At 47.6% G+C, this 72,089-nt stretch overlaps 1 pseudogene; it reads right to left on the bottom strand.

Annotated features, from left to right (window-relative positions):
- Window positions 1-16,005: 16,005 nt before the first annotated feature.
- On the bottom strand, window positions 16,006-65,864 carry LOC135532456 (semaphorin-5B-like; annotated as a pseudogene).
- Between the last annotated feature and the right edge of the window lie 6,225 nt (window positions 65,865-72,089).

Genomic DNA, 72,089 nt, shown 5'->3' with positions numbered 1-72,089 from the left:
GAGATGTGGAGAGTAGATACAGTATCCATTAATTAGTCTAATCTAATCAGACTGGCCGCTACTCTCTGGACATCTTGTGTTCCTGCTGATCATTCTACACTGTGTTGCGAACAGAGATACACTGGGGCTGTGTTCAGTAGGGAGGAAACGTTTTGAAATGGAGTAACACGCACAGGCTTCCTGAACTTGTCCAATAAGAAATGTTTCCTAAAGTGTGCCCTGCTGAACACGACTCAGGTCCCTGTCTGTCAGTGTCACTGGGCGATGGCGATGACAGGGGGTACTGACTGTGACGGCTGGACCCACAATGCCATCTGTGTCTGGCCTCCTAAGTGGTCTCTTTGTTATGGGCCTGGTGCTAGAAAAGACTCATCGCTAATTCTCCTCTTTCTGACAGAAATGGCCCGTGTGTCTGCTTGCCTATGTGTGTGTGTGTATGAGTGTGTATGCCCGTGTGTGTGTGTGTGTGTGTGTGTGCCCGTGTGTGTGTGTGTGTGTGTGTGTGTGTGTGCGCACGCACGCCCGTGTGTGTGTGTGTGTGTGTGTGTGTGTGTGTGTGTGTGTGTGCGCGCACGCCCGTGTGTGTATGTATGTACGTGTACGTGTGTGTGTGTCCAGAGCCCAATGACACAGTGAGTTCCACCCTGTCATGAAGCAGAATGTAGGACAACATAAGCAGCAGAAGGCAGTTTGTTCTGTATGATGACACGGGTTCTGTTCCCTGTAACCTGTCCCTCCCTCATCATTGTCTTTGGCCGAATGTCACCTGATTTAATCCTGTACTGCTTAGGTTAGTGCTGCAATCAAACTAGCTAGAGAGACTATAGAAACAGAAAGACTACAGCTTGGATCATCAATCTTCTGGTTTTCCATGGACCACAACATTAAAGGTTTTTGCTGTGGTCGACAAACTGAGAAACGCTGATGGACGTTTGTACTGTTCTGGGTAAGTGATTCAGAAAACGAAATGCCTCATATTTATTCATAAGAGATTGAGGGGGTTTGAAGTTATTGTTGTTAGATGAAATTAACAGACTGTAGCACTGTAGAGAATAAACAATATGAAGATGTGACTGACTGACTGACTGACTGTGTGTGTGTGTGTGTGTGTGTGTGTTTGTGTGTGTGTGTGTGTGTGTGTGTGTGTGTGTGTGTGTGTGTGTGTGTGTGTGTGTGTGTGCGTGCGTGCGTGCGTGCGTGCGTGCGTGCGTGCGGAGAGAGAGGGGGGGTTCAGGTGAGGTGAATTCCTGAGGCCTGTGTTGAGTGGCAGATTAACAGAGGTTTCAGCATGTCTTATCACGCTGTCACCACGCCAACCCCATTCCACCCTCCATCTCCCCTCTGCAATCTGTTCTATGCCTTCTACCATCTTATGAAAGGTTTTTTGTTCACCCCCCCCCAAATACACACACACACACAAACACACACGCACACGCATATGCACACACAAACAAGCATTCCCACCTATAGCAGACTACATTTAATAGATTCATGATATCTGTTGTCTGGGTGTCATGTGTAGCAGTTCTATTCCTACTGCTTCTACCCTTACCTCTCCCTCCCTCTCTCCCCCTCTCTCCCTCTCTCCTCTCTCCCTCTCTCCCTCTCTCCCTCCCTCCCCCTCCCTCCCTCCCTCTCCCTCTCCCTCCCCCTCCCTCCCTCCTCCCCTCCCTCCCTCCCCCTCCCTCCCCCTCTCTCCCTCTCTCCCTCCCTCCCTCCCTCCTTATGGTACTCCCATCAGCTCCTCTTTCTGGATGTGTTTTTAAATCTGAACTGGTGAAAATCACATCACTATTTGTTTTAATGTGAATGGAAATAAAGGGAGGATGGGTTGGATGATTTACCAAACACAACCTGTTGCTGATAGACACACACTCTGTATATGGCTATTTCAGCTCATCATTTCCCAGGTCTTTATATATGCTGCCCTATGCATCAGCCGGGATGAAGGGGATGACTGAGTTTATATTCTCAATCACATGCTGAAATGACTAGGTTTACGTCCCAAATGGCACCCTATTCCCTATTTAGTGCCCTACTTTTGATCAATATCCATAGGGCGCTGATCCAAAGTAGCACACTGTGAACGGAAAAGGGTGCCATTTGGGAAGCAGCCTAGCTGACTAGAACTAACGTTGTCTTTATCCGAGGAGCTAATGTTCTCTCCGAGTCTATGATTCATTTGGGGACACTGCACCTGTGGTGCATCCTCCATTGATCCATTTAGATAACAGCTTGATGTGCTGTGGAATGGTACTAACAGCATTACCTTGGTATTAACATTCATCTTCACATTATTATTAGCATGGGCAGTGGAACCAGAGCAATATAGTGCACTACATAGGGAATAGGATGCCATTTGGGATGCATTCCTTCCTCCCGGTCCTAAAGGGATGGTGTGACTATTCCTAGATCAAGGTACCTAATCTACATTTCTAAATGATTGGACCTATGCATACAGTTGAAGTCGGAAGTTTACATACACTCAGGTTGAAGTCATTAAAACTCATTTTTCAACCACTCCACAAATGTATTGTTAACAAACTATAGTTTTGGCAAGTCGGTTAGGACTTCTACTTTGTGCATGACACAAGTAATTTTTCCAACAATTGTTTACAGACAAATTATTTCATTTATAATTCACTTGGGTCAGAAGTTTACATACACTAAGTTGACTTTGCCTTTTATCAGCTTGGAAATTCCAGAAAAGGATGTCATGGCTTTAGAAGCTTCTGATAGGCTAATTGACATCATTTGAGTTAATTGGGGGTGTACCTGTGGATGTATTTCAAGGCCTACTTTCAAACTCAGTGCCTCTTTGATTTTCCCATGATGTCAAGCAAAAGAAATCAGCCAAGACCTCAGAAAAATAATTATAGACCTCCACAAGTCTGGTTCATCCTTGGGAGCAATTTCCAAATGCCTGAAGGTACCACGTTCATCTGTACAAACAATAGTAAGCAAGTAGAAACACCATGGGACCACGCAGCCGTCATACCGGTCAGGAAGTTGCAAATGGGTCTTCCATATGGACAATGACCCCAAGCATACTTCCAAAGTTGTGGCAAAATGGCTTATGGACAACAAAGTCAAGGTATTGGAGTGGCCATCACAAGACCCTCAATTCTACAGAAAATCTGTGGGCAGAACTGAAAAGGCGTGTGCGAGCAAGGAGGTCTACAAAGCTGACTCTGTTACACCAGCAGGAGGAATGGGCAAAATATACCCAACTTATTGTGGGAAGCTTGTGGAAGGCTACCCGTGTTGAAAGAAATAAAAGCTTAAATAAATCCCTCTCGACTATTACTCTGACATTTTACATTCTTAAAATAAAGTGGTGATCCTAACTGACCAAAGACAGGCAGATTTTTACGAGGATTAAATGTCAGGAATTGTGAAAAACTGAGTTTAAATGTATTTGACTAAGGTGTATGTAAACTTACGACTTCAACTGTATACCAGCCATGTTATTAGTATTCAAAGTGTATATATATTTTTGAACAGAAAATAACATTTAATTCTGCTTGTTTTCGCCATATGCCTGGCATAGTACCTGAGGGATTTGTTATAGTCACCTTGGCATGGAGAACCAGGAGGTTTGTTCCTCCCATCAGAGGCTGCTTGGCATAGAGAACCAGGAGGTTTGTTCCTCCCATCAGAGGCTGCTTGGCATAGAGAACCAGGAGGGTTGTTCCTCCCATCAGAGGCTGCTTGGCATAGAGAACCAGGAGGGTTGTTCCTCCCATCAGAGGCTGCTTGGCATAGAGAACCAGGAGGTTTGTTCCTCCCATCAGAGGCTGCTTGGCATAGAGAACCAGGAGGTTTGTTCCTCCCATCAGAGGCTGCTTGGCATAGAGAACCAGGAGGGTTGTTCCTCCCATCAGAGGCTGCTTGGCATAGAGAACCAGGAGGGTTGTTCCTCCCATCAGAGGCTGCTTGGCATAGAGAACCAGGAGGTTGTTCCTCCCATCAGAGGCTGCTTGGCATAGAGAACCAGGAGGGTTGTTCCTCCCATCAGAGGCTGCTTGGCATAGAGAACCAGGAGGGTTGTTCCTCCCATCAGAGGCTGCTTGGCATAGAGAACCAGGAGGGCTGTTCCTCCCATCAGAGGCTGCTTGGCATAGAGAACCAGGAGGTTTGTTCCTCCCATCAGAGGCTGCTTGGCATAGAGAACCAGGAGGTTTGTTCCTCCCATCAGAGGCTGCTTGGCATAGAGAACCAGGAGGTTTGTTCCTCCCATCAGAGGCTGCTTGGCATAGAGAACCAGGAGGGCTGTTCCTTCCATCAGAGGCTGCTTGGCATAGAGAACCAGGAGGGCTGTTCCTTCCATCAGAGGCTGCTTGGCATAGAGAACCAGGAGGTTTGTTCCTCCCATCAGAGGCTGCTGGTCATAGAGAACCAGGAGGGTTTGTTCCTCCCATCAGAGGCTGCTTGGCATAGAGAACCAGGAGGTTTGTTCCTCCCATCAGAGGCTGCTAGGCATAGAGAACCAGGAGGTTTGTTCCTCCCATCAGAGAGAGGTTTCCTTGGAGGGGGAGACTGTGTGTGTGTGTGTGTGTGTGTGTGTGTGTGTGTGTGTGTGTGTGTGTGTGTGTGTGTGTGTGTGTGTGTGTGTGTGTGTGTGTGTGTGTGTGTGTGTGTGTGTGTGTGTGTGTGTGTGTGTGTGTGTGTGTGTGTGTATGACTCACCATTATAGTGGTAAATCAAATAGACTCAAGCGTGGAAACATCCTAGAGAACGATGAGGGTGAAAAACAGGATGTAGGATGTCGTTTCAGGTTGTATGAACATAGTGAACATGTGGATTATCATTGATACACTGTCTGACTGATCTCTGTAGACACGCACGCACACACATGTCCCACAGGACGTCCTCAACCACCCTCTAATCTACAACATCTGTTAGGAAATGGATGGTTTCCTTCTATTTAATGGGAAAGCCAATACACAGCCCAGTTCATTAAAATACTATCACAATCCATCAGGACTTAATACAAACACCATCAATCATAATATTGAGTCACCATCCTCATGAAATGTCTCGGTCACTTTGGCTGCCAGACTCATGATGGCCTGGTAAGTTATGACTGTATGTAAATGTGTTTGAATTGTTTTCTAAGAGGCATCAGGGGATATACTTAATAATACAATGCATTTTCAGTTGAGTAATTGAAAAAACAACAACTTTTGAGTCCTTCATATTGTAGGTCTGTGATGAATGAGGGTATTTACTAAATGCAGGGTGACATATACACTAGATGGTGATAACTGCTGAGGTATGACTCTAGGGGCTGAGGTAAGACTCTAGGGGCCGAGGTAAGACTCTAGGGGCCGAGGTAAGACTCTAGGGGCCGAGGTAAGACTCTAGGGGCTGAGGTACGACTCTAGGGGCTGAGGTACGACTCTAGGGGCTGAGGTACGACTCTAGGGGCTGAGGTACGACTCTAGGGGCGGAGGTAAGACTCTAGGGGCTGAGGTACGACTCTAGGGGCTGAGGCACGACTCTAGGGGCTGAGGTACGACTCTAGGGGGCTGAGGTACGATCCGACTCTAGGGGCTGAGGTAATGACTCTAGGGGCTGAGGTACGACTCTAGGGGCTGATGTACGACTCTAGGGGCTGAGGTAAGACTCTAGGGGCTGAGGTACGACTCTAGGGGCTGAGGTAAGACTCTAGGGGCTGAGGTACGACTCTAGGGGCTGAGGTAAGACTCTAGGGGCTGATGTACGACTCTAGGGGCTGATGTAAGACTCTAGGGGCTGAGGTAAGACTCTAGGGGCTGATGTACGACTCTAGGGGCTGAGGTAAGACTCTAGGGGCTGAGGTACGACTCTAGGGGCTGAGGTAAGACTCTAGGGGCTGAGGTACGACTCTAGGGGCTGAGGTACGACTCTAGGGGCTGAGGTACGACTCTAGGGGCTGAGGTAAGACTCTAGGGCTGAGGCACGAGACTCTAGGGGCTGAGTTACGACTCCTAGGGGCTGAGGCTGACTCTAGGGGCGGAGGTACGACTCTAGGGGCGGAGGTAAGACTCTAGGGGCTGAGGTAAGACTCTAGGGGCTGAGGTAAGACTCTAGGGGCTGAGGTAAGACTCTAGGGCTGAGGTACGACTCTAGGGGCTGAGGTAAGACTCTAGGGGCTGAGGTACGACTCTAGGGGCTGAGGTACGACTCTAGGGCTGAGGTACGACTCTAGGGGCTGAGGTACGACTCTAGGGGCTGGGGCGAGACTCTCGGGGCTGAGGTACGACTTTAGGGGCTGAGGTAAGACTCTAGGGGCTGATGTACGACTCTAGGGGCTGAGGTACGACTCTCGGGGCTGAGGTATGACTTTAGGGGCTGAGGTAAGACTCTAGGGGCTGATGTACGACTCTAGGGGCTGAGGTACGACTCTCGGGCTGAGGTACGACTTTAGGGGCTAAGGTATGACTTTAGGGGCTGAGGTATGACTCTAGGGGCTGAGGTATGACTCTCGGGCTGAGGTATGACTTAGGGGCTGAGGTATGACTCTCGGGCTGAGGTATGACTCTAGGGGCTGAGGTATGACTTTAGGGGCTGAGGTACATCTCTCGGGGCTGAGGTACGACTCTAGGGGCTGAGGTACGACTCTAGGGGCTGAGGTACGACTCCTCGGGCTGAGGTAAGACTCTAGGGGCTGAGGTAAGACTCTAGGGGCTGAGGTACGACTCTAGGGGCTGAGGTAAGACTCTAGGGGCTGAGGTAAGACTCTAGGGGCTGAGGTAAGACTCTAGGGGCTGAGGGTAAGACTCTAGGGGCTGAGGTACGACTCTAGGGGCTGAGGTGCGACTCTAGGGGCGGAGGTGCGACTCTAGGGGCGGAGGTACGACTCTAGGGGCGGAGGTACGACTCTAGGGGCTGAGGTATGACTTTAGGGGCTGATGTACGACTCTAGGGGCTGAGGTACGACTCTAGGGGCTGAGGTACGACTCTAGGGGCTGAGGTACGACTCTAGGGGCTGAGGTACGACTCTCGGGGCTGAGGTACGACTCTAGGGGCTAGGTATGACTTTAGGGGCTAAGGTATGACTCTAGGGGCTGAGGTATGACTCTCGGGGCTGAGGTATGACTTTAGGGGCTAAGGTATGACTCTCGGGGCTGAGGTATGACTCTAGGGGCTGAGGTATGACTCTAGGGGCTGAGGTACGACTCTCGGGGCTGAGGTATGACTTTAGGGGCTGAGGTACGACTCTCGGGGCCGAGGTACGACTCTCGGGGCTGAGGTATGACTCTAGGGGCTGAGGTAAGACTCTAGGGGCTGAGGTAAGACTCTAGGGGCTGAGGTACGACTCTCGGGGCTGAGGTACGACTCTCGGGGCTGAGGTATGACTCTAGGGGCTGAGGTATGACTCTGAGGGGCTGAGGTACGACTCTCGGGGCTGAGGTATGACTTTAGGGGCTGAGGTACGACTCTCGGGCGGGCCGAGGTACGACTCTCGGGGCTGAGGTATGACTCTAGGGGCTGAGGTACGACTCTAGGGGCTGAGGTAAGACTCTAGGGGCTGAGGTCGACTCTCGGGGCTGAGGTACGACTCTCGGGGCTGAGGTACGACTCTCGGGGCTAAGGTATGACTCTACGGGCTGAATGATACATTTTAAGGTTGACATAAAGGTTAAAAGCATGTTTTAAAGTTTACTGATCTGGGTTGGTGCTTTAGCTGGCTAGTACAGGATGGTGAAAAAGCCCTGTCCAGTTTCCGTGAGATACCTTGAGGCTGGCTATAGGCCATCCTCCTTACCTCAGCTCCATAAATATCCCAGCATGCCTCTGGAGGGCTTTGCTTTGTCATTGGCTGCGTTTATACAGGTAGTCCAATTTAGATATTTTGTCCAATGATTGACAAGAGATCTGATCTGATTGGTCTAAAGACCAATTAATTTCAAAATATCAGAATTGGGCTGCCGGTGTAAACACAGCCATTGTAGCAACAAGGGTCTGTTCTGGTCTGTCTGGAAGGATGTTTTTCACACACCCGACAGACAGACTTACAGACTTACAGACTTACAGACTTACAGACAGACAGACAGACAGACAGACGCAAACAAAGAGAAAAAAGATAGAGACAGGGGGAGAGACAGAGAGAGAGAGTGTGTGTGTTTATTTGTGTGAGAGCGAGAAAGAGATTGTGTGTGTGTGCATGCGTACTGGAGTTCATGCCAGGTTGTGCATGAATTGGTTGATTGCAGGTGACAGGTTTCACACAATTTATCTTGGGCGTCAAATAGTGCATAACACCGTGTGAATGCCGAAGCAAAGCCAAAGTCAACCTTGATCTCACGCTAGGATGTGTTGGAGGGGAAAGAGAGGACCGTAGCATCACCAGTCAGTGTGGATCTGGATTCTCTCTGACAGGTTTCGGAACGAGGGGTCAATGGTGGTGTGTCTCAGTAGTAATAACAATCTGATACCATTCAGTGAGACACTTGTAAGCAATACAAGCAAAGTGGTCAAGCTAGGACTCACACAGTACTGGTGATGAAACAGTCAAGCTGGGACAGTACTGGTGATGAAACAGTCAAGCTGGGACTCACACAGTACTGGTGATGAAACAGTCAAGCTGGGACTCACACAGTACTGGTGATGAAACAGTCAAGCTGGGACTCACACAGTACTGGTGATGAAACAGTCAAGCTGGGACTGACACAGTACTGGTGATGAAACAGTCAAGCTGGGACTCACACAGTACTGGTGATGAAACAGTCAAGCTGGGACTCACACAGTCCTGGTGATGAAACAGTCAAGCTGGGTGGTGATGAAACAGTCAAGCTGGGACTCACACAGTCCTGGTGATGAAACAGTCAAGCTGGGACTCACACAGTACTGGTGATGAAACAGTCAAGCTGGGACTCACACAGTACTGGTGCTGGAACAGTCAAGCTGGGACTCGCACAGTACTGGTGATGAAACAGTCAAGCTGGGACTCACACAGTACTGGTGATGAAACAGACAAGCTGGGACTCACACAGTACTGGTGATGAAACAGTCAAGCTGGGACTAACACAGGGTGATGAAACAGTCAAGCTGGGTCTCACACAGTACTGGTGATGAAACAGTCAAGCTGGGACTCACACAGTACTGGTGATGAAACAGTGAAGCTGGGACTCACACAGTCCTGGTGATGAAACAGTCAAGCTGGGACTCACACAGTACTGGTGATGAAACAGTCAAGCTGGGACTCACACAGTCCTGGTGATGAAACAGTCAAGCTGGGACTCACACAGTACTGGTGATGAAACAGACAAGCTGGGACTCACATAGCACTGGACACAGTCAGTTGGAGACAGTGTGTATGATGTATGGTAATTATAGTCTTGTGTTCTGGCTTTAATGGCCACACCTACTCTTATATCTCTACCCGGTACAGCCAGAAGAGGACTGGCCACCTCTCAGAGCCTGGCTCCTCTCTACCCGGTACAACCAGAAGAGGACTGGCCACCCCTCAGAGACTGGCTCCTCTCTACCCGGTACAGCCAGAAGAGGACTGGCCACCTCTCAGAGCCTGGCTCCTCTCTACCCGGTACAGCCAGAAGAGGACTGGCCACCTCTCAGAGACTGGCTCCTCTCTACCCAGTACAGCAAGAAGAGGACTGGCCCCCTTCAGAGCCTGGTTCCTCTCTACCCAGTACAGCCAGAAGAGGACTGGCCCCCCTTCAGAGCCTGGTTCCTCTCTACCCGGTACAGCCAGAAGAGGACTGGCCACCCTCAGAGACTGGCTCCTCTCTCCCAGTACAACCAGAAGAGGACTGGCCACCCCTCAGAGACTGGCTCCTCTCTACCCGGTGAGCCAGAAGAGGACTGGCCACCTCTCAGAGCCTGGCTCCTCTCTACCCGGTACAGCCAGAAGAGGACTGGCCACCTCTCAGAGACTGGCTCCTCTCTACCCAGAAACAGCAAGAAGAGGACTGGCCCCCCTTCAGAGCCTGGTTCCTCTCTACCCAGTACAGCCAGAAGAGGACTGGCCCCCTTCAGAGCCTGGTTCCTCTCTACCCGGTACAGCCAGAAGAGGACTGGCCACCCCTCAGAGAGACTGGCTCCTCTCTCCCCAGTACAGCCAGAAGAGGACTGGCCACCCCTGGACTGGTTCCTCTCTACCCGGTACAGCCAGAAGAGGACTGACCACCTCTCAGAGCCTGGCTCCTCTCTACCCGGTACAGCCAGAAGAGGACTGGCCACCCCTCAGAGCCTGGCTCCTCTCTACCCAGTACAGCCAGAAGAGGACTGGCCACCTCTCAGAGCCTGGCTCCTCTCTACCCGGTACAGCCAGAAGAGGACTGGCCACCTCTCAGAGCCTGGTTCCTCTCTACCCGGTACAGCCAGAAGAGGACTGGCCACCCCTCAGAGACTGGTTCCTCTCTACCCGGTACAGCCAGAAGAGGACTGGCCACCCTCAGAGCCTGGTGACTCTCTACCCAGTACAGCCAGAAGAGGACTGGCCACCCCTCAGAGACTGGCTCCTCTCTACCCGGTACAGCCAGAAGAGGACTGGCCACCCCTCTGAGACTGGTTCCTCTCTACCCGGTACAGCCAGAAGAGGACTGGCCACCTCTCAGAGACTGGTTCCTGTCTACCCGGTACAGCCAGAAGAGGACTGGCCACCTCTCAGAGACTGGCACCTCTCTACCCGGTACAGCCAGAAGAGGACTGGCCACCTCTCAGAGACTGGTTTCTCTCTACCCAGTACAGCCAGAAGAGGACTGGCCACCTCTCAGAGCCTGGTTCCTCCCTATCCAGTACAGCCAGAAGAGGACTGGCCACCTCTCAGAGCCTGGCTCCTCTCTACCCGGTACAGCCAGAAGAGGACTGGCCACCTCTCAGAGCCTGGTTCCTCCCTATCCAGTACAGCCAGAAGAGGACAGGCCACCTCTCAGAGACTGGTTCCTCTCTACCCAGTACAGCCAGAAGAGGACTGGCCACCTCTCAGAGACTGGCTCCTCTCTATCCGGTACAGCCAGAAGAGGACTGTCCACCTCTCAGAGACTGGCTCCTCTCTCCCCGGTACAGCCAGAAGAGGACTGGCCACCCCTCAGAGCCTGGCTCCTCTCTACCCGGTACAGCCAGAAGAGGACTGTCCACCTCTCAGAGCCTGGCTCCTCTCTACCCGGTACAGCCAGAAGAGGACTGGCCACCTCTCAGAGCCTGGTTCCTCTCTACCCGGTACAGCCAGAAGAGGACTGGCCACCTCTCAGAGCCTGGCTCCTCTCTAGGTTTCTTCCTAGATTCTTGCCTTTATGGAGTTTTTCCTAGCTACTGTGCTTCTACATCTGCATTGCTTTGCTCTTTGGGGTTTTAGGCTGGGTGTCTGTAAATCACTTTCGGACAACTGCTGATGTAAAAGGGCTTTGTAAAAGACATTTGATTGTATCCATCCTGTACTGTATGTGTTGGCCATGCTTCTTGTTGCCATGTACCATATATGTAGGAAGACTGAAGTCGGCCTCAGCACAAATACAGTATGAATACATGGTGACTGTAGGGAAAGAGCTAACTGAATGGTAGTGTCTTTACAATGGAGGAATCAACAAAGAGTGATTTAGTGAGGCTAACTGAATGGTAGTGTCTTGACAATGGAGTGATCAACCAAGCTTCCTAGTGATTTAGTGAGGCTAACTGAATGGTAGTGTCTTGACAATGGAGGAATCAACAAAGCTTCCTAGTGATTTAGTGAGGCTAACTGAATGGTAGTGTCTTGACAAATGGAGTAATTAACCAAGCTTCCTAGTGATTTAGTGAGGCTAACTGAATGGTAGTGTCTTGACAAATGGAGTAATTAACCAAGCTTCCTAGTGATTTAGTGAGGCTAACTGAATGGTAGTGTCTTGACAAATGGAGTAATTAACCAAGCTTCCTAGTGATTTAGTGAGGCTAACTGAATGGTAGTGTCTTGACAAATGGAGTAATTAACCAAGCTTCCTAGTGATTTAGTGAGGCTAACTGAATGGTAGTGTCTTGACAAATGGAGTAATTAACCAACTTCCTAGTGATTTAGTGAGGCTAACTGAATGGTAGTGTCTTTACAATGGAGTGATCAACCAAGCTTCCTAGTGAATGTAGAAGGGCACAGTTGACATGTTTGGCACCAAAGTTAATTTTTATTCATTTTTTACAATGTACAATATACAAAAATATAGAGTAGCAAAAAATTCACAGTGTCTGAAAGGCAGTGATTAAAAAGTCTCAATTCGCAAATCCAACAGCCATGTTTGTAGTTCTGGAAAAGAGCAATAACTTGTGAGCAGGACTACAATACCCAGCTGACAGTACCACCTGGTTGATTGCGTAGAAGGGTGCAGAGCCCTTTGATTGGTGTTTTTCCAACATGCAACAGCAACATGTCCAATCACGATGACAAAACGAAGTGAATGTGTCCTGTGAATGTCCACAACGATGAATGTACAAGTAATATTTATTTTAATTTTATTTTTAACACACACACACACACACACACACACACACACACACACACACACACACACACACACACACACACACACACACACACACACACACACACACACACACACACACACACACACACACACACATTAAACTCATTGAAATACATGAAGAGGGTTGTATCTTGAGATTTGAGGGTAACAGATACCATGGCAGCTAAACCTATGTGTGGCTACATTACTACATCACAGGGCTGAACATTAATCTACATAGTATCTAGGCTGGTCCCAGATCTGTCATTACTACATTACAGGGTTGAACATTATGCTACATAACATCTAACCTGGTCTCAGATCTGTCATTACTACATTACAGGGATGAACATTATGCTACATAACATCTAGCCTTGTCCCTGATCTGTTTGTGCTCCTGCCAACCCCATTGGTCATTGTCAAGCCATGTGACAATGAGTGGTGAGGGGTTGGCATGACAGCACAAACAGACTGGCGCTCACATCAAATCCAGGATGGAGAACAACTCGGTTACTGACAGGTACAAACCTCCATCTCCTTCTTGATATTTACAAAACATATCCAATTTTTACAACTAGAAGCCTTTAAAAACACAGAAAAGCTATACAATATACATTTTACAAACCATACTGACTTTAGGTTGCATTGCCTTTAGCATGGAACAGCATCTATGAACAAATTAAGATTAGCTGTTTAAGAAAACATGACTTAACATTCATCGAATGGAGAATGAATAGTTTGAGAACCTTCACAGTAAACTTCCAGACTCATTATCATTTAGGTGAAGATGTCCTACCATCAGCTCAGTGTCATTTAGGTGAAGATGGCCTACCATCAGCTCATTATCATTTAGGTGAAGATGTCCTACCATCAGCTCAGTGTCATTTAGGTGAAGATGTCCTACCATCAGCTCAGTGTCATTCAGGTGAAGATGTCCTACCATTATCTTAGTGTCATTTAGGTGAAGATGTCCTACCATCAGCTCAGTGTCATTTAGGTGAAGATGGTCTACCATTATCTCAGTGTCATTTAGGTGAAGATGTCCTACCATCAGCTCAGTGTCATTTAGGTGAAGATGTCTACCATCAGCTCAGTATCATTTAGGTGAAGATGTCCTACCATCAGCTCAGTGTCATTTAGGTGAAGATGTCCTACCATCAGCTCAGTGTCATTTAGGTGAAGATGTCCTACCATCAGCTCAGTGTCATTTAGGTGAAGATGTCCTACCATCAGCTCATTATCATTTAGGTGAAGATGTCCTACCATCAGCTCAGTATCATTTAGGTGAAGATGTCCTACCATCAGCTCAGTGTCATTTAGGTGAAGATGTCCTACCATTATCTCAGTGTCATTTAGGTGAAGATGTCCTACCATCAGCTCAGTATCATTTAGTGATCTAGTGGAGGAGGTGCTGAGTGATCCAGTATTGTGATCTAGTGGAGGAGGTGCTGAGTGATCCAGTATTGTGATCTAGTGGAGGAGGTGCTGAGTGATCCAGTATTGTGATCTAGTGAAGGAGGTGCTGAGTGATCCAGTATTGTGATCTAGTGGAGGAGGTGTTGAGTGATCCAGTATTGTGATCTAGTGGAGGAGGTGCTGAGTGATCCAGTATTGTGATCTAGTGGAGGAGGTGCTGAGTGATCCAGTATTGTGATCTAGTGGAGGAGGTGCTGAGTGATCCAGTATTGTGATCTAGTGGAGGAGGTGCTGAGTGATCCAGTATTGTGATCTAGTGGAGGAGGTGCTGAGTGATCCAGTATTGTGATCTAGTGGAGGAGGTGCTGAGTGATCCAGTATTGTGATCTAGTGGAGGAGGTGCTGAGTGATCCAGTATTGTAATCCAGGTGATGATCTTATCTGCCCCCATTCCATACCCATGTCATCATACCAACATGACAAACACATTTTCCTGTAGCATGATGATGAAACAGTGCCCTTACACACTAACTGTATTCATCATGCTTCACGTCAAGGTTTGGTTTACAGATCATTTCCCCACATTTCCAATTTGATGCATCCATTTATCCATTTGAAGGGATGAGGGTGGTGAGACAGCTAACCAGTTGAAGGGATGAGGGTGGTGAGACAGCGAACTATTTGAAGGGATGAGGGTGGTGAGACAGCGAACTATTTGAAGGGATGAGGGTGGTGAGACAGCGAACTATTTGAAGGGATGAGGGTGGTGAGACAACGAACCATTTGAAGGGATGAGGGTGGTGAGACAGCGAACCATTTGAAGGGATGAGGGTGGTGAGACAGCGAACCATTTGAAGGGATGAGGGTGGTGAGACAGCGAACTATTTCAAGGGATGAGGGTGGTGAGACAGCAAACTATTTGAAGGGATGAGGGTGGTGAGACAGCGAACCATTTGAAGGGATGAGGGTGGTGAGACAGCGAACCATTTGAAGGGATGAGGGTGGTGAGACAGCGATCCATTTGAAGGGATGAGGGTGGTTAGACAGCGAACCATTTGAAGGGATGAGGGTGGTGAGACAGCGAACCATTTGAAGGGATGAGGGTGGTTAGACAGCGAACCATTTGAAGGGATGAGGGTGGTTAGACAGCGAACCATTTGAAGGGATGAGGGTGGTGAGACAGCGATCCATTTGAAGGGATGAGGGTGGTGAGACAGCGAACCATTTGAAGGGATGAGGGTGGTGAGACAGCGAACCATTTGAAGGGATGAGGGTGGTGAGACAGCGAACCATTTGAAGGGATGAGGGTGGTGAGACAGCGAACCATTTGAAGGGATGAGGGTGGTGAGACAGCGAACCATTTGAAGGGATGAGGGTGGTGAGACAGCGAACCATTTGAAGGGATGAGGGTGGTGAGACAGCGAACCATTTGAAGGGATGAGGGTGGTGAGACAGCGAACCATTTGAAGGGATGAGGGTGGTTAGACAACCATTTGAAGGGATGAGGGTGGTGAGACAGCGAACCATTTGAAGGGATGAGGGTGGTGAGACAGCGAACCATTTGAAGGGATGAGGGTGGTTAGACATTGAACCATTTGAAGGGATGAGGGTGGTGAGACAGCGAACCATTTGAATGGATGAGGGTGGTGAGACAGTGAACCATTTGAAGGGATGAGGGTGGTGAGACAGCAAACTATTTGAAGGGATGAGGGTGGTGAGACAGCGAACCATTTGAAGAGATGAGGGTGGTGAGACAGCGAACCATTTGAAGGGATGAGGGTGGTGAGACAGCGAACCATTTGAAGGGATGAGGGTGGTGAGACAGCGAACCATTTGAAGGGATGAGGGTGGTGAGACAGCAAACTATTTGAAGGGATGAGGGTGGTGAGACAGCGAACCATTTGAAGGGATGAGGGTGGTGAGACAGCGAACCATTTGAAGGGATGAGGGTGGTGAGACAGCGAACCATTTGAAGGGATGAGGGTGGTTAGACAGCGATCCATTTGAAGGGATGAGGGTGGTGAGACAGTGAACCATTTGAAGGGATGAGGGTGGTTAGACAGCGAACCATTTGAAGGGATGAGGGTGGTTAGACAGCGAACCATTTGAAGGGATGAGGGTGGTGAGACAGCGATCCATTTGAAGGGATAAGGGTGGTGAGACAGCGATCCATTTGAATGGATGAGGGTGGTGAGACAGTGAACCATTTGAAGGGATGAGGGTGGTGAGACAGCGATCCATTTGAAGGGATGAGGGTCGTGGGACAGCGAACCATTTGAAGGGATGAGGGTGGTGGGACAGCGAACCATTTGAAGGGATGAGGGTGGTGAGACAGGATCGCTGAGTATCTGGGTTGTTCAAAATACATGTTTTTTCTCAAAATTGCCTCCTTTTACATCGACTCTGAATCCCCGCTATTGTCATTTTTGGGTGTCGGTGCAGGTAGTTACAGGATTATAAACCCTTTCAGAGGCCGTGGTCACGTCCCATTTGGCTCCATATTCCCTACATAGTGCACTCCTTTCAACCAGGGCCCATTGGGCTCTAGTCAAAAGTAGTGCACTATATAGGGAATAGGGTGCCATTTGGGACGTGATCCCAGAAGTCCTTGGGCTGCTCAGATGAAAGCAGTACCAGCCCCTCACTCCCTTTCCCTCTCTGTTCGTCCACACTGCGGGAGCACCTGACCATGAGGCTAATCTGATGCAGCGTGTCCAAACAGACAGGAGAAACAAGTTGGTGAGCAGAAGCATGACAAACGTGCCCATACTGTCAGTGTCATTGAGTTCTGCATTTTCACCATCATAAAGCCGGTGTTTAGAGCTGGAAGGTGTCTTGGTCAGCATATTCCGGTACGGTATCCTTTGGGAACGGTTGATTTTGCCGTCTATATCGAATACAAACCAGCCACAATGTCTTATATTCTCCTCAGCTCAAATGTGAAGTCTGTGGGTTTCTGTGATATACATGATCTGATACCGTAGGGTTTTACAGGAGACCTTTAATAGCGTTGTTTTAGAACAGATTCCACAAGTAGTGAATCTCCATACTGAACCATAAGGCTGCTACAGCCAAGCTCCCTCATAAGACTCCAACTCCCAGCATTCCACATGGTCCAGTCTACTTCCTCCTCTTGAGATGAGTTGCTGTACTGCACAGTAGAGTAGAAAAACAACGTCATAAAACAGTCATATCAACTGAACAGTCACAATGATACGAAATTATTCTCCTGTTGGTTGACAGGGACAGTTCAACCTCCGCCCCCACTGGTGATTGAGAAGAACGTGCATGGTTCGGACCTTGAGAGGACACACCCAGTTCAAAGGTCTGCCCGGTCGTCAACACAGCTCCCCCTCACTGTAGCAAAGCACACACTCAATAGAGGAGAGGAGAGGAAACGGTGAAGGGTCTGGGGTGCAGGAGTGTTTCCAAATTCCCATAGAGAAGAGAGTTGGGGGGGGGGTCCTGTCTCAACTGTGGTGCATATAGTTCCTGCAAGGTGAGTCGGGGTGGAAGGGGTGGTCGTATTTGCCCAGGGGTGCAGGGTAGTAGGTGGTGGTGTAAGCGTTATTCTGGGGGAGAGAGGGGAGGGGCGAGAGGGACGAGGGGAAGAAGTTGCAGCTCTCGTCCGGGAGAAGGTTGTTCTTGTTCAGCGTCTGTGGAAGACAGAAGGGAACAGAACAGGGGGTGATCAGTAGGTGCAACATGGGAGAAAACGTTTCTAAAGGCAGGAGGTGCTACCTGATCTCGTCCAATGAGAAAGCTCATTTTTGTTTCCAGTTCCACTTCCCTGCAACGCCCTACTGTACCACCCACTAACAGAATCTCTCTCCTCGCCTCCTTCTCAAAACCCATTGGTGAAGAAGGTCAAGGGGCGGGACCTCTGGCTTTGGGTTTTGAGACAGAGGCGAGGACACAAGGAGTATGCAATTGAGATTCTCTTACCATACAGTTACATCATACTGTATCTTCACACACAGACCCGATCAATCACACAGAGATAGTATAATACATAAAACTGTATCAACAAGTAGACACGATCAATCACACACAGATGGACTACCGATCCCTCTAGGGGGTCTCAGATAGACAAACCATGGTGGTAATCGCTGGTAACCATGGCGAGAGGAAGACACAGGAAGGACATGAGGGATGGTTTGTGTGTGTGTGTGTGTGTGTGTGTGTGTGTATGAGGAGACAGCCAAAGAGCAGACGTTAGTTAATTAATTCAAGTAATGGCTCGATTAATCAAACACAGCTGTGTGAGTCTCGCCCTCCTTTCTGATAGGTTAACAGGCTAATGAACACATTAATAAAGAGTGGGAGGAAAACAGACGGTATATCACTGGGACATCACAAGGGCAGGAAGGACGGACGGACACTGTCTCTCTGCCATTCTACCAAAGAGCAAAATAGGCACAATCAGACAAGCAAGGACTACAATGACCTGACCATTTGAGGTCTGATATTTGGTATTTGAAGCAGACCTATGTTCAAATAATATTTACTTTCTTTCAAATTCTTCATCTGTGCTTGATTGGGCTCGCCTGATGCAGGTCTGAAACCCCACCCATCTGGCACTCCAGGCAGGCTTATTTAAAAGCATTTGAAAGAAAACCAATGTTATCTATCTGAACCTGCAGGCCTGACTCTGCCCTAAGGATTGTTCCATTCCCTGTGTGTAAGTGTGTGTGTGTGGGGGGGGTAGAAAGAGTGGAATACTCCACCTTGAACTCCATGGGGGTGTACTTCTCGTTCTTTGGCGTCGTGTTGCCCTTATAGCTGAGGTGGTTGGGCGTGGTGGGGTGGATGACGGCTGACTCCTGGGAGGGCTTGTGGAGTCGTTGGCAGTAGGCGTAGACCAGGACCGACAGCCCCACCGCTGCAAAGAAACACAACGCTCCCATGGCCATCAGGTGGAACAGAGAGAAGGCTGGTGGGAGGAGAGAGAAAGGGACAGAGTTTGAATATCATTGGTATTATTTACTACATCATCATTGATTTAATATGTTCCAATATGTCTGTTTTGGCAATGTAGTCTTGTTCCCTAAAAATTGTGAGTTCAAACCTGTTTTGAAGGCTAAGTGCAGCTAAGCTAGTGATCAGACCTGGTTTCAAATACTATTTGAAATCAGTTAAAATGCCTTATCTGTGCTTAATTGAGCTTTCCTGGCTAAATGGAACATTTCTAAAAGTGTGAACCCTGGTCTTGGAAAGATTACAAATAGTATTTGAACCCAGGTCTACTCGCAACATTGCAATAGCTCCATAATGTTTTTGTCATGAGAGGATCCGCTCAAAAGACCAAGAATCATACTGAAACTAAAGCCTTGTTCACACTGCACGCCTTGAGACTCAAATTAGTTCTTCAAATCTGTTTTGGAATACTGAGTGTCCAAACAGCAAGTTACAAGTGACCAAATCAGATTTGTGTGTGTTCAGACAGCAGTCATTTGCTGACGTTGCTATGCTAGTTGTCATAGTAACGACGGATGTGTGCGCGGTGGTGTAGCCTGATTGGTGGTGCTCGTGCTTCCTATCACTCAGAAGTTATCTAGCAAGCTAAGGTGACAGCAATGCCTCCCTGTTGTTTTGAATGTTCAAATTCATAGAGGAAGAACACTTTTTTTAAAACCTCAAAGGATAACATGATCCAACTTTTAAAACTAATCCTTTTCGGCTAGCCACAGCAGTCAGCTAGCTAGCCACAGCCGTCAGCTCAGCTAGCTAGCAGCAGTCAGCCAGCTAGCCACAGCCGTCAGCTAGCTAGCTGTTTAGCTTTCTAGCACATTCAGTAAATTGTTCTTAAATTAACAAGCTAATTAGCTTCCACATGGTCTTGTCAAAACTGTCAACCCACTAGTTAGTAAGCAACAATATTTACCAAATAAATCAAATTTGACCGTTCAGACAGAAGTTGCACAGCCAGGAATCAGATTTGCATCTGATTGCAAACCACCTACAAAGGTGGTTTGAAATATGTCTTGAAATATCTGATTCCATTTACTTTTTGGCTGTTCAGACTGCAGGAAAAATAACAGATTCGGACCAGATGTGGATTTTTTTAAATTTGAATCACTTCAAACTGCCAATGTGAACAAGGCTTTAGTCAATCAGATCTGCTTGAGCCTACATCCACATAGTGGTTGTTTTGACAGTGTCAGATTTGGAACTGTGTTAGAGCTGTCAGATCCACAAGCGGCTCCTGGCATCATTCCTAAAGCAGACATTGCCATTGGCTGAACAGTGTCGCATTAAGAGAAATCCCTTGCAGCCTTGTTTAGAAGTTTTAACACTGGAATGTGAGATGTCATCTACACCTTGATTAGGCTGATAGAAATCCTCATTATTTTTGTTTATTGATTTTTGATTTGAGAGCAATTTTTCTATACATTCTACACTTTGTCATTGTGAACTTGTAATGCGAGTGGGACGGGGTGTGGCTTCTGGACAATGACCAATAGCAGCTGCTCCCTGATTTGACAGCTCCAACACAGTTACATCTCCGACACCGCCAAAATATCAGCTGCGGGTATTTGATATTGCCCGTTAACGCTATATCTGATTGGATGTAGGCCTAAAGCTTTTAGGAATGATAGCATTGTGTGTAATCAGGGTGGCGATGGTTCATTTGTGATGCAACAGGAGTGGGACGGGCGTAAAACAAGTGGAGATGGGAAAAGGGGGTGGCGAGAGTCACGCTCCATGTCCTTGGGGTCCCTGTAACCCCCCACTGGGATGGGGGAGGGGAATCTCGTAAGTCACTTACCCCCACAGCGCTGATCGTTATCCTGTCCAGGCAGAACGACTGCGGAGAAAAATATAGAGAGAGAAAAATAGATAGAAGAAGAGGAAAGAAATGGGGAGGAACCGAGAGAGAAACAGACTGTTACTGCAATGCACAATTCAACCAGCCAATAGAGTCAAAGCTCCCCACAATCACAGAGTACCATTTTCTGCAGCAAAACCAACCAAGCACTGCCCATAAAGTGATGGTCAGCTGGCTACTTAGCAGTGTGTTCTAAATGTTGGGGACTGACCTGGCACCTCGGGGGGCTGGCAGGGCCTGCTCGCGGTGGCATTGCCCTGACACAGGCTGGGGTCTGCCTCCCGTTCCCCACACTCCCTGCTGCGATGCTGCAGCCCCTCCTCGTCACACTCCCCCCCACTCTGACCACAGCAGCCAGCCACCTGGAGGAACAGCAGATGAGGAGTGGAGGGGGTTGGAGGAGAGAGAGGAGAGGGTGGACGGAGAGAAGAGAGGATGATGAGTTGTGGTACCACTATAAGTCAAAGCAAAGCCACAGTAAACTCAGCATAGCAGCTACATAACCTTAACATGACTTATACACCATCATTTAAATTAAATGAGTTACTTTGAATGCTGAACATTTTTAAAACAATATTTGTATGAACGAATGCCGCAAATATGTGTACCTGTGCAGGATATGATTGAATGTTGTGTATCTGTGTATGACTTAGTGCTGCATATCTGTCATCTGTGAATCTGTACATTCTGCATACCTTCACAGGTGTGTGTGTTGCACAGGGCCTCTTCAGTGTGCAGGCCGATGCAGATGTCACCTCCGTTGGTGGGGGCAGGGTTGCTACAGGTGCGGGTACGCTGGTAGTGCCCACCTCCACAGTTGGCGGAGCAGTGAGACCATGACGCCCAGCACGTCCAGGTTCCTTTTACTGGACACACACACACACACACACACACACACACACACACACACACAGAGGCACCAAACTTTTATAGAAAGTATAAACAGTTTATTTCCTGTAGTCCTTCACAGTCAGTATACAGGTTGAAAAGGGCTGATTTGGACACTGATAAGCACCTACATTGGAACACAGTGGCTGTAAAGTAACATGTTATACAGCTCTGGCTCTGCACTTCACAGCTCTGTATGGGTTTCGACTGACAGACGACAACAAGAAGTTGTCCCCCATCCCTCCAGGTAATTAGGCAACTTTTTCACATTTGTTGTTGTCTGAGTGAGGGGAATGCTTTAAATTACAAGGACGCGATGTATTTTGAAAGAGGATACGTTGAGAATTATAATAAATACCACTTTGACATCATACAAGCTAGCCAAACACCAGTGAGTCCAAATGCGCACTTCACATTTCCATATCATAAAACTCATGTCATATAGTGTCAACGTTTATGATCACTATGTTGACGTACAGTTAGTTACAAGATGACATGGCGTTATACCCTGGGTTGTCCTGAACAGAATGAGCCTATGTTAGTTATGAGATGACATGGTGTTATACCCTGGGTTGTCCTGAACAGAATGAGTCTATGTTAGTTATGAGATGACATGGTGTTATACCCTGGGTTGTCCTGAACAGAATGAGTCTATGTTAGTTATGAGATGACATGGCGTTATACCCTGGGTTGTCCTGAACAGAATGAGCCTATGTTAGTTATGAGATGGCGTTATACCCTGGGTTGTCCTGAACAGAATGAGTCTATGTTAGTTATGAGATGACATGGCGTTATACCCTGGGTTGTCCTGAACAGAATGAGTCTATGTTAGTTATGACATGGTGTTATACCCTGGGTTGTCCTGAACAGAATGAGTCTATGTTATGACATGGCGTTATACCCTGGGTTGTCATGAACAGAATGAGTCTATGTTAGTTATGAGATGACATGGCGTTATACCCTGGGTTGTCCTGAACAGAATGAGCCTATGTTAGTTATGAGATGACATGGTGTTATACCCTGGGTTGTCCTGAACAGAATGAGTCTATGTTAGTTATGAGATGACATGGCGTTATACCCTGGGTTGTCCTGAACAGAATGAGCCTATGTTAGTTATGAGATGACATGGTGTTATACCCTGGGTTGTCCTGAACAGAATGAGTCTATGTTAGTTATGAGATGACATGGTGTTATACCCTGGGTTGTCCTGAACAGAATGAGTCTATGTTAGTTATGAGATGACATGGTGTTATACCCTGGGTTGTCCTGAACAGAATGAGTCTATGTTAGTTATGAGATGGTGTTATACCCTGGGTTGTCCTGAACAGAATGAGTCTATGTTAGTTATGACATGGCGTTATACCCTGGGTTGTCCTGAACAGAATGAGTCTATGTTAGTTATGAGATGACATGGCGTTATACCCTGGGTTGTCCTGAACAGAATGAGTCTATGTTAGTTATGAGATGACATGGTGTTATACCCTGGGTTGTCCTGAACAGAATGAGTCTGTTAGTTATGAGATGACATGGCGTTATACCCTGGGTTGTCCTGAACAGAATGAGCCTGTTAGTTATGAGATGACATGGCGTTATACCCTGGGTTGTCCTGAACAGAATGAGTCTATGTTAGTTATGAGATGGTGTTATACCCTGGGTTGTCCTGAACAGAATGAGCCTATGTTAGTTATGACATGGTGTTATACCCTGGGTTGTCCTGAACAGAATGAGCCTGTTAGTTATGAGATGACATGGCGTTATACCCTGGGTTGTCCTGAACAGAATGAGTCTATGTTAGTTATGAGATGGCGTTATACCCTGGGTTGTCCTGAACAGAATGAGTCTATGTTAGTTATGAGATGACATGGCGTTATACCCTGGGTTGTCCTGAACAGAATGAGTCTATGTTAGTTATGAGATGACATGGCGTTATACCCTGGGTGGTCCTGAACAGAATGAGTCTATGTTAGTTATGAGATGACATGGCGTTATACCCTGGGTTGTCCTGAACAGAATGAGTCTATGTTAGTTATGAGATGACATGGCGTTATACCCTGGGTTGTCCTGAACAGAATGAGTCTATGTTAGTTATGAGATGACATGGTGTTATACCTTGGGTTGTCCTGAACAGAATGAGTCTATGTTAGTTATGAGATGACATGGCGTTATACCCTGGGTTGTCCTGAACAGAATGAGTCTATGTTAGTTATGAGATGACATGGTGTTATACCCTGGGTTGTCCTGAACAGAATGAGTCTATGTTAGTTATGAGATGACATGGCGTTATACCCTGGGTTGTCCTGAACAGAATGAGTCTATGTTAGTTATGAGATGACATGGCGTTATACCCTGGGTTGTCCTGAACAGAATGAGCCTATGTTAGTTATGAGATGACATGGCGTTATACCCTGGGTTGTCCTGAACAGAATGAGCCTATGTTAGTTATGAGATGACATGGCGTTATACCCTGGGTTGTCCTGAACAGAATGAGTCTATGTTAGTTATGAGATGACATGGCGTTATACCCTGGGTTGTCCTGAACAGAATGAGTCTATGTTAGTTATGAGATGACATGGTGTTATACCCTGGGTTGTCCTGAACAGAATGAGTCTATGTTAGTTATGAGATGACATGGTGTTATACCCTGGGTTGTCCTGAACAGAATGAGCCTATGTTAGTTATGAGATGACATGGTGTTATACCCTGGGTTGTCCTGAACAGAATGAGTCTATGTTAGTTATGAGATGGCGTTATACCCTGGGTTGTCCTGAACAGAATGAGCCTATGTTAGTTATGAGATGACATGGCGTTATACCCTGGGTTGTCCTGAACAGAATGAGTCTATGTTAGTTATGACATGGCGTTATACCCTGTTGTCCTGAACAGAATGAGTCTATGTTAGTTATGAGATGACATGGTGTTATACCCTGGGTTGTCCTGAACAGAATGAGTCTATGTTAGTTACAAGATGACATGGCGTTATACCCTGGGTTGTCCTGAACAGAATGAGTCTATGTTAGTTATGAGATGACATGGCGTTATACCCTGGGTTGTCCTGAACAGAATGAGTCTATGTTAGTTATGAGATGACATGGTGTTATACCCTGGGTTGTCCTGAACAGAATGAGTCTATGTTAGTTATGAGATGACATGGCGTTATACCCTGGGTTGTCCTGAACAGAATGAGTCTATGTTAGTTATGAGATGACATGGCGTTATACCCTGGGTTGTCCTGAACAGAATGAGTCTATGTTAGTTATGAGATGACATGGCGTTATACCCTGGGTTGTCCTGAACAGAATGAGTCTATGTTAGTTATGAGATGACATGGTGTTATACCCTGGGTTGTCCTGAACAGAATGAGTCTATGTTAGTTATGAGATGACATGGAGTTATACCCTGGGTTGTCCTGAACAGAATGAGTCTGTTAGTTATGAGATGACATGGCGTTATACCCTGGGTTGTCCTGAACAGAATGAGTCTATGTTAGTTATGAGATAACATGGCGTTATACCCTGGGTTGTCCTGAACAGAATGAGTCTATGTTAGTTATGAGATGGCGTTATACCTGGGTTGTCCTGAACAGAATGAGTCTATGTTAGTTATGAGATGAAATGGCGTTATACCCTGGGTTGTCCTGAACAGAATGAGTCTATGTTAGTTATGAGATGACATGGTGTTATACCCTGGGTTGTCCTGAACAGAATGAGTCTATGTTAGTTATGAGATGACATGGCGTTATACCCTGGGTTGTCCTGAACAGAATGAGTCTATGTTAGTTATGAGATGACATGGCGTTATACCCTGGGTTGTCCTGAACAGAATGAGTCTATGTTAGTTATGAGATGACATGGTGTTATACCCTGGGTTGTCCTGAACAGAATGAGCCTATGTTAGTTATGAGATGACATGGCGTTATACCCTGGGTTGTCCTGAACAGAATTAGTCTATGTTAGTTATGAGATGACATGGTGTTATACCCTGGGTTGTCCTGAACAGAATGAGCCTATGTTAGTTATGAGATGACATGGCGTTATACCCTGGGTTGTCCTGAACAGAATGAGTCTATGTTAGTTATGAGATGGCGTTATACCCTGGGTTGTCCTGAACAGAATGAGTCTATGTTAGTTATGAGATGGTGTTATACCCTGGGTTGTCCTGAACAGAATGAGTCTATGTTAGTTATGAGATGACATGGTGTTATACCCTGGGTTGTCCTGAACAGAATGAGTCTATGTTAGTTATGAGATGGCGTTATACCCTGGGTTGTCCTGAACAGAATGAGTCTATGTTAGTTATGAGATGGCGTTATACCCTGGGTTGTCCTGAACAGAATGAGTCTATGTTAGTTATGAGATGACATGGTGTTATACCCTGGGTTGTCCTGAACAGAATGAGTCTATGTTAGTTATGAGATGACATGGTGTTATACCCTGGGTTGTCCTGAACAGAATGAGTCTATGTTAGTTATGAGATGACATGGCGTTATACCCTGGGTTGTCCTGAACAGAATGAGTCTATGTTAGTTATGAGATGACATGGTGTTATACCCTGGGTTGTCCTGAACAGAATGAGTCTATGTTAGTTATGAGATGACATGGCGTTATACCCTGGGTTGTCCTGAACAGAATGAGCCTATGTTAGTTATGAGATGACATGGTGTTATACCCTGGGTTGTCCTGAACAGAATGAGTCTATGTTAGTTATGAGATGACATGGCGTTATACCCTGGGTTGTCCTGAACAGAATGAGTCTATGTTAGTTATGAGATGACATGGTGTTATACCCTGGGTTGTCCTGAACAGAATGAGTCTATGTTAGTTATGAGATGGCGTTATACCCTGGGTTATCCTGAACAGAATGAGTCTATGTTAGTTATGAGATGACATGGCGTTATACCCTGGGTTGTCCTGAACAGAATGAGTCTATGTTAGTTATGAGATGACATGGTGTTATACCCTGGGTTGTCCTGAACAGAATGAGTCTATGTTAGTTATGAGATGACATGGCGTTATACCCTGGGTTGTCCTGAACAGAATGAGTCTATGTTAGTTATGAGATGACATGGTGTTATACCCTGGGTTGTCCTGAACAGAATGAGTCTATGTTAGTTATGAGATGGCGTTATACCCTGGGTTGTCCTGAACAGAATGAGTCTATGTTAGTTATGAGATGACATGGCGTTATACCCTGGGTTGTCCTGAACAGAATGAGCCTATGTTAGTTATGAGATGGCGTTATACCCTGGGTTATCCTGAACAGAATGAGTCTATGTTAGTTATGAGATGACATGGCGTTATACCCTGGGTTGTCCTGAACAGAATGAGTCTATGTTAGTTATGAGATGACATGGTGTTATACCTGAACAGAATGAGCCTATGTTAGTTATGACATGGTGTTATACCCTGGGTTGTCCTGAACAGAATGAGCCTATGTTAGTTATGAGATGACATGGTGTTATACCCTGGGTTGTCCTGAACAGAATGAGTCTATGTTAGATATGAGATGACATGGTGTTATACCCTGGGTTGTCCTGAACAGAATGAGTCTATGTTAGTTATGAGATGACATGGCGTTATACCCTGGGTTGTCCTGAACAGAATGAGTCTGTTAGTTATGAGATGACATGGTGTTATACCCTGGGTTGTCCTGAACAGAATGAGTCTATGTTAGTTATGAGATGACATGGCGTTATACCCTGGGTTGTCCTGAACAGAATGAGCCTATGTTAGTTATGAGATGACATGGTGTTATACCCTGGGTTGTCCTGAACAGAATGAGTCTATGTTAGTTATGAGATGACATGGCGTTATACCCTGGGTTGTCCTGAACAGAATGAGTCTATGTTAGTTATGAGATGACATGGCGTTATACCCTGGGTTGTCCTGAACAGAATGAGCCTATGTTAGTTATGAGATGGCGTTATACCCTGGGTTATCCTGAACAGAATGAGTCTATGTTAGTTATGAGATGACATGGCGTTATACCCTGGGTTGTCCTGAACAGAATGAGTCTATGTTAGTTATGAGATGACATGGTGTTATACCCTGGGTTGTCCTGAACAGAATGAGCCTATGTTAGTTATGACATGGTGTTATACCCTGGGTTGTCCTGAACAGAATGAGTCTATGTTAGTTATGAGATGACATGGTGTTATACCCTGGGTTGTCCTGAACAGAATGAGTCTATGTTAGTTATGAGATGACATGGTGTTATACCCTGGGTTGTCCTGAACAGAATGAGTCTATGTTAGTTATGAGATGGCGTTATACCCTGGGTTGTCCTGAACAGAATGAGTCTATGTTAGTTATGAGATGACATGGCCCCTGGGTTGTCCTGAACAGAATGAGCCTATGTTAGTTATGAGATGGCGTTATACCCTGGGTTATCCTGAACAGAATGAGTCTATGTTAGTTATGAGATGACATGGCGTTATACCCTGGGTTGTCCTGAACAGAATGAGTCTATGTTAGTTATGAGATGACATGGTGTTATACCCTGGGTTGTCCTGAACAGAATGAGCCTATGTTAGTTATGACATGGTGTTATACCCTGGGTTGTCCTGAACAGAATGAGCCTATGTTAGTTATGAGATGACATGGTGTTATACCCTGGGTTGTCCTGAACAGAATGAGTCTATGTTAGATATGAGATGACATGGTGTTATACCCTGGGTTGTCCTGAACAGAATGAGTCTATGTTAGTTATGAGATGACATGGCGTTATACCCTGGGTTGTCCTGAACAGAATGAGTCTGTTAGTTATGAGATGACATGGTGTTATACCCTGGGTTGTCCTGAACAGAATGAGTCTATGTTAGTTATGAGATGACATGGCGTTATACCCTGGGTTGTCCTGAACAGAATGAGCCTATGTTAGTTATGAGATGACATGGTGTTATACCCTGGGTTGTCCTGAACAGAATGAGTCTATGTTAGTTATGAGATGACATGGCGTTATACCCTGGGTTGTCCTGAACAGAATGAGTCTATGTTAGTTATGACATGGTGTTATACCCTGGGTTGTCCTGAACAGAATGAGTCTATGTTAGTTATGAGATGACATGGCGTTATACCCTGGGTTGTCCTGAACAGAATGAGCCTATGTTAGTTATGAGATGGCGTTATACCCTGGGTTATCCTGAACAGAATGAGTCTATGTTAGTTATGAGATGACATGGCGTTATACCCTGGGTGGTCCTGAACAGAATGAGTCTATGTTAGTTATGAGATGACATGGCGTTATACCCTGGGTTGTCCTGAACAGAATGAGTCTATGTTAGTTATGAGATGACATGGCGTTATACCCTGGGTTGTCCTGAACAGAATGAGTCTATGTTAGTTATGAGATGACATGGTGTTATACCCTGGGTTGTCCTGAACAGAATGAGCCTATGTTAGTTATGAGATGGCGTTATACCCTGGGTTATCCTGAACAGAATGAGTCTATGTTAGTTATGAGATGACATGGCGTTATACCCTGGGTTGTCCTGAACAGAATGAGCCTATGTTAGTTATGAGATGACATGGCGTTATACCCTGGGTTGTCCTGAACAGAATGAGTCTATGTTAGTTATGAGATGACATGGTGTTATACCCTGGGTTGTCCTGAACAGAATGAGTCTATGTTAGTTATGAGATGACATGGCGTTATACCCTGGGTTGTCCTGAACAGAATGAGTCTGTTAGTTATGAGATGACATGGCGTTATACCCTGGGTTGTCCTGAACAGAATGAGTCTATGTTAGTTACGACATGGCGTTATACCCTGGGTTGTCCTGAACAGAATGAGTCTATGTTAGTTATGAGATGACATGGCGTTATACCCTGGGTTGTCCTGAACAGAATGAGCCTATGTTAGTTATGAGATGACATGGCGTTATACCCTGGGTTGTCCTGAACAGAATGAGTCTATGTTAGTTATGAGATGACATGGTGTTATACCCTGGGTTGTCCTGAACAGAATGAGTCTATGTTAGTTATGAGATGACATGGCGTTATACCCTGGGTTGTCCTGAACAGAATGAGTCTATGTTAGTTATGAGATGACATGGTGTTATACCCTGGGTTGTCCTGAACAGAATGAGTCTATGTTAGTTATGAGATGACATGGTGTTATACCCTGGGTTGTCCTGAACAGAATGAGCCTATGTTAGTTATGAGATGACATGGCGTTATACCCTGGGTTGTCCTGAACAGAATGAGTCTATGTTAGTTATGAGATGACATGGTGTTATACCCTGGGTTGTCCTGAACAGAATGAGCCTATGTTAGTTATGAGATGACATGGTGTTATACCCTGGGTTGTCCTGAACAGAATGAGTCTATGTTAGTTATGACATGGTGTTATACCCTGGGTTGTCCTGAACAGAATGAGTCTATGTTAGTTATGAGATGACATGGTGTTATACCCTGGGTTGTCCTGAACAGAATGAGTCTATGTTAGTTATGAGATGACATGGCGTTATACCCTGGGTTGTCCTGAACAGAATGAGCCTATGTTAGTTATGAGATGACATGGTGTTATACCCTGGGTTGTCCTGAACAGAATGAACCTATGTTAGTTATGAGATGACATGGCGTTATACCCTGGGTTGTCCTGAACAGAATGAGCCTATGTTAGTTATGAGATGACATGGTGTTATACCCTGGGTTGTCCTGAACAGAATGAGTCTATGTTAGTTACATTGTCAACATGTTCCGTGGACCACGCAGCAGAATACATTCATGGCCAGTGGTGGGAAAAGTACCCAACTGTCATACTTGAGTAAAAGTATCGATACCTTAAAACGAAAACGAAGTAAAAGTGAAAGTCACTCAGTAAAATACTTCTTGAGTAAAAGTATTAAATGTACTTAAGTATCAGAAGTAAATGTAATCGCAAAAAATATAAATTGGAAGTTTACATACACTTAGGTTGGAGTCATTAAAACTCGAACCACTCCACAAATTTCTTGTGAACAAACTATAGTTTTGGCAAGCCGGTTAGGACATCTACTTTGTGCAGGACACAAGTAATTTTTCCAACAATTGTTTACAGACAGATTATTTCACTTATAATTCACTGTATCACAATTCCAGTGGGTCAGAAGTTTACATACACTAAGTTGACTGTGCCTTTAAACGGATTGGAAAATCTGTTTATGTCATGGCTTTAGAATCTTCCGATAGGCTAATTGACATAATTTGAGTCAATTGGAGGTGTACCTGTGGATGTATTTCAAGGCCTACCTTTAAACTCAGTGCCTCTTTGCTTGACATCATGGGAAAATCAAAAGAAATCAGCCAAGACCTCAGAAAAAAATTGTAGACCTCCACAAGTCTGGTTCATCCTTGTCTGGTTCATCCAAATGCCTGAAGGTATAAATCTGATATAAACACCATGGGACCACGCAGTCGTCATACCGCTCAGGAAGGAGACTCTGGTGTGAAAAGTGCAAATCCATCCCAGATCAACAGCAAAGGACCTTGTGAAGATGCTGGAGGAAACAGGTACAAAAGTATCTATATCCACAGTAAAAGGAGTCCTATATCGACATAATCTGAAAGGCCGCTCAGCAAGGAAGAAGCCACTGCTCCAAAACCACCATAAAAAAGCCAGACTACGGTTTGCAACTGCACATTGGGACAAATATCAAACTTTTTGGAGAAATGTCCTCTGGTCTGATGAAACAAAAATAGAACTGTTTGGCCATAATAACCGTCGTTACGTTTGGAGGAAAAAGGGGGAGGCTTGCAAGCCAAAGAACACCATCCCAACCGTGAAGCACAGGGGTGGCAGCAGCATGTTGTGGGGGTACACAAAATAGATGGCATCATGAGGGAAGAAAATTATCTGGATATATTGAAGCAACATCTCAAGACATCAGTCAGGAAGTTAAAGCTTGGTCGCAAATGGGTCTTCCAAATTGACAATGACCCTAAGCATACTTCCAAAGTTATGGCTTAAGGACAACAAAGTCAAGGTATTGGAGAGGCCATCAAAAAGCCCTGACCTCAATCCTAAAGATAATTTGTTGGCAGAATTGAAAAAGCGTGTGCGAGCAAGGAGGCCTACAAACTTGACTCAGTTACACCAGCTCTGTCAGGAGGAATGGGCCAAAATTCACCCAACTTATTGTGGGAAGCTTGTGGAAGGCTACTCATGATGAAAGAAATAAAAGCTGAAATAAATAATTTTCTCTACTATTATTCTGACATTTCACATTCTTAAAATAAAGTGGTGATCCTAATCCTTTTTACTAATATTAAATGTCAGGAATTGTGAAAATCTGAGTTTAAATGTATTTGGCTAAGGTGTATGTAAACTTCCGACTTCAACTGTAGGTATCAAAAGTACAAGTATAAATAATTTCAAATTCCTAATATTAAGCAAACCTGACGGCACAATTTTCTTGTTTTTTTTACATTTATGGATAGCCAGGAGCACACTTCAACACTCAGACATAATTTACAAACTAAGCATTTGTGTTTCGTGAGTCTGCCAGATCAGAGGCAGTAGGGATGACCGGAGATGTTCTCTTGATAAGTGCATGAATTAGACCATTTTCCTGTCCTGCAAAGCATTCAAAATGTAACTAGTAATTTTGGATGTTAAGGAAAATGTATGGAGTAAAAAGTACATTATTTTCTCTAGGAATGTATTGGAGAAAAAGTAAAAGTTGTCAAAAATATAAATAGTAAAGTACAGATACCCCAAAAAACTACTTAAGTAGTACTTTAAAGTATTTTTACTTAAGTACTGAACACCACTGTTCATGACTCCATTCTATGCGCATCAAAATGATGACCTGCTTCTCTGAATTGCCTTGTGAAAACCTAACGTATTTTATAATTTAGCTCGTCATGTTGGCAGTAGAACAAGCTTTCAAATGATGCCCATCTGACCCAGATTGTGATTTATAATGGACTGTTTTTGGAATGCGAAAACAACAGTAATTGTGTGAAGGAGGGATGCAGGGTTGTGTTCCAAACAAAACAACAAAGTAGAGATAAAAATAGCGCCTTATAGTTGACACTTCTTTGATTTTGTTATCAACAAATGCGGCAAAAAGTACAGTAAATGTAAAATGCACATAAATTGGATTCAGTCTTGTGTCAGTCAGGTGAACTGTTGTGTCCTCAACGTTAGTCATCATTTTCCCATAATCTCCAAACCGTTCCCTTTTAATTGCTATCATGGTTTTGCATATACTTTCCATATTTCTTCTGTAAGAAACATTTCCATTGAGCCCAATCCATAAAGGCCCACGAGTGTAATGGGTTAACTATTTATCCAGATACTGAGTTTTTTTTTTAACATGTTTTTCTGCACATGAAAACAAAACATTTTATTCATGTTTATTAGACCAGTTTGTTTTTCACTACAGACTTTTAAAGGCAATTTACGCTTAAGCAGCTTTTACCATGAATGCGATCTCCGAGAAAGGCTATCGTCAGCTTTGAAGGAATCCCAATCTCGGTTCTACACTGCCCGTTAGGTGAATTGATCAGTACAGTATTTGAGCAGATATACAGTGTCTTACCTGGGCAGGGCTGGGAGTTGTAGTCCTGGTACTCCACTGGGGATCCACTACAGGCACTGGAGTAGTCAGTGTCTTACCTGGGCAGGGCTGGGAGTTGTAGTCCTGGTACTCCACTGGGGATCCACTACAGGCACTGGAGTAGTCAGTGTCTTACCTGGGCAGGGCTGGGAGTTGTAGTCCTGGTACTCCACTGGGGATCCACTACAGGCACTGGAGTAGTCAGTGTCTTACCTGGGCAGGGCTGGGAGTTGTAGTCCTGGTACTCCACTGGGGATCCACTACAGGCACTGGAGTAGTCAGTGTCTTACCTGGGCAGGGCTGGGAGTTGTAGTCCTGGTACTCCACTGGGGATCCACTACAGGCACTGGGGTAGTCAGTGTCTTACCTGGGCAGGGCTGGGAGTTGTAGTCCTGGTACTCCACTGGGGATCCACTACAGGCACTGGAGTAGTCAGTGTCTTACCTGGGCAGGGCTGGGAGTTGTAGTCCTGGTACTCCACTGCTGGGGATCCACTACAGGCACTGGAGTAGTCAGTGTCTTACCTGGGCAGGGCTGGGAGTTGTAGTCCTGGTACTCCACTGGGGATCCACTACAGGCACTGGAGTAGTCAGTGTCTTACCTGGGCAGGGCTGGGAGTTGTAGTCCTGGTACTCCACTGGGGATCCACTACAGGCACTGGAGTAGTCAGTGTCTTACCTGGGCAGGGCTGGGAGTTGTAGTCCTGGTACTCCACTGGGGATCCACTACAGGCACTGGAGTAGTCAGTGTCTTACCTGGGCAGGGCTGGGAGTTGTAGTCCTGGTACTCCACTGGGGATCCACTACAGGCACTAGAGTAGTCAGTGTCTTACCTGGGCAGGGCTGGGAGTTGTAGTCCTGGTACTCCACTGGGGATCCACTACAGGCACTGGAGTAGTCAGTGTCTTACCTGGGCAGGGCTGGGAGTTGTAGTCCTGGTACTCCACTGGGGATCCACTACAGGCACTGGAGTAGTCAGTGTCTTACCTGGGCAGGGCTGGGAGTTGTAGTCCTGGTACTCCACTGGGGATCCACTACAGGCACTGGAGTAGTCAGTGTCTTACCTGGGCAGGGCTGGGAGTTGTAGTCCTGGTACTCCACTGGGGGATCCACTACAGGCACTAGAGTAGTCAGTGTCTTACCTGGGCAGGGCTGGGAGTTGTAGTCCTGGTACTCCACTGGGGATCCACTACAGGCACTGGGGCTGCTCTTGCCCTCGGCTGAGGCACAGGTGCGCTTGCGCGTGCGGAAGCCTTTGGCACACTCCTGGGAGCAGGTCGACCATGTCTCCCACGGCGACCACCTGGTGCCACCTGGTTGTCGGAGCAAAGGTCGACCACTACTGCCTCCTCCACTGGCCCTGACCAAGTCTTCAACCAGGGCTGAATCACAGATATACTCATACATGAGACATTACAACACAAAAGGTGATTTACAATATTCTTTTTACTTCTCAAAGTCATAAATATGTTGTTTTCCTAATGGTCTGGTAGGAGAACAGCTCTGATAAACAATGGTCTTCTGTGACCTAAAGCTTGGCAATGAAATATCAGACAATGTGCTGGTTCTAAGAGTGCAGAGGCTTCCTTCCTCATGACATGGCTGTTAGAATCTGGGCCAAACATTCAACCGTGGGGTAAAATCTGGGTTAATCGGTTCCAGATGAACTCTTTGAAAAGTGAAAGAAAAGCAACACGTCACCTAAATTATGGAAATGACTTCAATAATGAATTGAAAGCTTTTTATTTTCTGTGTGGTTTGAAACCAGGGCAGCAGTAAAATGTCATACTGCCCATGTTACTGTGAGGCCAGATGTCTCCTCTTGAGTCTAGACAGCGCCTCTGTGACACAGTGTTTAGGCCTGGTGACAGCCTGTGACATGGTTTTAGGCCCGGTGACAGCCTGTGACATTGTGTTTAGGCCCGGTTACAGTCTGTGACATTGTGTTTAGGCCCGGTGACAGCCTGTGACATTGTGTTTAGGCCCGGTTACAGTCTGTGACATTGTGTTTAGGCCCGGTTACAGTCTGTGACATTGTGTTTAGGCCCGGTGACAGCCTGTGACATGGTGTTTAGGCCCGGTGACAGCCTGTGACATTGTGTTTAGGCCCGGTGACAGCCTGTGAATGTTGTTTAAGCCCGGTGACACCCTGTGAATGGTGTTTAGGCCCGGTGACAGCCTGTGACATGGTGTTTAGGCCCGGTGACAGCCTGTGACATGGTGTTTAGGCCCGGTGACAGCCTGTGAATGGTGTTTAGGCCCGGTGACAGCCTGTGACATTGTGTTTAGGCCCGGTGACAGCCTGTGACATGGTGTTTAGGCCCGGTGACAGCCTGTGACATGGTGTTTAGGCCCGGTGACAGCCTGTGACATGGTGTTTAGGCCCGGTGACAGCCTGTGACATGGTGTTTAGGCCCGGTGACAGCCTGTGACATGGTGTTTAGGCCCGGTGACAGCCTGTGACATGGTGTTTAGGCCCGGTGACAGCCTGTGACATGTGTTTAGGCCCGGTGACAGCTGTGACATTGTGTTTAGGCCCAGTGACAGCCTGTGACATTGGGTTTAGGCCCGGTGACAGTCTGTGACACTGTGTTTAGGCCCGGTGACAGTCTGTGACACTGTGTTTAGGCCCGGTGACAGTCTGTGACATTGTGTTTAGGCCGGTGACAGCCTGTGACATTGGGTTTAGGCCCGGTGACAGTCTGTGACACTGTGTTTAGGCCCGGTGACAGTCTGTGACATGGTGTTTAGGCCCGGTGACCACGCGGTTGCTCTGTAATCTGCAAATTGTCGCAAACACATCCTCTCTATATGCCTTGCTTTACATGGAGCCTGTCTTAAATATGCACACACACACACACACACACCTTCTCCCCGTCTAGTTACTGTCAGCAGGAGAGGCGTTCTGCCTGACTGTCTGACCTTTAAATCAATGAGAGGCTGTGGACTGTGACACCTACCCCACCCCGGGGAGCCTGTCGCTGGGTACGACCGCCCAGATCGTCTCGCCCCAGTGAGCACAGCATGGGTCATCCCAGCTGGCCGGTTAAAAACCACAGCCCACTGCATAACATCAGAGGCTTAGCAGGCTTGTCTGTCTGTCTCTGTCTGTCTGTCTGTCTGTCTGTCTGTCTGTCTGTCTGTCTGTCTGTCTGCCTGGCCTGCCTGCCTGTCTGTCTGTCTGTCTGCCTGCCTGCCTGTCTGTCTGTCTGTCTGCCTGCCTGTCTGCCTGTCTGCCTGCCTGTCTGTCTGTCTGTCTGCCTGCCTGCCTGTCTGTCTGTCTGTCTGCCTGCCTGTCTGCCTGTCTGCCTGTCTGTCTGTCTGTCTGCCTGTCTGCCCTTGGTTCTTTAGAAGGGGTGTGGAAAGGTGTATAGAGAAAGTGTGTGAGTGTATGTCCAGTACGTATGTATGAGTGGGACCTCAGACTTACCTTCAGTCTCACAGGTGGCGGTGCCGTCGTTGGGGCAGACGCGGGTCTCCACCTTCTTCTTGCCCAGCTGCAGCTGATGAGGGTCTGGAAGGAGGGCCCTGCAGGTGTAGCGGGTCCTCTGCTCCTGGCGGGCCCCGTCCTGGGTCACATTCACCGGCATCCAGGGGGTCCAGGGGGTGTTGCGACGGACCTCCGGACACGCCTCCAGGTTACAGGTCTTGTACTCCTAAGGGAGTGTGTTTTAGGGAAGAGGAGAGAGGATTGAAGGATGTATGAAAAGAAGAGAGGATATGTCAGCTTCGACCTGACTGTTCATCCTCAGGCTATGATAAATGAATAATGAAAGATGCCATTCACTAGATCAAATAAGGGTGTTATCTGTGAGAAAGTTGTGGTAAAGGATGCCTTTGGGTGTGTGTGTGTGTGTGTGTGTGTGTGTGTGTGTGTGTGTGTGTGTGTGTGTGTGTGTGTGTGTGTGTGTATGTGTGTGTGTGTGTGTGTACCAGAGCACATCCTGGGCAGGTGTTCCCCTTCTCACAGCTCCTGACCCGGGAATGGACCCCTCCTCCACACTCTGCACTGCACTGAGACCAGGAGCCCCAAGACGACCAGAACACAGGCAGGGGACATGGGCTCTTCTCGTTGCACAGCCTACACACACACACACAAACACACGGTAAACCTGCAGTCCTACTCTTTCTGCCTGGTGGTCTCTGTAAGAGAAGGTGAACCACTGCTTTACAATATGTGCACCATTTCAGGGCATTGCAACGCTGAACGAGGGTCACCTGCAACGCCACAAGAAAACCTGACAATGTGAACCTGACTGAATGTGAACCTGACTGAATGTGAACCTGACTGAATGTGAACCTGACTGAATGTGAACCTGACTGAATGTGAACCTGACTGAAGGTGAACCTGACTGAATGTGAAGCTGACTGAATGTGAACCTGACTGAATGTGAACCTGACTGAATGTGAACCTGACTGAAGGTGAACCTGACTGAATGTGAACCTGACTGAATGTGAACCTGACAGAATGTGAACCTGACTGAATGTGAACCTGACTGAATGTGAACCTGACTGAAGGTGAACCTGACTGAAGGTGAACCTGACTGAAGGTGAACCTGACTGAATGTGAACCTGACTGAATGTGAACCTGACTGAATGTGAACCTGACTGAATGTGAACCTGACTGAATGTGAACCTGACTGAAGGTGAACCTGACTGAATGTGAACCTGACTGAATGTGAACCTGACTGAATGTGAACCTGACTGAATGTGAACCTGACTGAATGTGAACCTGACTGAAGGTGAACCTGACTGAATGTGAACCTGACTGAATGTGAACCTGACTGAAGGTGAACCTGACTGAAGGTGAACCTGACTGAAGGTGAACCTGACTGAAGGTGAACCTGACTGAATGTGAACCTGACTGAATGTGAACCTGACTGAATGTGAACCTGACTGAAGGTGAACCTGACTGAATGTGAACCTGACTGAATGTGAACCTGACTGAAGGTGAACCTGTCTGTATGTACTGCATTGAGTCCCTCTGTCTCACCTCTCGTCTCGGCCTTGTCCCACACAGACACGCCCCCCATGCCGGGGGAGGGGTTGTTGCAGGAGCGCTGGCGCACCTCGTACCCGATGCCACAGCTGGTGCTGCACTGACCCCAGGTGGACCAGGGGGTCCAGCCTCCGTTCCTAGAGGAGACAGAGAGAGATGGACAGAGACAGAGAGAGAGGACAGAGACAGACAGAGACAGAGACAGAGAGAGAGAGACGGACAGAGAGAGAGAGACAGAGAGAGAGAACTCAGAACAACTGGGAAGACACAGATTCACCTAAAACTCTAATAGCCTAGTCTATTGTAAACTCTAACAGCTGTCATGACGTTGGCCTGTTTGGGTATAGCAAGCCCATCCCCCTCTCCCTTCCTCCCCCTTTCCTCCTTCAACTAGGTTGCTCTGGTCAGAGAGACGTCGTAAATTCCTGAGGATCTCCTCATGGACACACAGTACAGAGAGAGTAGATTTTCATGGAGAACAAAGGAAATCCTTCCACCTCACAGAACTTGAGGTACGAAGAAATTTCATGTTCCGGAGAAAGTATAAAAGATCGGTGAAGAATCCAGCTACGAACTGGTCCGTTTGTCACGACTTGGGGAAGCTCATGGGAGACGGTGTGGCCACATTACCATAACACAGTTTATATAATTGCCCCAGATATGAGGTTTACATCTTTTATTTAATTTTTATTTTACCTTTATTTAACCAGGTAGGCAAGATGAGAACAAGTTCTCATTTATGTATGGATGACTCATAGTGAAGACTGGGTTCGTGCAGATAATGAATGAGACTAACGTTAGGTAAAGTAAATAATTAATTAATTCGAAGACTAATTGATCAGATAAAATATCTGAAAAGTTATTTTAGGAAATGATAACGTTGTAATCTGAATATTTTTCCTTGGTGCCCCAACTTCCTAGTTAATTAGTTACGTGATTAATCAGTTGATCACGTAATAACTCATTACAGAGAATCTTTGACAAAAAACAATCAGTCTTCAGTTAATGATAGTAAAGACACGACACGGCCTTGTCTATTGTAAACTCTAATAGCCCAGTCTATTGTAAACTCTAATAGCCTAGTCTATTGTAAACTCTAATAGCCCAGTCTATTGTAAACTCTAATAGCCTAGTCTATTGTAAACTCCAATAGCCTATTCTATTGTAAACTCCAATAGCCTTGTCTATTGTAAACTCTAACAGCCTAGTCTATTGTAAACTCTAACAACCTAGTCTACTGTAAACTCTAATAGCCTAGTCTATTGTAAACTCTAATAGCCTTGTCTATTGTAAACTCTAATAGCCTTGTCTATTGTAAACTCTAAGCCGTGTCTAGTAAACTCTAATAGCCTTGTCTATTGTAAACTCTAATAGCCTAGTCTATTGTAAACTCTAATACACTATTGTAAACTCTAATAGCCCAGTCTATTGTAAACTCTAATAGCCTAGTCTATTGTAAACTCTAATAGCCTAGTCTATTGCCCAGTCTACTGTAAACTCTAATAGCCTAGTCTATTGTAAACTCTAATAGCCTTGTCTATTGTAAACTCTAATAGCCTTGTCTATTGTAAACTCTATAGCCGTGTCTAGTCTCTAATAGCCTTGTCTATTGTAAACTCTAATAGCCTAGTCTATTGTAAACTCTAATAGCCTAGTCTATTGTAAACTCTAATAGCCTAGTCTATTGTAAACTCTAATAGCCCAGTCTATTGTAAACTCTATTGTAAACTCTAATAGCCTAGTCTATTGTAAACTCTAATAGCCCAGTCTATTGTAAACTCTAATAGCCTAGTCTATTGTAAACTCTAATAGCCTAGTCTATTGTAAACTCTAATAGCCTAGTCCTCTAGTCTATTGTAAACTCTAATAGCCTTGTCTATTGTAAACTCTAATAGCCTAGTCTATTGTAAACTCTAATAGCCTAGTCTATTGTAAACTCTAATAGCCCAGTCTATTGTAAACTCTAATAGCCCAGTCTATTGTAACCTCTCTGAAAGCAGAAGAATAGAAGAACAGAACAAACATTGCTGAGGCAACATGTGCTTGTCTGGGAAGCTGACTGGGCTGAGGCATAAAAAATCCACCTAATGTGTTTAAGTGCTTCAGGCTGGTGGAGCTTCCCTTCTAATTAAATTGGTGCTTTCTGTAAAAGACTATTTAATTTCAGCACCTCCGTCTCTCTACTTCATAGTAACACAGTAAAGTAAGCAACAGGAAGCCACCAGTGAAGACTGTAATCTCTCTAATAACACACACACACGCACACGCGCACACGCACACGCGCGCACGCGCACACACACACACACACACACACACACACACACACACACACACACACACACACACACACACACACACACATATATAGACGTGCTATGCTATACTGAGAGGTTCCGTTTTCGGTTTTCAACTCACTCTCTAGATAAATCCCATCTCTTTTTTTGCCTAATGAGGGAAACCTATAATAATAGAGGGCAAGGGAGTCCTTCAGTTTCCTCTGAGAACATGTCAACACTGTCTGGGAGTTGGACTCTGCTGCTGGTCTGATTCTACTACTGTAGTTTCCTCTGAGAACATGTCAACACTGTCTGGTAGTTGGACTCTGCTGCTGGTCTGATTCTACTACTGTAGTTTCCTCTGAGAACATATCAACACTCTGGGAGTTGGACTCTGCTGCTGGTCTGATTCTACTACTGTAGTTTCCTCTGAGAACATGTCAACACTCTGGGAGTGGACTCTGCTGCTGGTCTGATTCTACTACTGTAGTTTCCTCTGAGAACATATCAACACTCTGGGAGTAGGACTCTGCTGCTGGTCTGATTCTACTACTGTAGTTTCCTCTGAGAACATATCAACACTCTGGGAGTAGGACTCTGCTGCTGCTGGTCTGATTCTACTACTGTAGTTTCCTCTGAGAACATGTCAACACTGTCTGGGAGTTGGACTCTGCTGCTGGTCTGATTCTACTACTGTAGTTTCCTCTGAGAACATATCAACACTGTCTGGGAGTTGGACTCTGCTGCTGCTGGTCTGATTCTACTACTGTAGTTTCCTCTGAGAACATGTCAACACTGTCTGGGAGTTGGACTCTGCTGCTGCTGGTCTTTCTACTACTGTAGTTTCCTCTGAGAACATATCAACACTGTCTGGGAGTTGGACTCTGCTGCTGCTGGTCTGATTCTACTACTGTAGTTTCCTCTGAGAACATGTCAACACTGTCTGGGAGTTGGACTCTGCTGCTGGTCTGATTCTACTACTGTAGTTTCCTCTGAGAACATATCAACACTCTGGGAGTTGGACTCTGCTGCTGCTGGTCTGATTCTAACTGTAGTTTCCTCTGAGAACATGTCAACACTCTGGGAGTTGGACTCTGCTCTGGTCTGATTCTACTACTGTAGTTTCCTCTGAGAACATATCAACACTGTCTGGGAGTTGGACTCTGCTGCTGGTCTGATTCTACTGACTGTAGTTTCCTCTGAGAACATGTCAACACTGTCTGGGAGTTGGACTCTGCTGCTGGTCTGATTCTACTACTGTAGTTTCCTCTGTCAACACTCTGGGAGTTGGACTGATTCTACTACTGTAGTTTCCTCTGAGAACATGTCAAACACTGTCTGGGAGTTGGACTCTGCTGCTGCTGGTCTGATTCTACTACTGTAGTTTCCTCTGAGAACATGTCAACACTGTCTGGGAGTTGGACTCTGCTGCTGGTCTGATTCTACTACTGTAGTTTCCTCTGAGAACATATCAACACTCTGGGAGAACAGTAGTTTCCTCTGAGAACATATCAACACTCTGGGAGTTGGACTCTGCTGCTGGTCTGATTCTACTACTGTAGTTTCCTCTGAGAACATATCAACACTCTGGGAGTTGGACTCTGCTGCTGGTCTGATTCTACTACTGTAGTTTCCTGAGAACATATCAACACTCTGGGGTTGGACTCTGCTGCTGGTCTGATTCTACTACTGGCGTTTCCTCTGAGAACATGTCAACACTCTGTCCTTGGAAGTCGAATGTCAACTCTCTGAAAGCAGAAGAATAGAACTCATCAAGAATAGAACAAACATTGCTGAGTCTACGTGTGCTTGTCTGCTGCTGGTCTGAAGTCTCATGTTACTACTTGTCTTTGTCTAGAGATCCATTTAAGGTCAACATGTACAATACCTTCTGTCAAATATACTGACAGTTTGTCATGCTGGAAACATAGAATGAGAGCGGACTCAAATGCGCATCAGCCCAACTGGAACAAAAAAACGGGAATCAGGTGCTCAAATGAGGGACTTGATAATCCCCAAAAGCTCCAGGAAACATACTCTGACTCTGCTGACGGTCATGACTATTCCACTTTTGGGAAGTCAGTGACCGTTATGATGTTTGGTACTGAATGATGAATAGCAGACTGAAACTTATCTTGTCTTCTTCCTCTACAGTACCTGGAACAGTTGGCCACCTCTACAGTACCTGGAACAGTTGGCCACCTGGATGGTGGGGCCCTTGCAGTTGGAGCCTCCACACTGAGGGACTGGACTGTTACAAGAGCGTGAGCGACACGCGCAACTGGTGCTGGCTCCCTCCCTGTCGTCATGGGTACAGGTTGCCATGGCGCCCAGGGGCTGAAGCCACCGTCCTGGGTCAGGTTCCTTACCTGTGAGCAGGAATTCAGCATCAGAAGGGACCAATCAGAGATTGGGTCAGAATGGTGGCTAATGGGGAAAAGTGGTAGGACAAAGGGGAAGGTGGTAGGAGAGAGGGAAGGTGGTAGGAGAGAGGGGAAGGTGGTAGGAGAGAGGGGAAGGTGGTAGGAGAGAGGGGAAGGTGGTAGGAGAGAGGGGAAGGTGGTAGGAGAGAGGGGAAGGTGGTAGGAGAGAGGGGAAGGTGGTAGGAGAGAGGGGAAGCTGTTAGGAGAGAGGGGAAGCTGTTAGGAGAGAGGGGAAGGTGTTAGGAGAGAGGGGAAGGTGGTAGGAGAGAGGGGAAGGTGGTAGGAGAGAGGGAAGTTGTTAGGAGAGGGGGAAGGTGGTAGGAGAGAGGGGAAAAGTGGTAGGACAAAGGGGAAGGTGGTAGGAGAGAGGGGAAGGTGGTAGGAGAGGGGGAAGGTGGTAGGAGAGACTCAAGTTGGTAGGAGAGAGGGGAAGGTGTGTGTAGGAGTAGGGAGAGAGGGGAAGGTGGTAGGAGAGAGGGGAAAAGTGGTAGGACAAAGGGGAAGGTGGTAGGAGAGAGGGGAAGGTGGTAGGAGAGAGGGAAGGTGGTAGGAGAGAGGGTGCTGTTAGGAGAGAGGGGAAGGTGTTAGGAGAGAGGGGAAGGTGTTAGGAGAGAGGGGAAGGTGGTAGGAGAGAGGGAAGTTGTTAGGAGAGAGGGGAAGGTGGTCACCTGGAAGAGTCCTGAAAAGGGAGGACAAACCTGAAGGTGGTAGGAGAATGCTATTTTAAGCTTAGGAGATTCAGGCTTTTAGTGTTAGGAGAGGTTTAAGGGTTTGGAGAGAGGGAAGGTTAGGAGGAAGGTTTGGGAAGGTTGGTAGGAGTAGGGTTAGGTGGTAGGAGAGAGGGAAAAGAGAGGTCAAACATTTAGGAGAAAAAGGAAGGTTTCATGAAAACAAAAGGTGTGTATGTTACATATGAGGGTGTGTGTGTGATAGCATATGAGGTGTGTGTGTGTGATACAGAGAGGGGAATATGATATGTGTGTATAGGAGATGAGGGGAAGGTGTTAGGAGAGAGGGAAGGTGTTATACATAGATATGAGGGGAAGGTGGTACATATGAGAGAGGGGGAAGGTGTGTTACATATGATATGAGTGTAGGAGAGAGGTGTGTATGTTACATATGAGAGGGTGTGTTGTTAGGATGAGAGTGTATGTTACATATGATATGAGGTGTGTGTTAGGATGATATGAGGGAAGCTGTTACATATAATATGAGGTGTGTATGTTAGGATATGATATGGGTGGTAGGAGAGAGGGGAAGGTGTGGAGAGAGGGGAAGGTGGTAGGAGAGAGGGGAAGGTGATAGGAGAGAGTGGTAGGAGAGAGGGGAAGGTGTGTGGGGAAACTACATATGATATGAGGTGTGTGTGTGTGTGTATAATATGAGTGTGTGTATGTTACATATGATATGAGTGTGTGTGTTGTGTGTATGATATGAGTGTGTGTGTTACATATGATATGAGGTGTGTGTTACATATGATATGAGGTGTGTGTGTTACATATAATATGAGGTAACATTTACCTGAATTACATATGATATGAGGTGTTCAGTGTGTTACATATTTATGAGGGTTTGTTATATTAGAGGTTTGTTTTTTGGGGTTAATTGGTAGTAGGGTTATGTTTATGATATGGGTGTTAGGGTTAAAATAGTGTGTTTTTACATATGATATTTCATGAAAACAAAATGTATGTGTATGTTACATATGATATGAGTGTGTGTGTTACATATGATATGAGTGTGTGTGTTACATATGATATGAGGTGTGTATGTTACATATGATATGAGGTGTGTGTGTTACATATGATATGAGGTGTATGTTACATATGATATGAGGTGTGTATGTTACATATGATATGAGTGTGTGTGTGTTACATATGATATGAGGTGTGTGTGTTACATATGATATGAGGTGTGTGTGTTACATATGATGTGAGGTGTGTATGTTACATATGATATGAGGTGTGTGTGTGACCCTTACCGGGCACTCAGTGATATTCTGGCTCCACTGGCTCATGTTGGAACTGTCCTCGATGGTGGTGCAACGCTTCTGCTTACGGTCCCAGCCACAGTAGGGGTCTCGGGCGTCCAGGCAGTGCCTGTAGGACCCCAGGGCACAAAGACAGCAGTCAGTGGAGAGGGACAGCACTGGAAAAACACCTCACACCTCAACTCACTCAACAACATGTTAGCGTAAAGCTCGGAAAACAGCTCTCCCCCAATAGAACCCATACAGTATCAGACTGGTGCTAGTTGAGGTGTTGACACATCAAGAAGGACATACTCTGACATATGCTCCACTGTAAGGCACCGTGCCATACAACACGCTTCACTGCAGCTCAGTGTTTGTATGCTCCAGAAAAAACACAAGCTAATTTCAGTCATTAAATCCAGGATTGTTAATGAAAAGAAGTTGTCAGAGACCCCGGGAAGGGAACCCCCTAGCTTAGGACTGCTGTTTGACAACGTGTTTGTGAAAAGGCATAGGTCAGGGCAGCCCATAGAAATAGGTACAGGACTCTAGTGTTTACCAACTTATAGAAGTAGTAGAAGAAGAACGTGGACTACTTCAAAATGGAGATGGCCCCAATGGTGCTGCCCGTGCTCTCACAGACGCCATAATGGGACAGATACAATGGTGCTGCCCGTGCTCTCACAGACGCCATAATGGGACAGATACAATGGTGCTGCCCGTGCTCTCACAGACGCCATAATGGGACAGATACAATGGTGCTGCCCGTGCTCTCACAGACGCCATCATGGGACAGATACAATGGTGCTGCCCGTGCTCTCATGGTGGTGCTGCCCGTGCTCTCACAGACGCCATAATGGGACAGATACAATGGTGCTGCCCGTGCTCTCACAGACGCCATAATGGGACAGATACAATGGTGCTGCCCGTGCTCTCACAGACGCCATAATGGGACAGATACAATGATGCAATGTCTATCAAGGTCAATGGGCAGCCTCTCTACCATAAGACTCTGTCTGACAGGCACAGGTGAGGACAGCCTCCGTAGGACCCTGTCTGACAGGCACAGGTGAGGACAGCCTCTCTACCGTAGGACCCTGTCTGACAGGCACAGGTGAGGACAGGCTCTCTACCGTAGGACCCTGTCTGACAGGCACATGTGAAGACAGCCTCTCTACCGTAGGACCCTGTCTGACAGGCACAGGTGAGGACAGCCTCTCTACCGTAGGACCCTGTCTGACAGGCACAGGTGAGGACAGGCCTCTCTACCGTAGGACCCTGTCTGACAGGCACAGGTGAGGACAGCCTCTCTACCGTAGGACCCTGTCTGACAGGCACAGGTGAGGACAGCCTCTCTACCGTAGGACCCTGTCTGACAGGCACAGGTGTCTGACAGGCACAGGTGAGGACAGGCTCTCTACCGTAGGACCCTGTCTGACAGGCACATGTGAAGACAGCCTCTCTACCGTAGGACCCTGTCTGACAGGCACAGGTGAGGACAGCCTCTCTACCGTAGGACCCTGTCTGACAGGCACAGGTGAGGACAGGCTCTCTACCGTAGGACCCTGTCTGACAGGCACATGTGAAGACAGCCTCTCTACCGTAGGACCCTGTCTGACAGGCACAGGTGAGGACAGCCTCTCTACCGTAGGACCCTGTCTGACAGGCACATGGTCTAGGAACCCTGTCTGACAGGCACATGAGAGGACAGCCTCTTACCGTAGGACCCTGTCTGACAGGCACAGGTGAGGACAGGCTCTCTACCGTAGGACCCTGTCTGACAGGCACATTCAGGCTGGGACCCTGTCTGACAGGGACCCTGTCTGGTTGTTTATGTGGCTCCATGAGGCCCAGATGGAGCAGAGAAAACAGGTCCTGTTGACCCAGAGCACTCAGTAGGCTGATGAACAGAGCAAGAGGCCAGTGTGTCTGTCTGCCTTGAATTATGGAGCGGAAGAGATATGTGTCAACATTGTGGAAGTGTTTCACGGTGGAGTCGAGTATGACTTTTCTTATGACCTATGTCGTGCTTATGAAGACTTTGTGAACGCTCTATAAAGCCTTTTATAGATTGTTTGATTATTTGCTGTCTTTGTATCTCCTGTTCCCTTGCATCTGTGCAAGACAACGGGTCAGTCCCAAATACCACCCTATTCCCTATATATTACACTACTACCAATGGGCCCTCGTCGAAAGTAGTGCACTATATAGGGAACAGGGTGGCATTTGGGACTAAGCCATCTACAATCTGATGAATGGAATATAACTGCACTAACAGCAGCCTACCTAGGACCTATTGGTATTCTGTATAGGGAGCGCGACCAACAAAACACTCCCCAATAATAAACAGTTGACAGATCAGTTCCTGATAATCAGCAGTAATATCAGTTTAGCAGGCAGCGGGGGAGAGACTAACAACCACTGTGTTGATCACCCTGCTGACGGGCTGGCGGCTACAGACTACAGTAAATCATGGTTGTCTAAGAGGGATGGGAAGGGGTATGGTCATAGTGTGTGTGTGTGTGTGTGTGTGTGTATGAGAGAGAGAGAGATTTAATGGGGTTGGGAGAATAAACGTTTCGCTGTGAGACCAGAGTCAGAACGGGGATGGGTTAGTTTGGGCTTCCAGTCCTGTGAAAGCTCTTTTCTCCAGGTTCAGAGAGCCTCTCTCTACAGCAACAATACATTGCTAAGCAGTGGGGGGGGGGGGGTTAACAAGCCCCCCCCAGACCCCTTAACTGTCCCTCAAACCCTCTCCTCATCTCCCACTGAGTGACCCCACTCTGGAAACAGTTTATTACACGACAGCCCCCAGTCTACCAGACAAGGTCTCACTGTGACCCCACTCTAGAAACAGTTTATCACACGACAGCACCCAGTCTACCAGACAAGGTCTCACTCTGGGGATGGAGAGAAGAAAAGTGAGAGGAGAGGAAAGGAAAGGAGGGAGAAAGAGATGATGTGACAGGAGAGGGGGATAGTATAAAGAAAGCCACTCCCAAGCTGCACCAGTAATCAATATCACCATACATTGCCAGTAATCAATATGTACATCTATCAATCACCAGTAATCAACATCTCCATCTATCAATCACTAGCAATCAACATCTCCATCTATCAATCACTAGCAATCAACATCTCCATCTATCAATCACCAGTAATCAATCATCTATCAATCACCAGTAATCATCTCCATCTATCAATCACCAGCAATCAACATCTCCATCTATCAATCACCAGCAATCAACATCTCCATCTATCAATCACCAGCAATCAACATCTCCATCTATCAATCACCAGCAATCAACATCTCCATCTATCAATCACCAGCAATCAACATCTCCATCTATCAATCACCAGTAATCAATATGTACATCTATCAATCACCAGTAATCAACATCTCCATCTATCAATCACCAGTAATCAACATCTCCATCTATCAATCACCAGTAATCAATATCACCATATATCGCCAGTAATCAATATGTACATCTATCAATCACCAGCAATCAACATCTCCATCTATCAATCACCAGCAATCAACATCTCCATCTATCAATCACCAGTAATCAACATCTCAGTATTTCCCTACATAAAGCCATCCAGCCGTCTGTCTACATTATGGAGTGGAAGAGATAGTGTGTCAACATTGTGGAACTTTAGTATGACGGTAAAGTCTAGTAAGCCATCTACAATCTGATGAATGGAATATAACTGCACTAACAGCAGCCTACCTAGGACCTATTGGTATTCTGTATAGGGAGCGCGACCAACAAAACACTCCCCTGCAATAAACAGTGGACAGATCAGTTCCTGATAATCAGCAGTAATATCAGTTTAGCAGGCAGCGGGGGAGAGACTAACAACCACTGTGTTGATCACTACAGACTGCACTAAATAATGGTTGTCTGAGAGGGATGGGAAGGGGGCAGGGGTATGGTCATAGGGTGAGTGTGTGTGTTACACAAATTATTATGTGCTAGGGTGTGTGTGTGTGTGTGTGTGTGTGTGTGTGCTGTTGTGTTTGTGTATTTATCCTGGGAGGAAAACCCCAATAAAGCCCCTACATTATTGTAGAAAACTTCCCACCCAAACCCAGCCTCTAGTCCTCTTCCCCCAATCCCAGCCTCCACTCCACCCACCCCCCAACCCCAGCCTCCACTCCTCTTCCCCCAACCCCGGGCTCCACTCCTCTTCCCCCAACCCCAGCCTCCACTCCTCTTCCCCCCAACCCCGGGCTCCACTCCTCTTCCCCCCAACCCCAGCCTCCACTCCTCTTCCCCCCAACCCCGGGCTCCACTCCTCTTCCCCCAACCCCAGCCTCCACTCCTCTTCCCCCAACCCCAGCCTCCACTCCTCTTCCCCCAACCCCAGCCTCCACTCCTCTTCCCCCAACCCCAGCCTCTACTCCTCTTCCCCCCAACCCCGGGCTCCACTCCTCTTCCCCCAACCCCAGCCTCCACTCCTCTTCCCCCAACCCCGGGCTCCACTCCTCTTCCCCCAACCCCAGCCTCCACTCCTCTTCCCCCAACCCCGGGCTCCACTCCTCTTCCCCCCAACCCCAGCCTCCACTCCTCTTCCCCCAACCCCGGCCTCCACTCCTCTTCCCCCCAACCCCAGCCTCCACTCCTCTTCCCCCCAACCCCAGCCTCCACTCCTCTTCCCCCAACCCCAGCCTCTACTCCTCTTCCCCCAACCCCAGCCTCTACCCCTTTTCCCCCAACCCCGGGCTGCTCTTCCCCCCAACCCCAGCCTCTACTCCTCTTCCCCCAACCCCAGCCTCTACCCCTCTTTCCCCCAACCCCAGCCTCTACCCCTTTTCCCATCAATCCCAGCCTCTACCTCTTTCCCCCAACCCCAGCCTCTACTCCTCTTCCCCCCAACCCCAGCCTCTATCCCTCTTTCCCCAACCCCAGCCTCTACCCCTCTTTCCCCCAACCCCAGCCTCTACCCCTTTTCCCACCAATCCCAGCCTCTACCTCTTTCCCCCCAACCCCAGCCTCTACTCCTCTTCCCCCAACCCCAGCCTCTACCCCTCTTTCCCCCAACCCCAGCCTCTACCCCTCTTTCCCCCAACCCCAGCCTCTACTCCTCTTCCCCCAACCCCAGCCTCTACCCCTCTTCCCCCAACCCCAGCCTCTACCCCTCTTTCCCCCAACCCCAGCCTCTACCCCTCTTTCCCCAACCCCAGCCTCTACTCCTCTTCCCCCCAACCCCAGTCTCTACCCCTCTTTCCCCAACCCCAGCCTCTACTCCTCTTCCCCCAACCCCAGCCTCTACCCCTCTTCCCCCAACCCCAGTCTCTACCCCTCTTCCCCCAACCCCAGCCTCTACTCCTCTTCCCCCAACCCCAGCCTCTACTCCTCTTCCCCCCAACCCCAGCCTCTACCCCTCTTTTCCCCCAACCCCAGCCTCTACTCCTCTTCCCCCCAACCCCAGCCTCTACCCCTCTTTCCCCCAACCCCAGCCTCTACCCCTCTTTCCCCCAACCCCAGCCTCTACCCCTCTTTCCCCCAACCCCAGCCTCTACCCCTCTTTCCCCAAACCCCAGCCTCTACCCCTCTTTCCCCCAACCCCTGCCTCTACCTCTTTCCCCCAACCCCTGCCTCCATCCCGCTTCACCCCAGTTAACCCCTTCCTAATTCTATTCTCCTCACAGTTAACCCCTTCCTAATTCTATTCTCCTCACAGTTAACCCCTTCCTAATTCTATTCTCCTCACAGTTAACCCCTTCCTAATTCTATTCTCCTCACAGTTAACCCCTTCCTAATTCTATTCTCCTCACAGTTAACCACTTCCTCATTCTATTCTCCTCACAGTTAACCACTTCCTCAGTCTACTCTCACCCAGTTAACCACTTCCTCAGTCTACTCTCACCCAGTTAACCACTTCCTCAGTCTACTCTCACCCAGTTAACCACTTCCTCAGTCTACTCTCACCCAGTTAACCACTTCCTCAGTCTACTCTCACCCAGTTAACCACTTCCTCAGTCTACTCTCACCCAGTTAACCACTTCCTCAGTCTACTCTCACCCAGTTAACCACTTTCTCATTCTATTCTCCTCACAGTTAACCACTTTCTCATTCTATTCTCCTCACAGTTAACCACTTCCTCAGTCTACTCTCACCCAGTTAACCACTTCCTCATTCTACTCTCACCCAGTTAACCACTTTCTCATTCTATTCTCCTCACAGTTAACCACTTCCTCAGTCTACTCTCACCCAGTTAACCACTTCCTCAGTCTACTCTCACCCAGTTAACCACTTCCTCAGTCTACTCTCACCCAGTTAACCACTTCCTCAGTCTACTCTCACCCAGTTAACCACTTCCTCAGTCTACTCTCACCCAGTTAACCACTTCCTCAGTCTACTCTCACCCAGTTAACCACTTCCTCAGTCTACTCTCCCCAGTTAACCACTTCCTCAGTCTACTCTCACCCAGTTAACCACTTCCCCATTCTACTCTCCTCACAGTTCTGCTATGGAGAAGATAACCAATGAGCTCTTTGAGATATTAAGAGGCTAACACACTAGCTAAACCCACTTGGCCAATAACTACCATAGATTATAGGATTATAGCTACTACACTAAGCAAGCTGCTAGTAAGAGAGGGCTCTCATCCATTATGCATGTAATACAATATTTCCCTGTGTGGCTGCAAGTCAAGCTGCTAATATCGCCGTTTGCCAAGTGTATTACTGTGATTATTTATCCTTAGGGGGAGGGAAGGAAACATTTTCTCTCAGAACAATTAAACAAACAACCCACAGCTCGAAACGCTGGTCTGTAGAGCCTAAATGTCTCCATACGCAGCTCGTAACCCTGGTCTGTAGAGCAAAATGTCTCCATACGCAGCTCGTAACCCTGGTCTGTAGAGCCAAAATGTCTCCATATGCAGCTCGTAACTATGGTCTGTAGAGACAAAATGTCTCCACACGCAGTCAGTAACCCTGGTCTGTAGAGCCAAAATGTCTCCACACGCAGTCGGTAACCCTGGTCTGTAGAGCCAAAATGTCGCCACATGCGGTCGGTAACCCTGGTCTGTAGAGACAAAATGTCGCCACATGCGGTCCGTAACCCTGGTCTGTAGAGCCAAAATGTCGCCACATGCGGTCCGTAACCCTGGTCTGTAGAGACAAAATGTCGCCACATGCGGTCCGTAACCCTGGTCTGTAGAGACAAAATGACGCCACATGCGGTCGGTAACCCTGGTCTGTAGAGCCAAAATGACGCCACATGCGGTCCGTAACCCTGGTCTGTAGAGCCAAAATGTCGCCACATGCGGTCCGTAACCCTGGTCTGTAGAGACAAAATGACGCCACATGCGGTCCGTAACCCTGGTCTGTAGAGCCAAAATGACGCCACATGCGGTCCGTAACCCTGGTCTGTAGAGCCAAAATGACGCCACATGCGGTCCGTAACCCTGGTCTGTAGAGCCAAAATGTCGCCACATGCGGTCCGTAACCCTGGTCTGTAGAGACAAAATGACGCCACATGCGGTCGGTAACCCTGGTCTGTAGAGCCAAAATGATGCCACATGCGGTCCGTAACCCTGGTCTGTAGAGCCAAAATGTCGCCACATGCGGTCCGTAACCCTGGTCTGTAGAGACAAAATGACGCCACATGCGGTCCGTAACCCTGGTCTGTAGAGCCAAAATGACGCCACATGCGGTCCGTAACCCTGGTCTGTAGAGCCAAAATGACGCCACATGCGGTCCGTAACCCTGGTCTGTAGAGCCAAAATGTCGCCACATGCGGTCCGTAACCCTGGTCTGTAGAGCCAAAATGTCGCCACATGCGGTCCGTAACCCTGGTCTGTAGAGCCAAAATGACGCCACATGCGGTCCGTAACCCTGGTCTGTAGAGCCAAAATGTCGCCACCTGCAGTCTGTAACCCTGGTCTGTAGAGGCAAATGTCGCCACATGCGGTCCGTAACCCTGGTCTGTAGAGCCAAAATGACGCCACATGCGGTCCGTAACCCTGGTCTGTAGAGCCAAAATGTCGCCACCTGCAGTCTGTAACCCTGGTCTGTAGAGCCGAAATGTCGCCACATGCGGTCCGTAACCTGGTCTGTAGAGACAAAATGACGCCACATGCGGTCCGTAACCCTGGTCTGTAGAGCCAAAATGTCGCCACATGCGGTCCGTAACCCTGGTCTGTAGAGCCAAAATGTCGCCACATGCGGTCCGTAACCCTGGTCTGTAGAGACAAAATGACGCCACATGCGGTCCGTAACCCTGGTCTGTAGAGCCAAAATGTCGCCACATGCAGATGCCATTCAGAACACAGAGTATAATGAGAGAAAACGTAACCTGGGGGCACACTGGGGTTTATGGGGTTGTGAGTGGCTAGGATAGGTAGTTCCTGACATGGGGTTGGAAGGGAGTGGCTAGGATAGGTAGTTCCTGACATGGGGTTGGAAGGGAGTGGCTAGGATAGGTAGTTCCTGACATAGGGTTGGAAGGGAGTGGCTAGGATAGGTAGTTCCTGACATGGGGTTGGAAGGGAGTGGCTAGGATAGGTAGTTCCTGACATGGGGTTGGAAGGGAGTGGCTAGGATAGGTAGTTCCTGACATAGGGTTGGAAGGGAGTGGCTAGGATAGGTAGTTCCTGACATAGGGTTGGAAGGGAGTGGCTAGGATAGGTAGTTCCTGACATAGGGTTGGAAGGAGTGGCTAGGATAGGTAGTTCCTGACATGGGGTTGGAAGGGAGTGGCTAGGATAGGTAGTTCCTGACATAGGGTTGGAAGGGAGTGGCTAGGATAGGTAGTTCCTGACATGGGGTTGGAAGGGAGTGGCTAGGATAGGTAGTTCCTGACATGGGGTTGGAAGGGAGTGGCTAGGATAGGTAGTTCCTGACATAGGGTTGGAAGGGAGTGGCTAGGATAGGTAGTTCCTGACATAGGGTTGGAAGGGAGTGGCTAGGTAGTTCCTGACATGCGGTTGGAAGGGAGTGGCTAGGCTAGGTGGTTCCTGACATGGGGTTGGAAGGGAGTGGCTAGGCTAGGTGGTTCCTGACATGGGGTTGGAAGGGAGTGGCTAGGATAGGTAGTTCCTGACATGGGGTTGGAAGGGAGTGGCTAGGTAGTTCCTGACATGGGGTTGGAAGGGAGTGGCTAGGATAGGTAGTTCCTGACATGCGGTTGGAAGGGAGTGGCTAGGATAGGTAGTTCCTGACATGGGGTTGGAAGGGAGTGGCTAGGATAGGTGGTTCCTGACATGGGGTTGGAAGAGAGTGGCTATGCTAGGTGGTTCCTGACATGGGGTTGGAAGGGAGTGGCTATGCTAGGTGGTTCCTGACATAGGGTTGGAAGGGAGTGGCTATGCTAGGTGGTTCCTGACATAGGGTTGGAAGGGAGTGGCTATGCTAGTTGGTTCCTGACATGGGGTTGGAAGGGAGTGGCTATGCTAGGTGGTTCCTGACATGGGGTTGGAAGGGAGTGGCTATGCTAGGTGGTTCCTGACATGGGGTTGGAAGGGAGTGGCTAGGTAGTTCCTGACATGCGGTTGGAAGGGAGTGGCTAGGTAGTTCCTGACATGCGGTTGGAAGGGAGTGGCTAGGATAGGTAGTTCCTGACATGGGGTTGGAAGGGAGTGGCTAGGCTAGGTGGTTCCTGACATAGGGTTTGAAGGGAGTGGCTAGGCTAGGTGGTTCCTGACATGGGGTTGGAAGGGAGTGGCTAGGCTAGGTGGTTCCTGACATGGGGTTGGAAGGGAGTGGTTAAGAGGATGATTAGGTGGCCATGAGGGCCAGATTGGATATTTTAGCCAGGAAACCGGGGTTAACAACCCAACTCTTATGATAAGTGTCATGGGATCTTTAATGACTACAGAGAATCAGGACACCCGTTTAACATCCCATCTGAAAAACGGCACCCTACACATGGCAATGTCCCCAATCACTGCCCTGGGGCACTGGGATCTTAGCTTCAGAGACATGGATACAGGGTGGTATGCCGATGGTTCTTCATTACACAGTTAATACACAGGATGATATGTAAAATATGTGGTAAAAGCTAGGGGTAGGACACATGCAATCACCATGACAACTACTTAATCTATTGTAGTAATAGGATGCCTTTCACATTAACATCCATCTATGTCCAGTCAGTTAGGGAGGTGGTCAGTTCACTATCTTTCCCACAACGACAACCCTCTCTCTCCCTCTCTCTTTTTCCCTGACTGTATTTATTTCCTGTTCCCCTCCTCCCTCCTCCTCTCTGACAGGTGAGAGTGATGGATCACACAGAAAACCTCTGCTGGCACTGCAACACCATCCCAGACTGCCATTGTACTGGCTCCAGTCTGCAGCCAGAACAGAGGAAATTAGTTTTTTCCCCACTAGCACCGGGAGAGGCAAAGGGCAGTGTTCACAAGGAGCGAGCAGGGATTCATTCAACGGGAGAGGTCAAATGTAATTACAGGAAGCCTCAGCTGGCTTGGTTACTTACAGATGTGGCCAAATGTTGACACATTGCACTTTACAAAAATGCAACTGAGTAGAATGAGCTGTTTTTTCTTTTCAAAACTTGTTCAATTGCTATTTTTACCCTGCAGGCACCTGCAACTTACCACAGGTGAGATAAATTACACAGTAAATGAGAATCATTGCCTCCAACCAAGTTAATTACAATTTTGAATAATTTAGTCTAGGCCAATCATTTTTTTTCCAATTTCAGTTAGAATCCCCCCCCCCCAAAAAAAAAAAAAAATTATTTGAGAAGAAAAGGTGAGTCATGCAAGGGTGCCAATATATCATGCATTGGTGCCAATATATCTGACTGCATCTGTACAGTATAAACAAACAGGTAATGACATGGCAGATTAAGTATGGTGTTATTCATGAGTGAAGGACTGGCAAATGCTGTTTGGCTGATACTGAATGAATAAAAGCACCTGCTAAATGGCATATATTATAAATGAATGTGCATATTAAATAATGATATGCTCATATGTATTAAACCCCACATATCAGTAGTCATAACACTGTGTATGTATGGTGAGGTGTCATGGCATTGGCTGTTAGAGGTGGACAGGATGTGCAACCTATGGAAGCTACAGGAGTGTAAGAAACCTTATATATCAGTAGTCATTATAGTGATAGCGCCACCATTCTTCATACTGTACAGTAAGGTGTGATATCATTATAGTGATAACACCACCATTCTTCATACTGTACAGTAAGGTGTGATATCATTATAGTGATAACACCACCATTCTTCAGCGCCACCATTCTTCATACTGTACAGTAAGGTGGTGATATCATTATAGTGATAGCGCCACCATTCTTCATACTGTACAGTAAGGTGTGATATCATTATAGTGATAACACCACCATTCTTCATACTGTACAGTAAGGTGTGATATCATTATAGTGATAACACCACCATTCTTCATACTGTACAGTAAGGTGTGAAATGATTGGGTGTCTGAGGTCCTATGGAAGCTACGGAGGGCTGTGGGGTGTAGGAGACCTCATATATCAGTAGTCATAACAGTAATAATGCCACCATTCCTGCACGTGACTACTTCCTGTCTGGATCAGTCAGACCCTGGAGGACAGAACATTTGGCTTCTTTCCAATTAACGGTCACCAAGATGATTAGCTTCAGGTAGAATACTGATACAATATTATTGTTATCTTCTGGACTTTGCCCTCACCAGTAGATACATCCACTTTCCAGAACAAGAAGTGTACAGGAAGTAGTTTATAAACTAAGACAGGTTTGATTGAACTGCAGCCGTATAAGTGGTGGGGTATTGAAGAGGGTGTGTGGGAGTGGTCTTCTTACCGTTCAGTTTTGTAGCTGGAGCATCTTTCCAGTGGGATCTTCAGCACCCTGTCACTAAGCCCCACAAACAACGACCTATCGCTGTGGAGGATTTGAAGGCTCTTGATTGGCTCGCTTTCGCCCTCAGGGAGGAGCCTCATCTCTTCCAGGTAACACCCCCGCATGCTCTTATTGGTCGTGGAGAGGGCCTTCAGGATGGTGCCGTATTCTTATTGGACAAACAAACAAAATGAGACATCTAGCCTCTGTCTTTCTCTCTCTCTCCCTCTCTCCCTCTCTTCCCTTCCCTCCCTCTCCCCGTCCCTCCCCTGCCTGCCCGCCCGCCCCTCCCTCCCTTCCAGTTCACTCACCAGTGCGATGTACATGACGTGGTAGAGGGTGTCAACTTTTTGATTCGGCCCTGCACGATGTCCACCACCAGCTTGGAGAAGCGGATGTTGTCCTGGTACAGGAGGTTTGGATGGAGTGGACGGGCTGCACCACGTCAGACATGAGGAAGAGATGAAAATATTGATTTATTTATCGCTGGGCGTCCTGCAGGCTGCGCTCCGTCTGGTTCTCCCCTGGACCTCGCTCCTCCAGGGTATCACACTGAGGGGGCAGACAGGGAGAAGGACAACTTTTTGATTCGTTTTTTCCCAAATGTTTTTCCTAAATTATACTGATTTATTTTGCAATAAACCAGAGATCACAAGGTGGAGCCTAGGAGCTTGATGAAACGCTAATTTGAGTAATTGACCAGTGGAATCAGGTTTGATGAAAGGCTCATTTGAGTCATTGACCAGTGGAATTAGGTTTGATGAAAGGCTCATTTGAGTCATTGACTAGTGGAATTAGGTGTGATGAAAGGCCCATTTGAGTCATGGACTAGTGGAATTAGGTGTGATGAAAGGCCCATTTGAGTCATCGACTAGTGGAATTAGGTGTGATGAAAGGCCCATTTGAGTCATTGACTAGTGGAATTAGGTGTGATGAAAGGCTCATTTGAGTCATGGACTAGTGGAATCAGGTGTGATGAAAGGCTCATTTGAGTCATGGACTAGTGGAATCAGGTGTGATGAAAGGCTCATTTGAGTCATTGACTAGTGGAATCAGGTGTGATGAAAGGCTCATTTGAGTCATTGACTAGTGGAATTAGGTTTGATGAAAGGCTCATTTGAGTCATTGACTAGTGGAATCAGGTGTGATGAAAGGCGATTTTGAGTCATCGACTAGTGGAATTAGCTGTGCTAGTTCAGACATACGTGAAACATCTTGGTTCCTGAGTAGAGGGCTGGGAAACAGTGAAAGAAGGAATCTAGTAGAAGAGCAGACAGTAGACTTTGCATCGCCCCCTACCTGGAAGTTGGGGATGGGGTTGGGGTGGAGAGCCAGCTTGTACGAGGGTTCTCCTGGTAACGGAACGGTCCGTTGAACGCCTGGGTGATGGCGCTGAGGTTGAAAGCACACACAGCCGACGCAGAGATGCTGTTCCTGTTAGGAAGAGAGGGACATAAAGACGTCAGGACACCGTGACTCAGAGGCCATGGCAGTGAACCAATCGATACGGTTTTTAACGGTGAGCGACCGTTGTGCCCTTTCCTTTTCAATGAGGATCAAATGCTTTGGTTGCACCTCGACTCGCGTTGGTTGAGCGCCGTCCACTTTTTTTCAATCCAATCCATCAAATGTATCTATAAAGCCCTTTGTACGGACATCGCAGGAAAAATACAGCAGCCTATTTGATACAGGAAACCACTGTTCATAAAGAACTGAATTGATGCGTAAGACCTACTTATGTTCTTAGTTCAAAAGAGAGCTTAATGGCGTCTACAGTATACAAAGACATTTATCTATCAATTATAATAGTTATCACTATGAATATAAGGTACAATATGGCACATAATTGGATAATAATTGGATAATGACAGGATAATGACAGGATAATGATTTTTGATGATCTCCCAGTGCTGGCACAGACATGTCTTTCTTTCCTATAGACCTGTGCTCCCATCTCATCTTAAACAATCCTCACAGTCTTTTAAACCTCTCAGCTGCAACACAGACAAAGGTATTCACTGGTAAAAGGAGGGAAAGGGTAAGGAGAAAAGGACTACGAAAAGGAACTGCAACCGAAACACAAGGCAAAACTCATAGTAATAGAATCTACAGAACATTCAAGTCAATGATGTCATAATGGGTGGACTGGCAGCCATTGCGAGTGCACCGGTGGAACAGTCAAATTGCCAGGGTTAGAGGTTCCAAGCCCTTTCTATAGATTCTATTTATATGGTAAAACCCTCCGAATCGGAGGCGCAGATCAAGACACACCACGTCTTCATCACTAAGGTCTTTCAGAGTGGTTCCTGTTATCCCTGGAGGATACCTGAGATCACTATCGTTTCAATGCCTTGCAGCCTGTCTTTTGTCTGTGCGACTGGGATAAGATGTCTTTCTCAATACCTCAGAGTTTACAAGCCTTTAGCTCTGCCCTGGGTGAGTCCAAAATGGACCTCAGACAGAAGAGTGCTTGTGCCAGTAATACAGGCCCAAATTGATGCTACCGCTCTCTCTCAATAGGACCATTAGTACAGGTATGAAAGGAACCACTGGGGTACTGTACTGTATCTGACTGTACTGTATCTGACTGTACTGTATCTGACTGTACTGTATCTGACTGTACTGTAGCAGACTGTACTGTAGCAGACTGTACTGTATCTGACTGTACTGTAGCAGACTGTACTGTAGCAGACTGTACTGTAGCAGACTGTACTGTAGCTGACTGTACTGTAGCTGATTGTACTGTATCTGACTGTACTGTAGCAGACTGTACTGTATCAGACTGTACTGTATCAGACTGTACTGTAACTGACTGTACTGTAACTGACTGTACTGTATCTGACTGTACTGTAGCAGACTGTACAGTATCTGACTGTACTGTAGCAGACTGTACTGTATCTGACTGTACTGTATCTGACTGTACTGTAGCTGACTGTACTGTAGCTGACTGTACTGTATCAGACTGTACTGTATCAGACTGTACTGTATCTGACTGTACTGTATCTGACTGTACTGTATCTGACTGTACTGTATCTGACTGTACTGTATCTGACTGTACTGTATCTGACTGTACTGTATCTGACTGTACTGTATCTGACTGTACTGTATCAGACTGTACTGTAGCTGGCTGTAGCTGACTGTACTGTGGCTGACTGTACTGCAGTGTGTAGGTTTACATCATGTTAATAACAGGGTCTAGGAGGAGAGGTAGATGGTTAGAAGCCTACCACACTAATATAGTGTGTTATAACTACTGGCACTGAGTCTATCAGAGAGGGGTTCTGAACAGAACAATGAGAAGGAACATGGGACTATAGACTGGCAGAGAGGGGTTCTGAACAGACCAATGAGAAGGAACATGGGACTACAGACTGGCAGAGAGGGGTTCTGAACAGACCAAGGAGAAGGAAAATGGGACTATAGACTGGCAGAGAAGGGTTCTGAACAGACCAATGAGAAGGAACATGGGACTACAGACTGGCAGAGAAGGGTTCTGAACAGACCAAGGAGAAGGAACATGGGACTACAGACTGGTAGAGAGGGGTTCTGAACAGACCAATGATAAGGGCACATGGGACTATAGACTGGCAGAGAGGGGATTCTGGGTGTTGGTTCTGAACAGACCAATGATAAGGGCACATGGGACTATAGACTGGCAGAGAGGGGATTCTGAACAGACCAATGATAAGAATGGGACTATAGACTGGCATTCTGGGACTGATAAGGCAGACTGGGCAGAGAGGGGATTCTGGGTGTTGGTTCTGAACAGAACAATGAGAAGGAACATGGGACTATAGACTGGCAGAGATTCTGGGTGTTGGTTCTGAACAGAACAATGGGACTAAGACTGGCAGAGAGGGGATTCTGGGTGTTGGTTCTGAACAGACCAATGATATGGCACATGGGACTATAGACTGGCAGAGAGGGGATTCTGGGTGTTGGTTCTGAACAGACCAATGATAAGGCACATGGGACTATAGACTGGCAGAGAGGGGATTCTGGGTGTTGGTTCTGAACAGACCAATGATAAGGCACATGGGACTATAGACTGGCAGAGAGGGGATTCTGGGTGTTGGTTCTGAACAGACCAATGATAAGGCACATGGGACTATAGACTGGCAGAGAGGGGATTCTGGGTGTTGGTTCTGAACAGACCAATGATAAGGCACATGGGACTATAGACTGGCAGAGAGGGGATTCTGGGTGTTTGTTCTGAACAGACCAATGATAAGGGACATAGACTGGCAGAGAGGGGATTCTGGGACAGACCAATGATAAGACTGGGACAGAGAGGGGATTCTGGGTGTTGGTTCTGAACAGACCAATGATAAGGGCACATGGGACTATAGACTGGCAGAGAGAGGATTCTGGGTGTTTGTTCTGAACAGACCAATGATAAGGGCACATGGGACTATAGACTGGCAGAGAGGGGATTCTGGGTGTTGGTTCTGAACAGACCAATGATAAGGCACATGGGACTATAGACTGGCAGAGAGGGGATTCTGGGTGTTGGTTCTGAACAGACCAATGATAAGGCACACTATAGACTGGACTGGGTGTTGGTTCTGATATAAGACTGGGACAGAGGCAGAGAGGATTCTGGGTGTTGGTTCTGAACAGACCAATGATAAGGCACATGGGACTATAGACTGGCAGGGAGGAGCTTCTGGACAGGATATGATGCTTTAGGCTATGCACAGAGTCGGACCGACAGACTGACAGACAGACAGCAACCCAAAACCTGACAGGGTTAACTAACACAAATGGTTCACCACAATCAATTTCCACAACCCTTTGAGTTTAAAACCTATTTAAGTGTTTCACAGTCACACAGAAATGTTCTTAAGTGGTTATCCTCCAACACCATTCTTCCTTGCGGACTAAAGCGTCTCTCCCAGACAAGGTTCTGCTCTGTCGCTAAGCCAAGGGCACCGACACAGACAGAGACGGGAGAAGAAAAGACTCGAGAAGTGATTTTCACTTCCCTCCTCTCAGCATTTGTCCAAACAGCTTGAAATGTGTAATATGCTTCTCAGCATCTGTAAAACCTTCAGCCTCAGCAGGATGCTGTTAGGGCAATGTGTAAATAAATGAACTAAAACAAAGTAGGACTGGATAGATGGAGAATAAAGGTGTGTGTGTGTGTGTGTGTGTGTGTGTGTGTGTGTGTGTGTGTGTGTGTGTGTGTGTCTGTGAGCTTGTACTCATTGGGGCTGTTTTAAAGGTCCTCCTTGTTCTTTTACAGATGTGTGTGTGTGTGTGTGTGTGTGTGTGTGTGTGTGTGTGTGTGTGTGTGTGTGTGTGTGTGTGTGTGTGTGTGTGTGTGTGTGTCTGTGAGCTTGTACTCATTGGGGCTGTTTTAAAGGTCCTCCTTGTTCTTTTACAGATGTGTGTGTGTGTGTGTGTGTGTGTGTGTGTGTGTGTGTGTGTGTGTGTGTGTGTGTGTGTGTGTGTGTCTGCATCTATACATGTGTATATATATATATACAGTACCAGTCAAAAGTTTGGACACACCTACTCATTCCAGGGTTTTCCTTTATTTTTACTATTTTCTACATTGTAGAATAATAGTGAAGACATCAAAACGATGAAATAACACATATGGAATCTTGGAGTAAGCAAAAAAGTGTTCAACAGATATTTTATATTTGAGATTCTTCAAAGTAGCCTTGATGACAGCTTTGCAATGTAGAGAATAGTCCAAATAATGATAAACCCTTGAATGAGTAGGTGTGTCCAAACTACTGACTGGTTCTGTACATGTAAAAGAGCCTGTGTGTCTATGACAGACAATGTGTGTGTTCATTTTATGTGTGTGTCTGTGTGTAGGTGTGTGTGTGTGCGTGTGTCACTCACACGTTGGTGGTGAAGATGCCGTAGATGAGGTCCTGTTCGGGCAGATAGAAGGTGCTCTGCAGCTCGTTATAGTAGAAGGGGATCTCTCCTGACCGCGAGCAGTTCAACCGCGCCTTCATGAACGTAGTCCAAGTGTCCTCCAATAGGAAGCGACCGCCCACGTCGTTCTTACAGACCCGGGCCACTCGGGAGAACACGGTCCGACCGCAGTCGTGTTCCACTGCGTTCTCTCTCAGGAAGAAATAGGTGAAGAGGCCCACCTCGTAGACTGAGATAAAGTGAGGGTCTGGAGGAGAGAGGAAGGAGGGAGGGGAGGAGGGAGAAGACAGGAATAGAGAAAGAGAGGGAGGGGAGAAGACAGGAATAGAGAAAGAGAGGGAGGGAGAAGACAGGAATAGAGAAAGAGAGGGAGGGGAGAAGACAGGAATAGAGAAAGAGAGGGAGGGGAGAAGACAGGAATAGAGAAAGAGAGGGAGGGGGAGAAGACAGGAATAGAGAAAGAGAGGGAGGGGAGAAGACAGGAATAGAGAAAGAGAGGGAGGGGAGGGGAGAAGACAGGAATAGAGAAAGAGAGGGAGGGAGAAGACAGGAATAGAGAAAGAGAGGGAGGGGAGAAGACAGGAATAGAGAAAGAGGGGAGGGAAGAAGACAGGAATAGAGAAAGAGAGGGAGGGGAGAAGACAGGAATAGAGAACGAGAGGGAGGGGAGAAGACAGGAATAGAGAACGAGAGGGAGGGGAGAAGACAGGAATAGAGAAAGAGAGGGAGGGGAGAAGACAGGAATAGAGAAAGAATAGAGAAAGAGAGGGAGGGGAGAAGACAGGAATAGAGAAAGAGAGGGAGGGGAGAAGACAGGAATAGAGAAAGAGAGGGAGGGGAGAAGACAGGAATAGAGAAAGAGAGGGAGGAGAAGACAGGAATAGAGAAGAGAGGGAGGGAGAAGACAGGAATAGAGAAAGAGAGGGAGGGGAGAAGACAGGAATAGAGAAAGAGAGGGAGGGGAGAAGACAGGAATAGAGAAAGAGAGGGAGGGGGGAGAAGGCAGGAATAGAGAAAGAGAGGAGGGGGAGAAGACAGGAATAGAGAAAGAGAGGGAGGGAGAAGACAGGAATAGAGAAAGAGAGGGAGGGAGAAGACAGGAATAGAGAAAGAGAGGGAGGGAGAAGACAGGAATAGTGAAAGAGAGGGAGGGAGAAGACAGGAATAGAGAAAGAGGGAGGGAGAAGACAGGAATAAGACAGGAATAGAGAAAGAGAGAGGGAGAAGACAGGAATAGAGAAAGAGAGGGAGGGGAGAAGACAGGAATAGAGAAAGAGAGGGAGGGGAGAAGACAGGAATAGAGAAAGAGAGGGAGGGGAGAAGACAGGAATAGAGAAAGAGAGGGAGGGAAGGTGTAAGAGATATGGTATTTCAGCTCCAAACGGCTGATGCAGCAGCAGGAATGTGAGCAGTGATGTTCTTGGCATGGAATCAGTAGTTCTCTCTTCCTTACACCTTCCTATTACCATTAGGACTCATCCTCTAGGATTCCCTTCACGTTAGAACATAAGGAGTGCCTCTAGCCAGTTACAGTTGGCTGTTCAGTAACGTATTGGCATTGACATAGAATTGCTCGAATGCAAATACCTCATCAAGTCTATGTTCCTTGATGGGTGGACTGGCAGCCATATTGAATGTACCCATAACCAGGAAGCAAAGCAGGAAGTACAGTCATGATCCAATTGTAATTCTATTCCTACACTATTAGACAAAATAGTTCCAAAAGGGTTCTTCGGCTGTCCCTATAGGATAACCCTTTTGTGTTCTATATGGAACCAAAAAGGTTTCTTCAAAGGGTTCTCTTTTTTTTCAAAGAGTGTATGGTTCACATGAGTGTTTACCGTTGAGCCATTTGGAGTTGTACTGGGCTGTTCGCAGTGGCGGCATGTTACCAAGGCTACGGTAGATGACGGGGTCACGACCCGAGAAGTCGATGACAGTGGCGGCGTAGAGTTCGCCCTTCTCTGTTACCATGGCAGTGGAGTTGTGACGCGGGTCGTAGGGGCATCTCGCCACCCCGTTCACCGTGTCCATCACCCGACTGATGTTTCCTATCTGGAAGAGGATGGAAGAAGGGTGAGGTGTTTAGATAGAGGTATGTCCAGATGTCCATACTAGGATCCTAAACAGCAGGAACAGGCCACTCCATTCAGCTAAGGGATGATTTTTGTCGGAGCGGATGTCAGGGGCCCGGAACATAATAATAATTATTTTTACACTGTAAATAGACCACAACTAAGCCAAAAAATATATTGTATTTGAAAATAACAATCCCTTCATTCATTGATTACATTGAGACACAATCATGTCTCCTCTTTTACTCGTGGGAATACTGGAGAACAGATTTGTTCCGGTTTTGCCGCAGACACCTGCTATATAGTATGCATGGCCAAAACATTACTTCATATACACTGAACAGAAATAGAAACGCAACATGGAAAGTGTTGGTCCCATGTTTCATCAGCTGAAATAAAATATCCCAGAAATGTTCCATACTCACAAAAAGCTTATCTCTCAAATTTTGGCCACATATTTGTTTATATCCTTGTTAGTGCATCTTATGTGGGGGACAATAAAAGGCCACCCTAAATGTACAGTTTTGTTACACAACACAATGCCACAGATGTCTCAAGTTTTGAGGAGGGGTGCAATTGGCATGCTGACTGCAGGAATGTCCACCAGAGCCGTTGCCAGAGAAGTGAATGTTCATTTCTCTACCATAAGCCCACTCCAACGTTGTTTGCCAGCAGGTCCAACTGACCTTCCGGCTTCTTCACCTGCGGGATTGTCTGACCGCGCCAGCCCACATCTGGCTTCTTCACCTACGGGATTGTCTGAGACCAGCCACCCACCCATCCCATCTGGCTTCTTCACCTTCACCTGGCGGGATTGTCTGAGACCAGCCACCCAGCCCACATCTGGCTTCTTCACCTACGGGATTGTCTCTGGCTTCTTCACCTGACCACCCACCCAGCCCACATCTGGCTTCTTCACCTTGTCGGGATTGTCTGAGACCAGCCACCCACCCAGCCCACATCTGGCTTCTTCACCTGCGGGATTGTCTGAGACCAGCCACCCAGCCCACATCTGGCTTCTTCACCTGAGACTTGTCTGAGACCAGCCACCCAGCCCACATCTGGCTTCTTCACCTGCGGGATTGTCTGGGATTGTTCTTCACCTGATTGTCTGAGACCAGCCACCCACCCAGCCCACATCTGGCTTCTTCACCTACGGGATTGGCTTCACCTGAGTCTGAGACCAGCCACCCACCCCACATCTGGCCTTCACATCTGAGACCACCACCCAGCCCACATTCTTCACCTGCGGGATTGTCTGAGACCAGCCACCAGCCCACATCTGGCTTCTTCACCTACGGGATTGTCTGAGACCAGCCACCCACCCAGCCCACATCTGGCTTCTTCACCTGCGGGATTGTCTGAGACCAGCCACCCACCCAGCCCACATCTGGCTTCTTCACCTACGGGATTGTCTGAGACCAGCCACCCACCCGGATGACACTTGGGTTTGCACAACCAAATAATTTCTGCACAAACTGCCAGAAACCGTCTCAGGGAAGCTGATCTGTGTTCTTGTCGTTGTCTTGACCTGACTGCAGTTCTGGCTTCTTCACCGGGACTTCAGTGGGCAAAGGCTCACCTAGGATGGCCACTGGCACGCTGGAGAGGTGTGCTCTTTACGGATGAATCCCGGATTCTACTGTACCGGCAGATGTCTTCAAAGCGTGTCGTGGCGTAGTGTGGGTCAGTGGTTTGCTGTTCAACATTGTGAACATCTGTGCTCCATCCTGTCCCTCCTCTCTCACCCCCTCTCCTGTTACTCCTCTCATCTCACCCCCCCCTCCATGTTACTCCTCTCTCACTCCCCCTCTCCTGTTACTCCTCTCTCATCTCCCCATCTCCCTCCTGTTACTCCTCTCTCATCTCCCTCTCCTGTTACTCCTCTCACCCCCTCTCCTGTTACTCCTCTCTCATCCCCTCTCCTGTTACTCCTCTCTCATCTCCTTCTCCTGTTACTCCTCTCTCATCTCCCTCTCCTGTTACTCCTCTCTCATCTCCCTCTCCTGTTACTCTCTCTCTCACCTCCCTCTCCTGTTACTCCTCTCATCTCCCCCCTCTCCTGTTACTCCTCTCTCATCTCCCTCTCCATCACCTCTGTTACTCCCCCCCCTCTCCTGTTACTCCTCTCTCATCTCCCTCTCCATCACCTCTGTTACTCCCCCTCTCCCTGTTACTCCTCTCTCATCTACCTCTCCTGTTACTCCTCTCTCTCACCCCCTCTCCTGTTACTCCTCTCTCATCTCTCCTCTCCATCTCCTCTCCTGTTACTCCCCCTCTCCTGTTACTCCCTCTCTCCTGTTACTCCTCTCTCATCCCCTCTCCTGTTACTCCTCCCTCTCTCATGTTACTCCCTCTCCTGTTACTCCTCTCTCATCTCCCTCTCCTGTTACTCCTCTCTCATCTCCCTCTCCTGTTACTCCTCTCTCATCTCCCTCTGTTACTCCTCTCCTGTTACTCCCTCCTGTCTCCCTCTCCTGTTACTCCTCATCTCCTGTTACTCCTCTCTCATCTCCCTCCCCATCCCTGTTACTCCTCTCTCATCTCTCTCCATCACCTCTGTTACCCCCCCCTCTCCTGTTACTCCTCTCTCATCTCCCTCTCCATCACCTGTTACTCCCCCCCCTCTCCTGTTACTCCTCTCTCATCTCCTCTCCTGTTACTCCTCTCCCCCCTCTCCTGTTACTCCTCTCTCTCATCTCCCTCTCCTCACCTCTGTTACCCCCCTCTCCTGTTACTCCCCTCTCACCCCCTCTCCTGTTACCCTCTCATCTCCCTCTCCCTCTCCTGTTACTCCTCTCTCTCATCTCCCTCTCCTGTTACTCCTCTCTCACCCCCTCTCCTGTTACCCTCTCTCATCCCCCCTCCCTCCTGTTACTCCTCTCTCACCCCTCTCCTGTTACTCCTCTCTCACCCCCCCTCTCCTGTTACTCCTCTCTCATCTCCCTCCCTCCCTGTTACTCCTCTCTCATCTCCTCTCCTGTTACTCCTCTCTCATCTCCTCTCCTCCCTCTCCTCTTACTCTCTCTCTTCTCCCTCTCCTGTTACTCCTCTCTCATCTCCCTCTCCCTCTCCTCTTACTCCTCTCTCTCACCCCCCTCTCCTGTTACTCCACTCTCATCTCCTTCAACTCTATCTTCATCCTCATCTCCCTCTCCTGTTACTCATCTCTCATCTCCCTCTCCTGTTACTCCTCTCTCATCTCCCTCTCCTGTTACTCCTCTCTCTCATCTCCCTCTCCTGTTACTCCTCTCTCACCTCCCTCTCCTGTTACTCCTCTCTCATCTCCCTCTCCTGTTACTCCTCTCTCATCTCCCTCTCTCACTCTCCTGTTACTCCTCTCTCATCATCTCCTCTCTCCTGTTACTCCTCTCTCTCCTCTCCTCTCCTGTTACTCCTCTCTCATCTCCCTCTCCTGTTACTCCTCTCTCATCTCCCTCTCCTGTTACTCCTCTCATCTCCCTCTCCTGTTACTCCTCTCTCATCTCCCTCTCCTGTTACTCCTCTCTCATCTCCCTCTCCTGTTACTCCTCTCTCACCCCCTCTCCTGTTACTCCTCTCACTCATCTCCCTCTCCTGTTACTCCTCTCTCATCTCCCTCTCCATCTCCTGTTACTCCTCTCTCATCTCCCTCTCCTGTTACTCCTCTCTCACCTCCCTCTCCTGTTACTCCTCTCTCACCCCCCCTCTCCTGTTACTCCTCTCTCTCACCCCCCTCTCCTGTTACTCCTCTCTCATCTCCCTCTCCTGTTACTCCTCTCTCTCCTGTTACCCTCTCTCCTGTTACTCCTCTCTCCCCCCCTCTCCTGTTACTCCTCTCTCACCTCCCTCTCCTGTTACTCCTCTCTCACCCCCTCTCCTGTTACTCCTCTCTCACTCCCTCTCCTGTTACTCCTCTCTCACCCCCCTCTCCTGTTACTCCTCTCTCACCCCCCTCCCTCTCCTGTTACTCCCTCTCTCTCACCCCCCTCCTGTTACTCCTCTCTCACCCCCCTCTCCTGTTACTCCTCTCTCATCTCCCCTCTCCTGTTACTCCTCTCTCATCCCCTCTCCTGTTACTCCTCTCTCTCACCTCCCTCTCCTGTTACTCCTCTCTCATTACTCCCCCCTCTCCTGTTACTCCTCTCTCACCTCCCTCTCCTGTTACCCTCTCACCTCCCTCTCCTGTTACTCCTCTCTCATCTCCCTCTCCTGTTACTCCTCTCTCACCTCCCTCTCCTGTTACTCCTCTCTCATCTCCCTCTCCTGTTACTCCTCTCTCACCCCCTCTCCTGTTACTCCTCCTGTTACTCTCACCCCCTCTCCTGTTACTCCTCTCTCACCTCCTCTCCTGTTACTCCTCTCTCACCCCCCTCTCCTGTTACTCCTCTCTCACCCCCTCTCCTGTTACTCCTCCTCTCACTCCTCCCCCCCTCTCCTGTTACTCCTCTCTCACCCCCTCTCCTGTTACTCCTCTCTCACCCCCTCTCCTGTTACTCCTCTCTCACCCCCTCTCCTGTTACTCCTCTCTCACCTCCCCTCCCTCTCCTGTTACTCCTCTCTCACCCCTCTCCTGTTACTCCTCTCTCACCTCTCCTGTTACTCCTCTCTCACCTCCCTCTCCTGTTACTCCTCTCTCATCCCTCCCTCTCCTGTTACTCCTCTCTCTCATCTCCCTCTCCTGTTACTCCACTCTCTCTCCTTCCTCTCCTGTTACTCTCTCCTCTCCTGTTACTCCCCCTCTCCTGTTACTCCTCTCTCACCCCCCTCTCCTGTTACTCCTCTCTCTCATCTCCCTCTCCTGTTACTCCTCTCTCTCATCTCCTGTTACTCCTCTCTACTCCCTCTCATCTCTCTCCCTCTCCTGTTACTCCTCTCTCACCCCCTCTCCTGTTACTCCCTCTCCCCCCCTCTCCTGTTACTCCTCTCTCACCCCCTCTCCTGTTACTCCTCTCTCACCCCCCTCTCCTGTTACTCCTCTCTCATCCCCCTCTCCTGTTACTCCTCTCTCACCCCCTCTCCTGTTACTCCTCTCTCACCCCCTCTCCTGTTACTCCTCCCCCCCTCTCCTGTTACTCCTCTCTCACCCCCTCTCCTGTTACTCCTCTCTCACCCCCTCTCCTGTTACTCCTCTCTCATCTCCCTCTCCATCTCCTGTTACTCCTCTCTCTTCTCCCTCTCCTGTTACTCCTCTCTCTCATCTCCCTCTCCTGTTACTCCTCTCTCATCTCCCTCTCCTGTTACTCCTCTCTCATCTCCCTCTCCTGTTACTCCTCTCTCATCTCCCTCTCCTGTTACTCCTCTCTCATCTCCCCCTCTCCTGTTACTCCTCTCTCATCCCTCTCCTGTTACTCCTCTCTCATCCCCTCTCCTGTTACTCCTCTCTCATCTCCCTCTCCTGTTACTCCTCTCTCACCCCCTCTCCTGTTACTCCTCTCTCATCTCCCTCTCCTGTTACTCCTCTCTCATCTCCCTCCCTCCCTGTTACTCCTCTCTCATCTCCCCCTCCTCCTGTTACTCCTCTCTCATCTCCCTCTCCCTGTTACTCCTCTCTCATCTCCCTCTCCTGTTACTCCTCTCTCATCTCCCTCTCCTGTTACTCCTCTCTCATCTCCCTCTCCTGTTACCTCTCTCTCTCACCTCCCTCTCCTGTTACTCCTCTCTCATCTCCCTCTCCTGTTACTCCTCTCTCATCTCCTCTCCTGTTACTCCTCTCTCACCCCCTCTCCTGTTACTCCTCTCTCATCTCCCTCTCCTGTTACTCCTCTCTCATCTCCCTCTCCTGTTACTCCTCCCCCCTCTCCTGTTATCTCCCTCTCCTGTTACTCCTCTCTCATCCTGTTACTCCCACCCCCTCTCCTGTTACTCCTCTCTCATCCCTCTCCTGTTACTCCTCTCTCATCTCCCTCTCCTGTTACTCCTCTCTCACCCCCTCTCCTGTTACTCCTCTCTCACCCCCCTGTTACTCTCCTGTTACTCCTCTCTCACCCCCTCTCCTGTTACTCCTCTCTCCCTCTCCTGTTACTCCTCTCTCATCTCCCTCTCCTGTTACTTCCCTCTCCTCTCCTCTCACCCTCCTCTCCTTTACATCTCCCCTCTCCTGTTACTCCTCTCTCATCTCCCTCCCTGTTACTCCTCTCTCACCCTCCCTGTTACTCCTCTCTCATCTCCCTCTCCCTCTCCTCCTTCAACTCCTCTCCTCATCTCCTCCCTCTCCTGTTACTCCTCTCTCATCCCTCCTGTTATCCTCCTCCTGTTACTCCTCTCTCCTGTTCACTCGATCTTCATCCTCATCTCCCTCTCCTCTCCTGTTACTCCTCTCTCAAAGATCCCCTCTCCTGTTATCCTCTCAGGACCCCCTCTCCTGTTACTGACATCTCATCCTCTCCTGGACCTCTCTCAACCCAACTCTCCTGTTCTCCTCATCTCACCACCATCTCCTGTTACTCCTATTCATCTCCCTTCCTGTTACTCCTCATCCCCCTCTCAGGTTCTCTCCTTCATTACTCCCTCTCTAAATATCTCCTGTGAGGGCAGCCCTCTTCTCCTTCACTCTATCTCTCCTCATCTCCCTCCCTCTCCTGTTACTCCTCTCTCATCTCCCTCTCCTGTTACTCTCTCTAAATATCTCTGTGAGGGCAGCCCCCTTAATGTTAATCCTCTACCAGTCTCTGTCTTCCTCTATCTAAATATCTCCCTGAGGGCAGCCCTTTAATCCTAGAATCTCTACTCAGTCTCTGTCATCTCCCTCATCTAAATATCTCTGGTGAGGGCAGCCCCTTTAATGTAGAATTCTACCAGTCGTCTGTCTCTCTATCTAAATATCTCTGGTGAGGGCAGCCTCTCCTGTAGAATTCTACCAGTCCTGTCTTCCTCATCTAAATATCTTCAGCCCCTTTAATCTCCAGTCTGTCTTCCTCTATCTAAATACTCCTCAGCTCAATGTAGAATTCCCAGTCCTGTCTTTATCTAAATATCTCTGGTGAGGGCTCTGTAGAATTCTACTCGTCTGTCTTTATCTAAATATCTCTGGTGAGGGCAGCCTCTTTAATCATCTCCCTTTCTCCCTCTACCAGTTACTCCTCTGTCTCTCCCTCTCCTGTCTTTATCTCTATCTAAATATCTCTGGTGAGGGCAGCCCCTTTAATGTAGAATTGTCTTTATCTAAATATCTCAGTGAGGGCAGCTTTAATGTAGAATTCTACCAGTCTCATCTCCCTCTCCTCTGGAGGGTTACAGTTTCTCCTCTCTCATCTCCCTCTCCTGTTACTCTCTCTCTAAATATCTCTGGTGAGGGCAGCCCCTTTAATGTCCCTCTCGTCTGTTTTCTCATCTCTATCCAATGTTAATTCTCCAGTCTCTGTCTTTCTCTATCTAAATATCTCTGGTGAGGGCAGCCCCTTTAATGTCTTTATCTCTATTCTACCAGTCGTCTGTCTTCCTCTATCTAAATATCTCTGGTGAGGGCAGCCCCTTTAATGTAGAATTCTACCAGTCGTCTGTCTTCTATCTAAATATCTCTGTGAGG

The sequence above is a fragment of the Oncorhynchus masou genome, unplaced genomic scaffold, assembly GCF_036934945.1.
Source record: "Oncorhynchus masou masou isolate Uvic2021 unplaced genomic scaffold, UVic_Omas_1.1 unplaced_scaffold_1856, whole genome shotgun sequence".
NCBI classification, from domain to species: domain Eukaryota; kingdom Metazoa; phylum Chordata; class Actinopteri; order Salmoniformes; family Salmonidae; genus Oncorhynchus; species Oncorhynchus masou.
This window is presented reverse-complemented; position numbering and strand designations above follow the sequence as displayed.